This window comes from Zingiber officinale, chromosome 3B, assembly GCF_018446385.1.
Source record: "Zingiber officinale cultivar Zhangliang chromosome 3B, Zo_v1.1, whole genome shotgun sequence".
NCBI classification, from domain to species: domain Eukaryota; kingdom Viridiplantae; phylum Streptophyta; class Magnoliopsida; order Zingiberales; family Zingiberaceae; genus Zingiber; species Zingiber officinale.
In genome coordinates, this window is record NC_055991.1 from 131,486,805 (window position 1) to 131,556,940 (window position 70,136).

A 70,136-nucleotide genomic window follows, 5' to 3' on the forward strand; every position below is an offset into this window, starting at 1 on the left:
ATTGTCTATGGCTCTGACATTTCATCATATTGCTGTCATCTACTTGTTTAATGAAAATATCAGGATTCTTGATATTTTATTTTTATATTTTTTTTCTCCCACTCCTGCAAATATATATATATGCAAATTCATATTTTAAGACATTATTTGCCTCAGGGACCAAGGATGGTGCGGGATGTTTTTCGTCTTGCTAAAGAAAATGCACCAGCAATCATATTTATTGATGAGGTTGATGCTATTGCTACTGCACGCTTTGATGCACAAACTGGAGCTGACAGGGAAGTTCAGCGTATCCTCATGGAATTATTGAATCAGGTAAAGAAATTTAGAGGAATACGTGATGGAAGAATATTGGTTTTGTATCCTTGAATTTTGACTCAATTTCCTGTGAGCGAAACAAATGCTACAATTCAATTGTAGGAAAATGTGACACAGCAGGCAGCATGCCTCAGTGAACAATATGTGCCCTAAATTCTTTTAATACAGAAAGAATTATGGCTAATTGATTTTGTTTGTGCATCAGGTTGTGTGTCTTGATTAGGAAATCATTTGTCGCGATGGGCTTTATTTTTGGAAGATATGCGTCCCCAGGGCATAACCAAGTTGATTATTACATGGTAGATTTGTAAAATTGAGTGAGAGTCGAATCCCAGCAAAGACCGAGGAATTACCTTCCCATGTGATAACCAGTTTCAATTTATCCCTCCCAATGGTGTGGAGCAATTTCACCTTTTGCAGAATTGATTAGGAAATCATTATTAGGATAAATAATAGGATAAAGACAAGCAATTTGGAAGTTTGTGGGATCTTTGTGTCACTTAAACTATAAGGAAATTTTACAAGACTTATATAATCTTCCATACCTTATGTATTGCAGTATCAAATTATTCAAGTTAATTAAATGTGCAAGAATTAGTAATGTAGCAAATGAAATGTTTTTTGAATGTGTAACTCATTATATTTGAATGTGATTTGGAAATCATCACTATTTTTGACAATTACCAGCATTTTTATGATTCCAAACATAGATTAAAACCATAGAACTGGAATTTCAATTCCATATATTTCTGAACAAGCGAAGTTGTACCTATATTATCATGTGCATCTATGCTTCAGATTTCAGCCAATAGTTTCTGCGCCAAGCTTCTATTGCTCATGTGTCATTTAGTAATACATGTTGTTCTCATTGCTGTTGCAGATGGATGGGTTTGACCAAACAGTGAATGTTAAGGTTATAATGGCGACTAACCGAGCCGACACTTTAGACCCTGCTCTTATTCGTCCAGGTAGGCTTGATCGTAAGATTGAATTTCCTTTGCCCGACAGAAGACAGAAGAGACTAGTATTCCAAGTAAGTGCTGCTGACACTCATATTTCTCCACTCTTGAATATTACGTCTGCTAGAGAACAGTATGTAGGTGAAAGTTGAGGCTTAACAGATGGTTAAGTTAGATGGAAGACAGACACCTTTCGCTAATAAAAACAAAGTTGAGAAAGTGGCTTCAAACAGTTGATGAATTTGCACATTTCTTTCTCATAGTTTTTAAAGATTTCAGAGGAAAATATCTTTTAAGTTTCCAAGTAAAGCGGCTAAATATTGTTGATCAAGAATCTTATTTGGATGAAAAACTAAAATCTAAAATGTGCTAATTGAAATGCATGGTTTGATGTATAATTGATTTCCTTATTTTTGCTGCGGATATTTTCCATCAAAAGTTATTTTGCAAATTCCATATTATGATTGAACCAGGCACCTGCAATTTTGTCATTCTTTGATCAACATCGAGTATGATTTCTTCTCCCTTTTGGATCATCATATCGTTATAAATTTCAAAGTTGATGAGGTTTTCATTGATTCACTCTATATATATTAACAATATCATGGATGGTTCAATGCACTAAACTAATATTGTCAGACCATGTAGTAAGTTGGAATGATATAGGTTTTGAGTAGATGATGTCATCTGTGACAGCACTATCTGCTCTCAGCTTATTGCAGGAGGGTTGGAGAGCTTCATGGCCTTATATGACTTGAACAATAACTATATTTTGGGAGAGTAAAACCATGAGGATTCCATCATCAAGGTGTTCAATGTCTTGAGGATTGATGGGTTAGCTAATATGCAAAAATCAACTTCGATTTTACTGATTTTTGAACCAAGGGAACTTGTTCAACTCTAATAATTGTAGAGCTCAGCATTTGCTGATTCTTGACTTCCTAACACTGGCTCTCCTGTGAGAGTCATGCTCATTTATCTTTGTTTCCGGATTGCAAGAACCTGAATATAATGACACGCACAATGTCATTCCAGCTTGCCTACCAGGTTGTATCCGTGTGCAGTGAAAGATGATTCTTGTCATATGCTCCTAACTAAAGCCCTCACATGGTTTGTTATATATATTTTTTAATTTTTATTTTATTTCTTTTTAGGTTTGCACAGCAAAAATGAATCTCGGCGACGAAGTGGACTTAGAAGATTATGTCTCCCGGCCAGATAAAATCAGTGCAGCTGAGGTCTGCTTCTATTACAGTTTATTGGTTCATGAGCGCTTATCTCTCTTTTTATCATTGGTTTTACCCTCTCTCAGCATGCATGCCATCTTTATATTAGTTGGTAATGCTGATTTTTGTCTATCATTTTTTTCCGGTGTCTTAGCTTACCTAGTCACTACACATTCTATTCTTGTATTTACATGTGATTCTAATTTCTCAATGGGGATGCCTCCTGAAGTTGTCTTGTTTCTCTCCAACTATTAAAATTTGGAGATTGCTTAGCTATCTAGCAAGTGAATTTCCTTTTCATGATATTGGTTTGTAATTCTGTTGGTGCTTAAACAATTTGAAATCTTAAAAAAAATACCATTGTTGGCCTGCAGATTTCTGCTATTTGTCAAGAAGCAGGGATGCATGCAGTTAGAAAGAATCGATATGTAATTCTTCCCAAGGACTTTGAGAAAGGCTACAGGGCGAATGTGAAGAAGCCAGATACAGACTTTGACTTTTACAAATAAAGCGACGCAGTTACCTTGATGTAACCTTGAAGATGAGCTTGGTATTTGGTAATATTGTTCTCTTGTTTGCAAACTAGAATGGTGGAAATTTATCTCATCAACACGAAACTAATTAGTTCAGTCAATCTGTAAAATTTACTTTTACATGTACCCCAATTTGACGACATTTTAGTAACTGAACGTGAGTTTCTACTGCTAAACTGTCTATTAACGATTATATGAATCAAGTGTTGCTTCTCAGTTATCTGTTGAAAGTATATAATTCCGAGTGAAATCTGAAACTGTCATGGACATTTTTTTTTCTTTTTATAATGTGCATGCTGAATGTATCTTGTAACCTCACTTCTATACGCAAATTTTCGACCACTTGAACTACTGCCTTTTCTAGATATGAGGCTTTAATAAGCTAGGCATAGGCATTCCTCTCTGTGTATCTAAACTATTTTAAAAGTAATATGCCTCCCTGACTGCTCCTCCGTGACTGAGTGGTCGGGGCGTACTGAATACGGTGAGCATATCAACTACCTAGATATAAAAGTGAATTTGAATGTGTGTATATAACTTTAAATACTACTCTCTTTTCTATCTCATAGTAAATTCTAGAAAAAAGAATTTTAATTGCAAATGCGGTTTGTGGGCAAATAGCTCCTATACAGCTCAATGAATTCGATGGCCAGGTTGGTGCTCTCTAATAAGGTAATAAGCAGTCCAGCAAGAGAAAGGAGACAAGCAAATAACGCAGGATGAAGTGAATATCTGGGGGTGAGGGTGGTGTTGCCGGCTGGATCTCCGACAAAACGCGGTGAGAAGATCAATATGATGATGGAATAAGGATATATGGAAGAGGGGAAGCCCATGGGTTCCCTAGTAAAGGGAGATCAAATACTATACGAGGAAAAAATCGATTTGAATGGGAGAAAGAACAGAAAAAAAAAAACAAACAAAAAATGATCCAGGAGACTCAAATAGCAGCATCATGGGTTTGACCCGGACATCAAATATGCCTAGGAAGTTCTCTTTCCTCCTTCTAATTCTACCGAATTTTTTAATAAAAATAAATAAATTGAACAGATAAAATATCAATTAATTTAATTAAATTAATTTTTTTTAAAAATAATAGAAGATTTAATTAAAAATATTTTTTTAAATAATAATAGAATTATCAGATATTTACTGGTTCATTTTTTTAATTTTAATTTATTCAGTTTAACTGAATAAATAATTTTAAAATTAAAATTGAATTGAATTATTTGAAAAAAAAAATAGTTTTTTAGGAAAAAAATTAAAATATCGAATTAACTGGAGTGAATCTATTCAGTGGATTTGATCGATTTAATCAAATTTTTATAATTACTCTTTAGTTTTTGTGTTCTTCTAGTGCAGGATTTTAAGACTTATTGGTGTGCCCTGGGTAACTTCCATCATGTTCTTTTACTTATCAACAAAGAGTTTGCAATGACAGGCCTTGAGTTTCTCCAAGTAACTCCCACTGATTCATTCTTTGTATATTTAGAAGTAAAAACATAGCCACCTTTATGAGTTCAATCCCCAAGAATTAATTAATCGGATTTTAATATCGCAAAGAAATGGTTTAATTTTCTTAAATAGAAAAAGGCGCGGATTATTTATTTATTTTGGATAGACTTTTATATCCACCACGTGGGAAGAATCCAGCCTTGTGAATCCTTGTATAACCACTTTGGATTTTGGACAAGCTTCTCTCCTCCATGGCTTCTTCCTTGCTTCCTCCCACTGCCTTTCTCAACAAGAACCCTTTTTTTCCCAAACACACATCCCTCAACCCCTTCATCCTACCCTTAAAGCCTCCCAGGCATGCTGCAGGCAGGTGCAGCGCCCTAATTCAAGACCTCCTCCCTCAAAATTTCCCAAACTTGGAGTTGGATGCGAACAGCCCACTGTATCCATTTGCTCGGTATGGCATTGCCCAGCTCAGGGCCGCTTTTGCAGGGCTTCCAGAGATAGAGAGATGGGAGATTGTGGCCTTGGTTGTGCTCATCTGGGTCTACTTGACTGTCAGGCCTGGGGTTCTTATTGGGGCCGTGGATGCCTATGTTTTTGCCCCATTGCAGCAGGGGATTGATAGCTTGCTGGGAAGGAGGAGCCTCAAGATGGGTGATTTCGTTGTGGGAGATAAGTTGGGCGAGGGCTCGTTTGGGGTTGTGTATTATGGTGCCATTGTAGACAAGAATGGGGGGGTGGAAGGTGGTGTGAGGAAAAGGGGAAGGAGAGTGGACATGGATCGGAAGTACAAGGAAAGGGTTATCTTGAAGAAGGCAAGCGACTTGTCTTCACCATTTATTTATTTGGTTTTCTAAAACACTACACTTGTTGTTCTCTAGTTCTCATTCAATTCAATATCAAGTAGCTCAAAAATTAGTATGGTTGAACAGCTTAATCAATTGCTAGAGGTCTCTTGCTTGTTTTGGACTATAAACTCCATTCATCAGCTGGCCGAGCAGAACTGGTGGTCAATTGCCTCTCATCTAAATGACAGTTTGAGTTCATTTGTTAGGAGTTGGTTGAGTCATTTTCCATCAAGTTCTAGCTCCGACGGAAGTATTCTAACTCTATAAAAGGAAATGGTTTAGGATTTCATGTTAGAAAGACAAGAAGAATTAGGAGGTTTCAAATAGATCCAAGAGAACCAAAGATCTTGTTTTAACATTGCCAAGTGTTTCACTCTTACAATTTGTTTATACTTTATAGTGTCTTTTAAGAAATATATCACTTTTAGATTTTGTAATTGGTCTTCATTTCTTGAGCAGAAATTTTCTCTCTTTAAGCTAATAAGCGAACTGCATAAGCTTAATGACCACTTGATCTGGCTGTGCCACATTTTTGTGACTAGAATGAATATCTTATAACTTTGTATATCAACACAAGTATCCAATGCTAGTGTTATTGGTCATACTTTTGTTTATGTATCAGGTTAAGGTTGGAGTTCAAGGAGCTGAAGAATGTGGCGAGTTTGAGGAATGGTTCAATTACCGTGTAGCAAGAGCTGCTCCTGATTCATGCGCTGAGTTCCTTGGAAGTTTCATTGCTGATAAGACATCATCAGAATTCACCAAAGGGGGCAAGTGGCTTGTTTGGAAATTTGAGGTATGTAAATTGTACAAAAGCTTGTTTACAGTTTTTGCTTTAACAAAGTTATAAGTAGCTTTTTGTTTTCAATCTGTGTAATTTTTGTCAAAAAGAAGTCAGAAAGTGCAATATGAACCCCAAACAAGGTGTACACAGTGTGCACTCCAAATTTAAATGCTGAGCAAGTATGTCAGTCGACAAAGAAAGATAGGTCATTCTTGAAAAATCTTTTGCCTTTTCACATTCATTATATCCTTTTGTTTCAGCATACGGCTTAAATATATATTGTGTGAAACTAGACGACTGATCATGATAAAATTACATTTTAGACAACAACATCAATCCAATTTACAATGTTGTTTTGTGTTTTTGCAAGGTCCTATTATCCATGCCCTTAACAAGGGCTTTCTGCCAGAGTATCTACCTTATCTATTTGTGCATGTTGAAGGAGCATAATTTATATCAGTAGTAAAAAAATTTGGCTTAGTATTTCCCATGTTTCTAGGACCCTCCTTTTGCATTTGCTAATTTCTGTAATTGCCTTATCTCAGGGAGATCGAACCTTGGCTGATTACATAAAGGATAGGAACTTTCCATTCAATTTAGAATCCATCATGTTTGGCCGTATCCTCGAAGGAGTTGACTCAGTAAAACGAAGTGCACTCATTATTAAACAGATCATGAGACAGATAATAACTTCTCTGAAGAGGATTCATGATACAGGAATTGTCCATCGAGACATAAAACCGTCTAACTTGGTAGTCACCAGCAAAGGGCAGATCAAGATTATAGACTTTGGCGCAGCCACAGACCTTCGAATCGGCAAGAACTACGTGCCTGACCGAGGTTTGCTTGATCCCGATTATTGTCCTCCTGAATTATATGTTCTTCCAGAGGAAACACCCAAACCCCCACCAGAACCCATAGCTGCCATTTTTTCTCCAATACTATGGCAGGTAGTTTCTACTACTTTTTACTGTGTTCTGATCTGTATTTAAACAAGTTGCTCCCTTCATGTAACTATAAGTATCAATTACATGGAGATTTGATTTTCATCTCATTCTTAATCAAAATATTCCGAAGGCTAATAACCTCTTTTCTTTGCCTTTGCAGCTCAACAGCCCTGATCTTTTCGACATGTACTCAGCAGGAATAACACTGATGCAAATGGCAATTCCAAAATTGAGGTCCACTTCAGGTCTGAAGAACTTCAATGCTGAGCTGAAGGGAGCTGGCTATGATCTGAAAAAATGGCGCGAAACTACTCGTTCGAGGCCGGACATGCAACTGCTCGATCTAGATTCTGGTAGAGGGTGGGACTTGGCAACGAAGCTAGTTTCAGAAAGAGGGTTTTTAAGAAGGGGCCGGCTATCGGCCGATGCTGCTTTGAGGCATCCTTACTTCTTACTAAGTGGTGATCAGGCAGCAGCTGTGCTTTCAAAATTAAGCTTGACAAAGTAGGTGTTTCTTCCATGAATCTACTTTCATTCCAAAACATCTATACAAATGTTGTCATCTTTTCTCTTGCACCTCAACACATCCTGTTCAATATTCAGTCGGCTGTTGCCTCTTCAAATCAATTCTAAACTTTAGCCATTTTGAGTTGAAAGATTGCCCGTTGACTGGTGAATTGTGTCGTGATTTGATCTATGATGTCGGTAGTACAGTTGTGTCGTTGACTTGTCTGGTCAACCGTCAATCAAACCCTAAAAAATGAAGGAAAAAAAAGAGTGTTGAGAGGAATAATAAGAGAGAATTAAGGTCTAAACATTACTTCTAATTCTTTCATGACTTGGAAATAACATAGAGCGAAAGATTGTTTCCCTGTCTCTGCCAAATTCCAAACTGCTATATTTTATATTTCAATGCCAACTGTTCTTTTAAAAAGGCATCAAAACTAAAACTAATTAATTTTAGTCAATGGGTGAGTGAGCCAACTAAGAGGACGATCAATCTAATTCTATAAAAATTTTCTACAGATAAATTTTGAAATTAGTCGGAATTAGAGGTTCACCTCACTTCTCCTAATTTTACCTTCTTTGGCGGTCACCTGACGGTTGACTGTAAACTAACTTTATAATTTATCTTTCTTAATATAACTTGAGACGGACCATAAGAGATCTTTAGGATAAATTTAATCATCTTTTTACTAAACTGTCTTGATTAAATTTGCAGTTTACCTTGCCAATTGTCACAATTTAAAACTTAGGGTTTAAAAGGATATAAAACTGAAAATTTATAATAAATATATATTATTAATTTTCTTAATTTTTGTTTTTTAGAAATACATGGTTTTAAAAGGGTAATGATATTTTCTTCTTCTTAATTTTCGATTTTTAAAAAAATATAAAGTGGACAGTTTTGATGGGCTAGGGATCAATGCGGGCCGAGAACGTGCATACAATAACTGCAATAAAAGCATAAAGGAAATAATAAAACTTGTAAGATTGACAAAGGAAATAAAATATTATACTGTAATTTATTTCATTTAGAATTATTATAAGTATTTATAAGTTTAACATAAAGCTTTAGTCACGTGGAATTATATAATTTTATGAAAATTTATATTTTAAATTTAATAAAAAAATGATTGTTTTGTAGCAAGGGGGTTATTGCTTTCATTGACAGTTGTAGTACACGCAACTTGATTTTTTTTTGTTTGTTTGTTTCCTTGACTTGAAAAGTTCAGAAGTTTGCCCATTTTTGTATCATTTCTTGTAAACCAAGGAATTGCGACTGCAAGATTTCCATAAGCACAAAAGGAAATAAAAAAATAAAAAATAAAAATTCAATTGTAGGTGATCTTGTCCAAAATATGAGTCAGCGTGTCGAAAAGATGAACCTCTAAGTGAAACCTCCAAAGATTGTGGTAAAAGAATTGATGGTCGAAAAGATGAACCTCTAAGTGAAACCTCCAAAGATTGTGGTAAAAGAATTGATGGTACTCAGATTATGCACACATTCAGATAGATACACGGAGCGTCAGAGATAAGAAATCAGGAAAAAAGTCCCTGATGCAGGTCTTCCGATGCTCAAGTTAGGTCATTTTCCCCAAAAGGACAGTGTACGATGGGAAAAAGAACTGTTGAAGATGAGTGTGTATGTGTACGTTCCTGATCAAGGAAGAGAACCTCCCTCTTTATATGACGTTACAGACCTTTAGAGTCCGACCGTTGTTAAAAAATGTCGGATATCAAGACTTGTCGGGTGAGAGAGGATGTACGGCTACCTCCTATTGGTGGAAGGAATGCTCCACTCTTAGGGAATGATAGACCACTGGAATATTCTTTGACGTATGACAGTTATTCTCTAACATGATGTTACGATTCCCTGATATTACTGTCGCTTAATGCTTTTCGTCTCGTCCGGATTCAGCTACGGACAGCTCGGGATGGCCAATCAAATGTGCTACCAAGATTAAGCATTGATTTGATGAGCTATGGTCAACCGACCGAGTTTTATATGAGACTATAGCACGAGGCTCATCTTTCATGATTTGACCGTTAAAGAATCGGTCGGGAGTTGTCTTAGTAAAAGTACCATGACCATCTATAAAGCCTGAGCTGGGAAGATCCAATCAGCCGAGGGTAGGCCAAAAACTAATCCAAGTTTCGTCTCACGTCTCAGATATGGAGATCTACCCTACCTTTAACCAATCAAGAATTATGCAACTGATGACGTGAGACCATCTATTTCTCATCTTTACTTGACTGTTGATTGTTATATACTTTTGACTATCACATTATCTTAAGTACTATCGTATTCTTTTAACTTTCAATTTTCTGACTTTTTGGACCTTCCTTTAGCCACCGTACCAGTAGGTAAAGTGTCAACGCTGGAAGATCCGTAGTTTTTTCAGAGATGAAGCGTGGACTTTTAATCACCTTCCAAGTCTTCCTCGCACCTTTAAAGCACCCTCCAAGAGGGAGAGGGGAGCTTCTGAACTTCCTGCAGTAGCCAAACTTGCCATGAGGAAATAGAAGCTGCCTCCACTCTGCAGAGGTTAATTTTCTCCTTTTGCGTTTCTACTTTCTGTTATTTTCATGCTCAATTCTCCAGAAAAGCTTTGTTCTTCTTCTGCTTTTTTTTTTTTGTTTTTTATGTTGCGTATAAATCTTTTATTTTTTTCCTTCTGTTGTTTTATGCATATATAGTTGAGAGTTTATTCCTTTCGACCACAACAAAGTTTCCATATAGATCGCTGTTTTCATACTGTTTTTCATCGACATAAAAATTTATTATTCTTTCCTACTACAGACTGAGAATATATATATACTCATTTCAGATCAAGCACAGAAAGTGTTGGAAGAAAGGATTAGGATGGATTGAATTAAATTCGATCACCTTGAAGAAGAACCCCTTTCGCTGAAAAACCATCAATGGCCAGGCTCGTCAGATGCCCTAAATGTCAGAAGCTTCTCGTGGAGTATCCCAATGTTCCCGTCTACCAGTGCGGTGGATGCGGCATTGTTCTCCGCGGTATGTTCTGCAATCTTTCCTTAATTATACAAAATCTAGGTTTCCATCGTGTCGTTGAACCCCAATTCGGACGCAATTCTTGTGGCGCAGCAAAGAACGCCAGTGATTCAACAGAAGAAAAGTCGACCGCTGAACCTGCGCAAATGAACCAGCCGGAGAGTCAATCGGACGTCGGCTTCTCAGATTTGGAGTCGTTCTCCAGCCCTCCCGCCCCCGCCATGCAGTGCTCCAAACCGGGAGATCAAAACTCCCCCCCTGCTTCCAACCTCGACGATCATCCTCGCGCCGTCAAGAGGCGGAGCTCTCGTGCTGCCAATAGATCTTCTCTTAGCCGGGATGACAGAAATCCGCAAGTTGACTTTGTCGAAGAAGCCGTTGACCGGGTTGAGGACGAACTTGTCACGCCGGCCATTGCAGAGGAGGAACAGACTCCTCGCGTTGCTGCTCGCAGCGTCGGCTCGGAGGAAGACATGGCGGAGAGATTGCGGCACGAAGGAATTCGCCATGCGTACTACGACGGCAGCATCTCTTCCTCGGACGAGGCACGGAGCGTGCAGTCCGCCGAACGAAAGTCCGGAAAATCTCGAAGGACCGTTAAAGCTGCTTCGAACAGTGATCTGAAGCTCCATTCCGGTTCAGTTCGGTCTAATGCGGCAAGAGATCGTGCTTCATCATCGAAAAGTTCATTTTTTGACGCCGACGAGTTCCAGATCACTGCGGAGAACTGGTCGGAATTGGCAAAAGACTCATCCAGCGGCGAGCTGCATGGCAAAGTGGCGCTCTTGAGGAAGATTGACGAAGTGAGAGAGCAACTGGTTAAGATTTCTGTTGGTAGCGAAGGGAGGGAAAATTTTGCATCGGCGGCGAACTCTTGGAGTTCAGGGAGCAGGCGCAAGGCTGATCCGATCAGGAAGAGACCGACGCAGCACTGTCGACCCGTCTCGGGGGCTGCGCCCTTCGTCATCTGTGGCAACTGCGCCAAGTTGCTCCAACTGCCGGCGGATTTCCCCTCGACGAGGAGAAGAGGATTGTACAAGTTGAGGTGCGCTGGCTGCGCTGCAGTTCTCGATCTGCCATTCCCTGCCAAAGATGATCGGAGTTTTTCAGAGGCGGGTCCCGCGCACGCCGAGGCAGATGATGAGCTGGATTCTGGAGGAGGAAGAGGCGTGGCCAGGGGCAATTTGACCCCGAGACTGCATCGCCTCATGGGGTATGATTCGGCCAGCGATCTTTTGCTGGCAGGTGAATCAACTGGGAACAGATCGTACCAGGGCAATGTCAGAGCTGGAATCCCTCGCCCTCCAGTGTTGAAATAGTGCAGAGAATCGAAATCTAAAGCAGCGTATGGAGAACATGAATTTAGCCATTGTATAAATCTGATGAGTGATGGCAATGTAAATGGATTATTTGATTGTTTGAGCTGATTATTATAGCACTTCCATTATCAATTTGTTAGATGTGCGGTGTTGTGAACGAGACTGACAAGTTCGCGGCCAAGAACTTGAACAAAGATGCTACTAAATTGTTCCTGCTGTATTCCAACACAACATCGATGTTGTTTCAACTGCTAATCTCATATCATGAAAAAATTCACATTCAAGAAATGATAAAGCAAACGCATCTTCGCAATTACTAAAAGACAACGTCCTCTTGCCACATTCAAAACAATTCATGCTCCATTTCTCTTACGTTTATATGTATTTGTGAAACAAATGCTCCGAACTAAGATAATTGTGACATTTTTAACAGTACTTAGAGAAAGTTACAGGCTTAAAACTTACATGGTAAAAGAGAGAGGAAATATAAGCATCTGCAAGCCAAAATTTCAGAAGCTTTTACAAAGCAAATCCTTCAACTTGGCAAAATTTCAGAAGATTTTATAAAGCAGATCCTTCAACTTGGCAAAATTTCAGACGCTTTTATAAAGCAGCTACGCTCTTTCAGAATTGTCTCAGCTTATTCAATGCATCCTTCATCAAAGAAGACCTAAGATTAGGCCTTTCAAAGCATTGGATTATATCAATCAATCTTGTGACATTATAATGAAAAATTATGTTAATTAGCAACGTTCAGTGTGTAAACTTGTGTAGAAAGGTTTAGCTAACCAGACTTCCATGCCACTAATTCTCTGAGCTCTGCTCCACATTTCCACCCTTGTTGTAATGGTCAATTGCAATTCTATAGACATAGAAACCCAGCATCGCACCACTGTTCAACAAAGCAAGGTGGTTTGGACCAAAGGTAAATTTTTTTATCATAAAGCAGACTACAAGAACAGATTGCACAAGAGGAAAGGAAATCTGACAGTCATATTGACTACATAAGTAAATTCTGCAGGTACAATAAAAATAACAAAAAAAGGACAGCCCGGTGCACGAAACTCCCGCCATGCGGGGTCCCGGGGAAGGATCCATTGTACGCAACCTTACCCTGCTTTTTACAAGAGGCTGTTTCCAGGATTCGAACCCGTGACCTTTTGATCACATGGCAACAAGAAAGCGAACTATAAAGACACAGAACAAGAAAGGTCTAAACATACAGCGCGTGCCCGCATGCACACAAAAGGAACATTGCCCTCAGAAGAACCTGACAAGGGATCTATACTTTGTGGGAAATACAGTTCAGTCTGCGGCATACACATCCAATAATTTGCTCAATCAAGAATCAGACCGTGCATCTATATTCAAACCAGGTCTTATAATGGTTGAGATGGTCCCAAGGAATAACACATCCTTTTAAAACAACAGATTTCCGCACCACACTCCATTTCCCATTCATATCTAAAGAATCTCATTGTGTGGATTATTAACAATTTAACCTAACAGGCAATAGACTATTTTCAGGACTCGAGAATCAAAAGCCTCACAATTGTGCAGACGTAGGATAAAGTATATCTTGTCCAAAAGAAGACTGTAAGAGACAGCAGTGGACATTTGAAATAATGGATCTGCCTAAGATAGTTTGCAGTATTATTATCACCAGGCAAGTTATCTTCCCTTGCCAGTGAAGAATGCAATTGACATATAATACAAGCATATCAAATTTAGAACATACTAACCTGATAAGAAGCATCAAGAGGTTCGGAAACAATCCCCTCTGCATGGTTACAAATAAAATAAAATAAAATAAACGATCTAAAATTTTTTATAATCTCATAGGAACATAAAATCAGTAACCATTATAACTTGCCAGTACATCATTGAATTCTGTGTTACAAAACAAACTTGTACCTGAGAACACAACAACCACTGCCTGAAGAAAATAATAGCTGAAATTGCTGCACTAGTAGAGAGTTTGTTAGAGCATCTGAATTAGAATACAGAGAATAAAACCTATTTACAATAAAATAGCTGTAGATGGCAGTAGACTTAAATGTCAAATCAAGAAGCCGATTAGAACCAGATGACCCACAATATGAAGATGCAAACCCAAATGAATTTTTGAATTTATATGGCATTGGATATAATTATTAATATTGGTTCCAATATACTACGTTGGTAACAAATTCTGATCACTAAATCTCTTTTGCGTGCCAATGATTTGGAATTAAACACTATAAAGATAAAAAAAAATCTCCTTCACCAGATATCTACTGAGCTCAAGCAAATGGATAATGATAATCCTAAGCTTTAAAGCTACAATAGGCTCTTGCTTGCTGATTAAAAGAACCAAACTATAATGATAAATAGATATACAAATGTAATACCCTGCACATGTAATATAAAGCATGAGAAAATGGATCTTATAAATATGTTTTTATTGAGATTTAAGAACAGAAGTAATGAGAATGTTTCATTCCCTTCATATTTCATTCAAGTATTTGGATTGCAATTTAGGATGAAATAATTCAAAAAAATGAGGCATTCCATTTTACACATTCTATAGTTTTTTAAGAGGTGGAATGTCTCATTCCACTTCTCTTAAATATAGTATTACTTGTCATTTTCAAATGAAATGAAACTAAATAGAACGCATGAATAAAAGAAGCAAGCAGTTTGAATGAGTAAAGCTAGCTTGGTGAATTTTAAGAAGAGAATTGAATGGGTCAAACTGACAGATAGGGACAAATTGTGTCGGTCAAACCCTAAACCAGGTGAGATGAGTGGAACAAAAGCTAGTTGGACCACGTGGACTAATAAACTAATATAGCTGTCAGGTCAGGTGGGCAAAACATATGAGTTTGTGAATAAGTTGAGCAGGTAGAGCAGGCCAAAGGAGTTGGGCAAGCCTAGCTGGCCAAGCAAACTGGATCAATTGAACAAAAATGGTTGTGCTAGGCAAATCGAATGAGCTAGGTGATCCAAGTAGACAGATAGATTGCGCAAGCCAAATAGACCAAGAGGGGTTGAGAAGACTAAAAAGGTGTGAACTGACCGCGCGAGCGAACTCAGTGGATTGGACAAGCCAGAAGGACTATATAGATTAAGCATAGAATGGATCATCACAACTGTTATACCACTCCATTATCACAACCAAATGATGAGCGTATTTCATATGGGGTTTTTATCGTAATTTGACGCACATTTTGTCCATTTTATATGCATATATTTCATGTTTTTATCTTTGTGTGCTTCATTTTGTTACTTTTGGTTCTGAGAACTACTCTTTGCTTGTTTTCATTGATAAGCCGTGTTTTCGGAATAAAAATGGAGCATAAACCCCTTGGAACATGAAGTTGGAGCAAGGAGCACGCTCTGGTCATGTCCTATGGCGCATGCATGCTCCTAAGGCCAAGAAAGAGGAAGAATGGAGCGAAAGAAGGCTCAACACGGGCTAGCCATGCCTCATCATCGAGCCAATATATAAAGTGTTTGGGAAGAAAAAATGATTCAAAAGACTATCAAAATGAAACTTTCATAAAAGAACATGCTCTGGCCTTCGTATGGAAGAAATCAGGCACAAAACGGCACTAAAAAGCCTCCCCACAAATCCCATCATGGGGAGTCGTGCTGCTAGGCATGACCCGTGTCCAAAATAGCCAATTTCCATAGCCGAACACGAGTGCCCGTGTCGGTGGGCACGGGTCATGTAGGATTCTGACTGCACTACGGATCATAAATAAAATGGTCATAACTTCCGGCTCAATTGGACCCATGGGTCGAACCACATATCAAAATGTAGATAATTTCACAATCTACAACTTTGATTCAGGGTCCAACCAGAGCAAACCAGATCTAATGATCGAAAAAGCCGTTTTGACGAAACCCGGTAAATCTGGCAAATCTGTCAAGTCTTGCCCGACCCTGCCCGACCCAAATTGCAGACCAAACTTCGAAGAGTTATAACTTTCGGCTCGATTGGAGCTAGGGGTCGAACCACCTATCAAAATGTAGATACTTTCAAGCTTTACAAATTTTCTTCAAAGACCAACCCAAGGATACTGGGTCTAAGGGGTGAAAAACCGGTTTTGACCGAGCCTAACAAATGAGGGCAGATCTGAAATGTATGAGGGAGGGAGCAAACTCTTACAGTCTTACTTGACTCATCTTGGACCAAGGGACTTCGTCCCCCTCCTTCGAAGAGGGTTTTCCTGTAGCAGAAATCCTAGAGCCACCATTCGAGGAGCCATCGTGACGATCTGCCCACCACCGGAGCGCCCGAAGACACCAGGAACACATTGATAAGCATTCTCTTCTCTTTTCTTTCCGATTTGAATTGTAGCTTGCTACTTTTTATGTCTTGTGGTTGTATTTCCTTCTCTATGGAGTGATCCTCTAAATTCTAGGATGTAGAGAGTGTTGGAACCCCAAGGTGTTTTGATGTGATCAAACAAGCTAAGTTAGGTCCTGCGTTTGTTTAACCCTTGTGTCTAAGTGTGCAGGAGCTTAGGAACACAGGAAGTCGAGCGGAAGACGCGGCTAGCGAGAGGGACGGCACGGGGAGAGAGCCGACGGGCTCGGTGCGTCCGAGGGACGAGGTGTCCGCGGAAGAGTACACCGGTGGACGAGAAGAGCGTGCGCGGCGCTCGAGGGACGAGAAACCGGGAAGGAAGGCTGCTCGAGGAGAAGGCCGGAACATGGGTTCGGGTGAGCCCTATTCCGGAAGGCCGAGATCACCCAAGCTAGCGGAGCCGGAGCGAACAGACCCGGACCAAGACGAGCCGAACTGAGACGAGTTGAACCGGAATCGAAAAGTCAACTTATGTTGACCTTAGGGCTTCGGGCGCCCGGAACCGACCGGGGCGCCCGGAATCGACTTTTCAACAGGATCGAGTTTTGACTCGATCCAACCGTTGGGGGATAAAATTTATCCCCCCCAGGGCGCCCGGAACCCTTCCAGGCGCCCGGACCAAGACTATAAATATAGCCTTGGCCCAGAAGCTTAATTACAACGAACTACTTGTAATCCAGTGCTTTCATTTATGTTATTTCTTTCTGTGCTTTCAACGCTGTAAGAGGCTACTCCGCCCAGAGGAGAATCAATTAGTGCGCCTTCTTTGCCTTGGATTAGCAATCCTCTGATTGCAAACCAAGTAATTCCTCTGTGTTTACTTTCTGTTTTAATTAGTCTCTGCCTTTTTTAATTACAAGTTCTTTTAAGTTAGTTGAATATCCGAGAAGGGTTGTTGGTTTTATTTTGTAGGGCAATTCACCCTCTTCTTGGCCTCCAAAGGGACCTACAAGTGGTATCGGAGCGAGGTCGCTCTGGAGGACTAACCAGATCGAAGCAACAAGATGGCGGACCAAGCATCGTCCCACCAAAATTCGAGGAGAACTTCGCAGAGGAAGCGACGTATGGAGGTATTCCTAAAAACAGATTTTGAAATTGGTTTATCATGAAATATGGTTTTGTAGCTCCAATAGATAAAATGGAAAAGAAAAGAAGAGAGCGATTGACAAAGAAGGAGCGGAATGAGTCAGTAGCAAACAGTCGTGCACCTACTGAGCGTGTTACCGCCTCAAGAGGTCAACCGCATCGGAAACTATTTATCTGCTAAAGAACTTTGGGAGAAGTTCTTGGAACTCCACGAAGGCACGTCCGAAGCAAAGCTCGCTAGAAGGGACATCCTCTGCAACAAACTGATGAACATCCGTCTGGAGAAAGGTGAGAAAGTAGCTGGTTTACATGCGAAGGTAAAAGAACTAGTTACTGGTCTCGAAAACCTTGGTGAAACGGTAACAAACCGGGACACTATACGCTACGCGCTCAACGCGTTTCCAAGAACTCCGGAGTGGACATCAATCGTCGACGCCTACTACATCTCAAAAGACCTAGAGGTAAGTACTTTAGAAGAGTTGTTTTCTACTCTTGAATTGCATGAAACCAGGTGTGCAGGAACGACAAAGGATACAACCCAGACTATGGCGCTGAACGCAACCCAGAAGGATGAACTCGAGTCAGACTCCGAAGACGATCAAGAAGCATACATGGTAAGAAATTTTAAAAAGTTTTTTAGATCTAATAAATTTAAAATGCAGAATAAAAAGAATCAAGGTAGAAGAAAGGTACGGTGCTACCAGTGTCAGAAGGAGGGACACCTAAGGGAAGACTGCCCAGAACTCAAGAAGGTCAAAATGAAGACACCCAAGAAACACAACCTAAAAGCAACTTGGAATGACACTTCTTCATCTGAATCAGAAGCTCAAGAATATGCGGGGATTGCACTGATGGCAAGCCACGAAGGACAAAGCACATCAAAACCCAGCATCGATGAAGGGGGAGCGACGTCAGATGGAAGTAGCGAAGCAGGGGGAGATTCAGGCTTCAAGTCTAATATGGTAAGTGAGGTATGCCTTTTACCCCCTGATGAACTTTACTTTGGTATCAAAGCTATGACTAAATCCATGTATAAATTAGAAAACAAAAATACCAAATTAGAAAATGAAATCTTAGAAACAAAGAGAATTTTGGCAAAATCATGTCTTATAGAGGATTTTGAAAAATTGAACATTGAAAATGAAAAACTAAAAGAAGAAATAGAAAGATTGAAAAAATCTAATGGTCCAAATATTTCTACTTTTAGAAATTATAGAGGTTTAAATTGGTATTATAGATTTCATCAAAGTCAAATTAGAAATATATCAAAAATCTATATACCTAGGAAATACTTGGTTAATCCTGTAGGTAGGAACCTCTATTGGGTTCCAAAAACCTATTTAATTTAAAATTAAAATCAGACTTAGCATTTTCAACAAGTAAATTAAACAACTAATTTCTTTATGAGGCTTTGTCTAAGGAAGTGGTTGTTGCTCCAATAACCAAGAAGGCCTAGTGTCTCGCCACGACCTGGAAGCCAAGTATTGAAATGAAGAGTTTAATTGACTAACTGAAAAAGCATTAATTTGAATTACTTAATGCTTTAAAAGAGTTATTCAATTTGTGTTTAAATTTCTTTTACTTAGAAATTTTTTATTATCTTAGAAATTTTTACTTAGAAATTTTTTTAAGTTATCTTAGAATTTTTTTTGCCTTATAATTTTTCTTAAAATAGACTTAGAATTGTTTCTGATGAATATTAACTTAGAATTTTTTTTAATTAGAAAATTTGTTTTGAATGTTGAGATAAGTTTCAAAACTTAAAATTTTTTTAACACTTATGACTGTTTTATCTGAAAAATGTTTTACTTAAATATTTCGAAAGAAAAATTCTGAAGAGTGTCTTTAAATTGAATTTTACTTAGACATTATTTTACACTTAAAGTTTTTTATTTAATTTACCTTAGACTTAATTATAACCCCAATTTTTATGTGATCAAAGGGGGAGAAGTATGTTAAGTCTAGGGGGAAGTACTATAATTTTTCAATTGAATATTGGAATATAAATCGTTTTTATTGCATATGGTTACCCTAACTTAACTTGGGTTGCTTACATCAAAAAGGGGGAGATTGTTGGAACCCGAAGGTGTTTTGATGTGATCAAACAAGCTAAGTTAGGTCCTGCGTTTGTTTAACCCTTGTGTCTAAGTGTGCAGGAGCTTAGGAACACAAGAAGTCGAGCGGAAGACGCGGCTAGCGAGAAGGCGGCACGGGGAGAGAGCCGACGGGCTCGGTGCGTCCGAGGGACGAGGTGTCCGCGGAAGAGTACACCGGTGGACGAGAAGAGCGTGCGCGGCGCTCGAGGGACGAGAAACCGGGAAGGAAGGCTGCTCGAGGAGAAGGCCGGAACATGGGTTCGGGTGAGCCCTATTCCGGAAGGCCGAGATCACCCAAGCTAGCGGAGCGAACAGACCTGGACCAAGACGAGCCGAACCAGAGAACCGGAGTCGAAAAGTCAACTTATGTTGACCTTAGGGCTCGGGGCGCGTCCGGGCGCCGGAACCCTTCCGGGCGCCCGGAATCGACTTTTCAACAGGATCGAGTTTTGACTTGATCCAACCGTTGGGGGATAAAATTTATCCCCCCAGGGCGCCCGGAACCCTTCCAGGCGCCCGGACCAAGACTATAAATATAGCCTTGGCCCAGAAGCTTAATTACAACGAACTACTTGTAATCCAGTGCTTTCATTTGTGTTATTTCTTTCTGTGCTTTCAACGCTGTAAGAGGCTACTCCGCCCAGAGGAGAATCAATTAGTGCACCTTCTTTGCCTTGGATTAGCAATCCTCTGATTGCAAACCAAGTAATTCCTCTGTGTTTACTTTCTGTTTTAATTAGTCTCTGCCTTTTTTAATTACAAGTTCTTTTAAGTTAGTTGAATATCCGAGAAGGGTTGTTGGTTTTATTTTGTAGGGCAATTCACCCCTCCCCTCTTGCCGGCCTCCAAAGGGACCTACTAATTCTAGGATGTAAAGAGTACCTAAGATGTGATATTAATGTATGAACTATGTATTTGGTCATTTCCCTATTCTATGATATGCTTATGCCTTGTTCTTGTTTGATTGAATGTGTGTGATGTGTGTACAATTGGATGTGGAGATTTGGTCACTATGAAAGGGAAATGCTTTAGATTGTATGACCGTTGGTCCTCACGTGGGCCAACCTTTTAAGCGGACTTTTTAGAGTCATTACTTTGAAGAGGAGCTAATTCTTCGCAAGGGATAGCTAACTATTGATAAATGGGTTTTCTCCAACTTAGTGTTAGGAAGTAGATTGAGTAATCTAGATTGTATGACCGTTGGTCCTTACATGATAAAGGTAACCTTTTAAGCGTCTATTTACTTAATAGTATTGAAATTGGAGTAAACACTCCGATACTACCTTCATGGGATCATATCAGTAATTTGGTTAAAATCCCTACAAGTATGTAAACATGGGGGTAGGAAAGTGGCTGATACTTAGGAACATCAACTAATCAACTATAGTGAAACCGAAGTCCTAGAATCGATCCCCACAATTCCAACTTCTCCCTTTGACCACTTGCCTTCTCTTGACTCCTGCTCTAGGCCTTCTCTCAAATCTTCCTCTCTCTCTCTCTCGTGACCACACGTAACCTGATCGTCTAGATAACTTGCTTTACGAACTTAACTAATGTTTAATCAACAATACTTGTGGATCGATATTTTATTACTTGCCAACAGAATCATGCACTTGCGATTTCCCAAATCACCAAACAATAGAATGGCTCATTCCACTTATCTTAGTTTCATTCCCCCTCCTACCAAACATAGTCTATCAGTCTATGTCCTCAGCATGAGAACTTTTTGTATAAGGCTATGTTTACTTGAAAGGAGGGAGATGGAAGAGAAAGAAGGGAGGATGGACTAAATGTTGTTTACTTGAATAATGAGGAAGAAATGGAAGAAGTGTAAAATACCATTTATACTCCTCTTTAACCACCCATCCACCTCATTAATTTATATATAAAATGAAACTGGAAAGAGTGCTTTTCACAATACATTTGCTGAGGATATGAATTGTTTTAAAGTGAATTACTAATTGGCAGCTTCAAAGCTTAAACGAATAGACTGCAACTAAAGTAAACTTTGTCACACAACCAACTTCTCTGCCCTGCAGGCATATCTGAAGGCAGAGGCCGAATGGTCCAATCTGAGCCATAAAATGAAGGAAAGTAGATTCCATCAACAGCATTATAAGCTAACCCCTGCACAAGTACTTTAGCCCTCCATCCCAATTGACTTGCATGCTAAAAACTTGCTGAAATAATATCCTTGAGTTTAAAAACAAAAAAAAAACTTCAAAATCACAGCACCATGACCACAACATCAATCTCAACCTCCTCTTTATCATTCTCAATTGATCTCAACCCTCCTCCTTGTCCCATGTGAGTCCTACTTTGAAAGAATGGGTAGTTGTTGGTGTGTTGTCTGGCCAATGAGGATGCCATTGCACATCAAAGTAACAATGGCAGTATTGAGTGGTTCGACCATGGATATGCCACCAGCCAAGATGTTGGTCACCAACATGAAGCAGCTGATGGCGATGTGATCAATGACTGCCCAAATTACCCTTCAGTCCTTTCCTCTTACCCATCATCTTTCCTTCCACAACTTCCACCCAAGCGTTTGATGGTGTTCTGTCTCCCTAGTGAGTTTGACCAGTCTCAACTTCCCTTCAATGTACACAGCAAAGGTAGACATTTTATACATGCTTTTCCCTCCCTTATTTCACTAAAGCTAGTCCCTTCCAGGTAAACATAATCGAAGTGATGACCACCTAGTAGTTTACATACCAATATAAACAAGGAATCAATTGACATTGTTGCATGAATATGACATGGTGAGTGACAAATTAGGCAAAACTCAGTGCTCTAGTACAATAGAGATTTCATGGCATAGATAATATATGGCAATGCATTAATTAGGACATGCTGCAGAAGTGCAATATAAGAATGATTCAGGACTTGATATGGATGTACTATCTGTCAGTTACCAAGCTCTTGGCCAAATTTCTTGTGAATCAAATGTCAATATACATTAGGGAATCTGAATAGTTCTAGAAAAATCAAATTGAGTTCACATGTCTCATCTATCACAATATGTCATGTGGGCATTTGTGCCGCATTTTGCCATTTGCTGGCTTCCATCAGTTTGTAATCATGACAAGCCTCTACTTCAAATTAATTACTTATTCAATTAACAGAATCTTACCTACACTACCCATTACTTAATGTCTCAATTGTGCAAATGTTTTTGTTTTCGTCACCACCTTATGTAAATCTTCTGAACCTAAATCCCAGAAAATTCTAAAAACATGTGACCAAACTTATCATGTGTAGTAGTAATGCTAAACATATCAACTAACTGGATTGCTTTAATTACAAGGTCTTGAAATTGATTCCAAACATACATATGGAGCAGCAAACAGTAGAATTATGAACTTTTAACCCAACTAAGAGCAAATGCATGAAATCAAATGAAATTTTGGCAATCATAAGGATGTTAGATGAATGAACAATATATCCCTATAAATTGAAATTTAAAAATAGCTATGATCTTTTATTCCATAGCTAGACATTTTATGAAGATATTGTTCATAGAGTTTGGTGATTAAACAACATAAAAAAAAAACAGCAATGCCACACTATGTAGATCAGATGGTTGCTTGGTCTGAAGACAACATAAAAAAGTTGAAAACATAAAGAAAAGAATGTTGAGGTGTGAACTGTGATTATGAGAGTAGATAATACAATGTCCGAACAACCAGAAGTAGCTACCATATGAAACATATTAAGATATTACTACAATACATGAATATTTGAAATATGGGATCTATACAAGTTATATAGAAGATGTTTAATTTAATTATACTTGTAGGTGCAAAAAGACTTAGGATTCTAGATGATATGCTCGCCTGTCCCTGTAAAGGAACTCAAGTTGATACAATACAATGTTGTTTAAAGGAGAGACTAAGTGGTTTAGACTCTTGCATTGGAGTCTTCTATCATGTGAGGAGAGGTAGGAGAGTACTAAGATGACCAACTTCATCATAGAAACTAGAAATCATTTTGTTTATGGTTTAAACATGATTCATAGTGGAAGGGATTTGTCAACTTCAAGTGCCAATTGATGAGTCAAAAGTATAGTGGAAGGAATTTGTCAACTTCAAGTACCAATTGATGAGTCAAAAGGAAACATAAATGATGACAACTTACAAATGTCGGCGATACTACTACAAAGACCAACTAATAATGCATTAGCCTTTGCTAATAAAAAAGAGAGCAGCAATCAGAAAAAAAAACGTGCTAATAAAAGTTGAAAAGGGATGAATTGTTGCTGCAAGAGCCAGTCATAACAACATTGCAATTTAAAATAATGAGAAAGAATGAGAAGAGGATGATGACAAAAAAGACCGACCAGTTTGCCCAACCAAAAGAAGGGGGGTTTCTTTTCCATTCTTCCATGCCCTCAAGCTTGACACACTTAGAGCCAAGTTTGCAGTGCCAAGAATGATGCCAAATCGGATGGCAGGAATGCTTCCAGTAAGCATGAAATGTAGAAAGCCACCAACAGCAAGAAAGCAACCTGCATACAATTTTTTTCTTTTGTAAAACAATAGAAATAATAGCAAAGGTGGTTGTAAAACAAGGCATAACTAACTGATATCACCATGACAAACGAGGATATCCCAACTAAATGAGAAAGCATAAGAATATCTTGAAGCCAATTCAATATATGAATACTAACTAGTCTTCCTGCATACCATAAGGAATTCCAAGATAGAAATCTCTGACAGAGGAAATATTGCTCGATTCCTCAACTGAAGCATAAACTTCCAATATTTCCCTAACTGAATCAGGATAATTCTTTGCTGCTTCAGATAGATACTCCTGTCCTTCATTCGAGATTTCTTGAGCTATTACACTTAGATCTTTTTGTGCTTTATCAGCTTGAATTTTGAGCTTCTCAGATGTGTCCATCAACATTTCTATAGCTTTCTTTGAGTAAACCTCATATGCTTCTTCTGATACAGCTTTAACCTTTAAGGCTTCAACCTTGAAGCGTTCAAGTGACTCCTTCCATGCTTCTTTTGATCCTCCATCGTTTACATCTGCATCATTATTATCCTTCTCCACTTCAATATCTGAATTTCTCTACATTTAGAGTTAAGACATGCTTTAGCTTCTTGATACCAATAGCATGTGAATCAATACAAATAATGTGTGATATGTATAATGACCCCTTATTGCTGAAAGTCTGCACAAGCAAGCATTTTTTTATTTGAGTTGTGAACCAAAACCATTCACATTTTGGGGCTTAAACGTTATGCAGTGGTCATGTAAACTCATTAGATCAATTCTGCTTGCTATGCGTATAAAGAAAAAGCCACAATGTTAAAGTTCTAGCAGATACAATTTAGTAACCAAACAACACGCCCTTGAAACTCCCATCTTAGGTATAGGCCGTTCAAATTCTCAAGAAAAAAAAACACAGTGACCCCAACAACAACAAAATGGAAAGACAAAATTCAATATGTCTGCTCTGTGATCAATTTAGCACAGAAAATAACACATTAGGACATTAAAATCATGAACCGATCAATACTAGAGATAAAATAGGAGAGATATAAACAGCAAAAGATATCTTAGTTCAGCTCACCGATTCCTCATGAGAAGTCGCTAAAGCAACAAAGCCTTTTGGCTTCCATTTTGCCGGAACCGGAAGAGATCCCAGACCTTTTCTGGTCAGCAGGGCGCAGGCCGGAACCAACCCGCGAGGGGCGGGAGCCAAAGGAAAGGATATCGCGGAAGAAGGCGAGGCGGCGGCGGCAACGACTCGGATGCCATAGAGATTAGGGTTAGTGTTCCGAAGGAGAACGGATCCATGGAGAGAGGCAGCCATTGGAGACTGCAGAAGTGCGAGAAGGGTGGAGCGATAGCCGGAAGACTCGAAGTCGGAAGAAAATTAGAAACGACGGAGAGACCAAGAAGAAGGATCTGAAATAATGGAAGGTATTTGGGCAAAAACTAAAAGACAAGGTCCGTGCTCAGTCCTCCATTTTATTTATCATTAATTATTCTATCATATAAACAACAAATCTTCTATTTTGATGAAAAAATATGATTTCAAATATATATATAAATTTTAATAAAAAAATAATAATCTCAGTTAGATTCATTGACTATCTAAAATGATCAATCAAGTCCCATAAGAATTTTCCATTGATCGTCAGAGTTAATCAGGAAGTACATGCGATGACCAACTCAAAAATCCAGTATCCTTTGGTTACGGTCTTCATTTGGGGGAAAAAATTAAAATTCCTACAAATACGTCGTAGCTGGGGTTCGAACTGCGAGTGCCTGCAAGGGCGGAATTAGAAAATTTTTTTGAGGGGCTGAATCCACACTGTGCAAGCTATCTGTCACTGTCGCCGTTGATCGCATGCACTGACACGCTTCAACGTATTCTTTTGGGTGGGAAGAAGGACGGGAGGAGACAGCAGGTGGAAGGCCGGGAACTCAGGTTGCTCCATTTCTCCACCAACACTATGCGTTTCATCACCTCCTACATAAAAATTTACCGGAAAAGAAGATTGGGGGGCTGCTTTGGTGGTTCCAACGAATTTGGGGGGAGTGGGGGGCTAAAGCCCCCCTTAGTCCCCCTTGTCAGTCCTCTCCTAAGTAATTGGATGATAATCTGGATGTCTTACTCCGACACTATGATCCCGAGGACATAAACTTTAATAAAGAAGTAACATTGACTGTTTAAATAATTTATAGATTATATACATATCATATTTAATGTGGATCGGTGAGGCCGGGCCGTATCGAGCTCAATTTCTTCTTTCCTTATGGGCCAACTCGGCTGACCCGTCTTGATAATAGCAAATTATTATAGACTATCAGTTGAAAAGTCAAGGGAGCCTTGGTTTGTTTGGTTTTTTATTTCATTTTTAAGAAAAATATTTTTTTTAGAAAATATATTTTTTTATTTTTCATTTCTATTTTTTAGAAAATAAAAATAGAAAACAACGTAAAAAAAATTGTAACGCTCCCTAATTATTTAAAGTATTTATTTCTTTTTTTCCAAAATGAAAGGAAGAAATGAGTTACTTTAGTAGTTCATGCTTTGCCCAAAAACAACTGAATGAAAAAACAAAAAGAAAGAAAGAAATGAGAAGAAAAAAGTATTTCGTTACCTTTTTTCCTTTCTCTGTTTTTCTCTGCACTACAAAATTTCCAATGATAAATATTCTTCGAAAAACATTACGAATTCTCCGGTATATACATGTTTCTGCCATTCGAAACCAGGCACAATCCCACATATTACTACTTGTACTAGGGAAGCGCAAGCTGGCCGTACTCGCCGGCGTCTCCGCCTCTCCGCCACACATCCTGGCCTACCGCCTCCGCCCCTTCCCCGGCGCCTTGTTCCAGCAGCGAGCGCCGGCACGTGGGGCACGAGGAGTGCGACGCGAGCCACTTGTCGATGCACCGGACGTGGAACCCGTGGTGGCACTTGGGGAGCACCCGGACCTTCTCCCCGTCCGCGAACTCGCCGAGGCATATGGGGCACTCGGTCGCCGGCGGGATGTCCGCTCCCTCGCCGTACACAGCCACCGGGATCCGGCGGAGCGCCTGCCGCTTGAGCCCCGTCGCCGCCAGCCGCGTGGACGCCTCCTCGGGGGTCTCGAACGCCAGCCGCCGCCCGCACCGGAGCGCGCACCGCACGATCGAGTTGAGCCCCAGCGCGAATATAAGCGCGCACAGCAGCGCCGCCAGGATGATGACCATGTTGGTGTCGAAGTTGGCGTTGCTACCCCCGGCGGCGACGTACGGCGGCCCTGTCCTGTTGGCCCCCGGCGGCGCCTCCGAGAAGCCTCCCAGGTGCCTGCCCCTTAGTACCCTCATGCGATCGTCTACAAGGTGTTCGACGAAATGGGGCAGAAAGGAAAACAATCAAATAGGCTGCAAGTGTTAAGTGTAAGAAAGACTTGTGTTCCTTTTGCCTCTCTCTTGCTTTAGATTCCTGCCAATCTCTCTAAGAATACTCTTTTGGGGCAATCATCCAGCAAAGAATCTGAAGACGGTGGAGATATTGGAACTGGCATCTGCTCGTCAACAAAAGGAAAATATATGATAAATTAAGGAGGTTCTCACAAACCTATGAATTCCTATTTGGAAATTTTTGCAGCTCAGGAACCTTTCAACAGCCGAGGTGTTGCCTTCACAAACCGAGGTAAAGATCCTTTCTTTCCCCAATAACACTGAAGACATGCATGGATTTAGGTAGTTTGCAGTTGCTAATGCTAGATTGAGATGGGTGGAGTCACCGACATGAGAAGAGGTAGGGGAATCTGCACAGCCCAAGAAATAAAAAAGATTGACATGAAAGGATATTCACTGTGGTTGTGTAGGAAAAAATTTTAAGACAAGGAAATCATGATTATAGCGACAGTTTAATAGCATCATAATCACAATACTGATAATTAACAATGAATTATTAGTCTTTCATAAGATAATGCGTCCCATCAGTGAAATTTTTTGTTCCCTGCATCACAAAGACTGAAGGTGCTCTGAGTTCACCGCTGGTGTCCTTTTCCTTTGCTACATGGTCGGACCTACTAGGAAACTATATTGATGGTTTTCTAGATATTTTGCTACTGCTCCCCTGTGTCTTTGTCATGCTTATCTTGCAGAGGTACAGATATTTTCTAGTGTAGCCACTTGTTACTGACCACGGTAGTACTATCAAGAGAAGGCATGTGAGGGAGGAAAATGACTGATATGATCATGTTTCTGCCTAGAATAATGTGGTCCAGATTGTATTTGTTCTATAAGTTGAAAGGGGCATCTAGCTAAATTTTCCCTCTTTTACCTAGTTGTCTAATGTTAAGACGAAATTAAGCAACTAATGACTCCACTCCATTGACAGCATGATCCTTGCATTTCTTGAAAAGTATTGTGGATTGGGTAGGAGTCACTGTGGCCAATCAAGTCATTGTTTCTTTGACAATACATTTTCCTACTTCAAAAGCATAACGTTGATAGCGCAGCCACAGATGAATGATCATGTTTTTTTATTCCAAAATTAGTAGCTTCATCCACTTCAGAAAGGCCAACAAGAAACATTGTAGGCCAATATGTGCCTGGCAGAGGTTGGGATGTCTTTTCTGTTTTTTTCTTTTCCCCTCTGTTAGTTGTCTGATAAAGGAAGACAATTAATAAGGATATCTACTGTCTAGTAGCTTGAGACTGTAGTGTTATTGTAATGATCAGCTCTTAATTTATAAAGAACAAGTGTTGTTTCATGTATAAAATATAAAACCTTTGTTAAGTAGTTTAGAAGCATCCAGTGATTTAGAAACTCTTAAAGAAGAGTGTTGAGTGCAGGCTCGCAGTCCTTATGACCCATTTGTGTTAGGATCAAATACAAACTTAGAGGTAGACTTATGAACAGAATTGCAAATCTCATGTATTTACAATCTAGATTTCAAGCTGGGACTTCAGTCTCTGTCATGGACAAAATGTCTTACCAGTTGGCCGAGTGAAACTCTCCATGAAGGTCCAAGTTTCTCATGCATCTGGTGTTTTTGTCAGACAATAGTACTGACAAGCTTGTAAAATAACATAGCTTCATCAAGATTAACTAAATAATAACCAGCTTTCGCTCAAACTCAATAATTGTTCCTTACAAAATCTATCATTTTCTTTACAATTGATGTTTCCATTTCACAATATATTCGTATTAGAGGTTAACCATTTTATAAGGAACTAACTCCTGGGTGGTGAGAATAGTTTAGTAATTTTAGGGAGTAAAATAAAATTTGGATTTAAATGCAGGTTTGGATCGAATACGAATTGGAACTGCATCCATTAAGGATCTTAAATGGGCCTTCATTTGGGCTTGTGCCTAATAAGACAAACCCTGACCCTTTAAGAGTTTTAGGTTAATGGGAATTTAGGGACTGGATCTGCGGACCAGAGGATCCGTCCTCGGGAATTTAAGGCTTGTATCTTCAAGCATTAAGTTTTCCTAATTGTGCCAGGCTTTGTTACAGTTTTGAGGTTAAATCATGGCTCACTGCATGAATGATTTTCCTTCCATGGCAGACCTAAGAATGTTGGTCAGACCACCCGCGCTTTATGATTTATCTTTTAGCTGACGGAAAATTTTTATAGGATAGGACTGGATTACCAAACCTAGCTAAGTTTGATTCAATGACATATAGTTGGTATGGTGCTGCATGAGCAAACTAACTAGTTAAAACTATACATATATAATGTTAATATAATGAAACAATCTAATCTCATAATAATACAAGTTTATTAGTTGATTAGAATGTTAGAAAATTAAAGTTTGATCTGATCGAAAGTCTCATGCACAAGGTAGATTTATCACTTTATGTTTTTTTTATAAAAAAAAATTGAAGTAGACTTCTTTTTGCTATGAGGAGTTAGGTAGCTACTGCAGTTTGATGGAGAGAGCTTGATCACTATAAAGCTTGTTAAAGGAGATAGATCTAGCTGTTTCCACCTAGCCTTAGATTCTTAACGTTTTCTTTCACAATTATCAGTCTTTTAAAATTGTTCTTACATAAAATTAAAAGAAAGTTTTAGGGTTCCCTACAAGCTATATAGAAATGTTGCCGTGCAAGTAAGGTTTAGGAGAAACCAAACAGCTCTAAATCGGCACGAAACACGTTTTAGCGAAATTACGGATTGTTAATATATTTACCAGATCAATATATTTCATCTGTCTGTTCTTAATGACGTATTTGAACGCCAGTAAATGTTCTGTCTGCGAAGTTAATTTGTCCGCATCAGCCTGAACAACTTAAATAGCACATTTTGTTCGAAATTGACACCTTAAGTCTGAAGAACAATTTCATTTGTAATTCCCGAAATTACGAGGAATTCAATTTTGCAGTAAAATTTAAATTAAAAGAAAATGAGAAAGAAAGAAAGAATCCACTCGTCTATGCACAACTCACGAGAAAGAATCGTGTCCGTCCAATTTGTTGTTGGGGAATATCTAATCTGATGGCTGTCTGACAGCGATGTGCTGTGTTGACCTTTCAACCAACTTCTATGCGACCGTCGTAGGTGGCGTGACGTTGATGGCAGAGTATCTTGACATCCGTTCGGCCTCCACCGCTGCCACCCACCGCCGGCATATCCGACCCAGCGAGGCGGCCTTTCGCCTTGCCCGCTCCGTCCCAGCCCCCATCAATTCCCATATTACCCACTCGATCCCCGGCATTGCCGCCAGTTCAGCGACGACGGTCGCCCCTGACCACCGGCACACCGCCACTAGCGCCGCGGCAGCGCTCTCCTTTGCCCAGTCGGAGCCGCGGCGGAGAACCCCGACGAGCCGCGGCACTGCACCGTTCGCCTCGGCTACCGCCTCCACCCCACCCCTCCTCGCGATAGCCGCCAGCACCGCGGTCGCCTCCTCCGCGACCTCGGGTTCAGCGGCGACTTCGAGGGCTACTGCAACTACGCCGCCCTCGATCAGACGAGCAGTGTTTTCCCGGTCTCCAGCGAGGCTCAGCACAGCGGCCATGGATTCTTTCTTCGAGCTGGTGGGGCCATCGCGCGCCATCTGCACTAGGCTCTCGACCACGCGGTGGTGTCGCGCGAGGCGCCGCCGGTAGGAGTGTATGGTGGAGAGGCTTAGCAAGGTGGCGGCGGCGTTCTCCTTCGCCTGCCACGAGACGCCATCTGCGAGAACGTGGACGATGCCGTCGACGGCGCCGTCCGTGTGCATGATGCGCCGCTTGTTGGCTTCCAAAATCGATAGGTTGAGCAACGCGGTCACGGCGTTGACCTGAAGCCCGGCGTCTGCCGATTCGATAAGCGGGAGGAGCAGCGGAATTGCGCCGGCCTCCGCCACGAAGGCACGGTTGTCGGAGCCGTGCTTCGCCAGAAGCCGGAGCTCATGGACGATCCTGTGCGCAGCATCTGTCGACGATGCCGCAGCGAGCTCATCCACGAGGAACGACGCCGTCAACCTCGCCGCCTCGAGGGCCGCTTTGTTAGTCTCGGCGTGGGCGGAACCGTTGTCAGCCGAAACAGTCATCTTGTTGTTGGTGCTGTTGTTACTGGTGGTGTCGGATCCATCGAAGGGAATATTGTTGTCTCGGCACCATCGGGCGATAAGGTTCTTGAGGGCCAGATTAGGGACGAGCTCGAGGTGTGTGAGTACCTGACGAGAATTAGGGCACGTAGCATGGCCGGAGCTGATCCACCGGGCAATGGAATCCCGATCATATGTCTGCCCGGTGGCCACAACCACCGGATCGCGCATCAGCTCCAGCGATATAGAGCATCTGAAATCATCCGGCACCACGAGGTCCTCTGTGGCCGAAAAGGGCGACTTGCTGTCTCTGGAAGAGGAACCCGATCGCGGAGTCGAGGCGCCAAAGAGAACGCAGCTGCCATACCGAAGGATCGAGGCGAGTGCCACCATGACTACCGCCCACCTCTCATCCACTGCACCGTCGGCTACGTCGCATTCCATCCGTTCGATCTCCATTCGACAGCTCCGGGAGTCCCCAAGACCTAGCCGGCGGAATATCCCCTGCATCCCGCTCCGATCGGGCACGGCGCCGCCTTCAACACTGGCGATGAGCTCGAGGACGTCTCTGCGGAGGGCGAGAGACGGCGGATCGACGGCGGGCGACGATCTGCGGATCTGCCGGCGGAGGAGGCGGACGAGATCCCTAACATCCTCGGAGATTCTAAGCTCACCCAGCGGGAGGATCTCGAGGAAGGTGACCAGATCGACGACCTGCCCGTGGATCTCATCGGCGTGTCGCTCGGCGCGGAAGAGGAAGGCAACGCGGCTGCGGGCGGATCGGTCGTGCAGGAGAATCTTGAGGCGGTGGAAGACGAGAAGGATCTCGCGGAAGCACAGGGAGGCGGAGCGGGGCAACAGGCGGCCGTCGTCGTACTCACGGAGGAGCTCCTCGAAGAGGAGGGCGAGCTGCCTGGCGTTGCGGGGTACGGAGGAAAAGTTGGGATTGACGCGGAGGTGTGACGGAGAAGAAGCCGACGCGTGTTGCTGTTGGTGGGCGTAGGCGGAGAGGTCATGTGAGAAGAGGAGGAGGAGGCGGAGAAGGTCGGCGTCTGAGGAGGGATCCGGGGGAGGGAAGGAGGAGGAGGAGGTGCTGGTGGCCATGGCGGCGTGAGTCGTGAGCATACCGCGTTAGATCAAATGCGGGGGGAAGGGAGAAGGGATTATTAAAGAGGAAAGGAAGGAAGAAGAAGAAGGCAGGTGAACTGAGATGGATTGGATTTGGGGAAAATGGGAGTCCGCTGGACGCCGCCTACTTTTTGGGGTTTTGTTTTTATAGATGGGCGAGCGTAGCGATAAGAAGAGGAGAAGGAGGAGGAGGGCATGACTGACATGAGACGCGTGCCACCTATTAACATAATTAATTCCGACCAGAATTGAATGGCTTGAGAGGTAAACGTGTTGGAAGGGTCTAGTAGGCCCATGCTGCTTCTCGTTCTCTTCCTCGGCCCTCTCCTACTCTTCCCCACTTTTTTAATAATTCAAATCTCATAATTCATCTGTGTATTTTAATTTATTTTTATTCATAAAAAAAAATTATTGAATCGAATTAATTTATCTTTAAAATTAATCGGATGATAAAAATTAATTACCTACATTATAAAAAAAAACATAAAGCAAAACAAAAATACATTTGAAAATTTTAGGATGTTGAAAGTTGAAATTACTGAATGGGATGTTCATCTCCCAGATTAATTGGGTCTCTAAAGATCCGATACCTAAATTCTAAAAAAAATAATAAAAAAAACAAGAATACATAAATTTACATGAAAAATCTTAAAATGTGTATAAAAACGAGTTAGTGTGAAAAGAGAATTATAGCTAAGAAATTATGCTTTTAAAATTTAAATTTCAAATATTTTTAACAGAGAAAAATATTCAAGTTTTTAGTTTATCTTGTCCTAGGATTAGTTTTAGTTTTTTTAAGGCATTCAAGCTTATTTTTTCTTGTTGGATGTTTAGTATGAAAATATCAATCCTATTTTCATACTATTTGAATTAATCAAATTTGTCGAGAAACAAATAGACCGAAATTGTCAAATAAAGCGCTTCTTAAAAAAAAAAAATAGAGCACGTCGACAGTTTATTTAGTTGACCGTGCACTTGTCAAAATGAGTGGCCGGCGTAGTTTATTTGATTTATTTTTCACAGCTCAAATTTATGGAGCTCGAACACCGCTGACCATGGAACGCGTGGGCAGCCAACATGCAACGTGTGCTACATCAGGGATTAACACGTAGACGTAACGTAGACAGTTAATTTGATTGAAATAAACTTTGTCAAATGTTTCATTTGATTTCGCTGATTTTGTTTTTTTTTAATTTTCACCTTCTCGAAATACCACTTTGAATAGGTTGAATGAGCTCAGTCTTTTGCGAAACATGACATGGGAGCATGGGAGCATTTGAGCAAATCAATGGAGTAAGTTGAGTAGGTGGTTACCACAGTCCTAGCTAGCAAATTAGACCATTTTAAACAATTGAATACCATGAAAAGGTGAAGTGGTTAACTAAATCCCTTTGATTATCAAGTTAGATGAATCGAACATTCTAGATACGAAAGGAAGGTGGATTAATGGTCAACGAACAATTGAGCTCAGACTGACTGCAGTCACACAAAAATCTACACCTCACGCTGCATGATGCCACGTCACGTACGAAATTGACGCATATTTGACTTTTCCGAAAAATCTAATGAAGGTTACGTGAGCGTGTTGCATGGCTTTCGGCACGTGTTGCATGGCGAGGCCGCCCACGTAAATTACGTGGCTAACTGGTTCGGTTCCCGTCCACATCATCTCGACCTTTCGGCTTTCACACGCAATTTTTCCCGTTACAATTTTAAAGATTCTTTTTTCCCACTTTAATCTCAATTTTCTCTTCATTATTAATTCTTTATTTGCAAAAAATATGTATTTCTAAATTATTAATAATGAATTATTGATTTAATTAATATTTCCTCCGTGACTTGCGAAGCAATCATGTCGGTCGTCATGTGTATGTAACCTTCCAAGGTAAGACAATGAATTGGTAAACTGGTTCCATTAATTTGTTTAATTAAATGTATCATTCAACAACAGCACCAAAAAAGGAAAAAGATAAAATTATTGAAAGGAGCAAAAAGAATCTCAAAAGTCTATAGAATACAACTAAAGTTCATGTGATAATTAGAGCCATGCTGAATTATTAATTATATCATAATTTAAAAGACAAATTCAATATATAATTTAGCATTCTATCCACCAAACCAACCTCCACTGCTTTATGGTTTGCTTTGCGAATTTCATTTGACGAATCGATACACTTAGCCACCTAAACTTTTTGAGTTCATCTTACTTAAGAGTTAAGACCCACTAGCACACGGACGAGATTCGTAATCTCTATCATTATATTGGTTTAGTTAGGGATATTCTTATCTATGAAGTGACAAAAGTTAAGTTGCACAAGATTAATATGAGGGTGTGTGGTTCCAACATGATCTGTCTCCGCCAACTTGCACTTTGATGGTCCCGACACTTTGCATCCATGAGCTCAACTTGGCACCAGATAAGATAAGGTGATCAATCTTTCGAATTCACTTGATTAATTCTAAAAATAGACGGTCTTCTCCTGATTCATCTATCAAGTAAATTGTAGGGCAATTTTTTTTGCCACATCTATCAAGTAAATTAAATTTGAAATACAATTTATACCTAATATTGCATCGCTATTTGTTGCATTATTTTCATTATCTCAATAAAAATAATTAATGCAAACAAATACTTACATAAAATAACAAGGGAAGGTCATGTTGATTAAAGCGATTGGGTCCAACTTGGCGCACTATTAAGTGTGTGTGTGATCTCGGGCCCATTTGAGCTAGGCTGTCTGGGATATATCGCCATTCTCTCAAGTTGGTGCGTCTCCATCACTCACGCTAGCTGCTTGATTTGATTGTGCTATATATGAGTATTTTGGTTGAAGTAATTGTGGGAGCTCTGAGCTGAATGTTGCCATCAATCATAATGAAGCCAACTCTGATGATACGGTGAATGATGTAGAGTCTCTGAAGTTGGGTCAAAGTTTAAAGGGGAAATTGATATAGCCGTAAAAGTTAAGGAGGAGTTAACACTCAGAATTAACATGTTTGATTGTCTCAGCCGAGCGATTATCCGATCGGATTCTTGGGCCGGCAGAATTGCCGAGTCCCCAAGTATAAGTGAACCCCCGAGCCGAGTGAGTATTATTCAGAGCTGAGTTCTCCTCGCCCCTTGGGATAACACAGTTGGATAGTCTAGCCGATCATACCTATTGTTCGATAGAACAAGCTAAACACTTGGTCTGATCAGACTCTTTGGCACAAGTAGAGAGGCTGAGCAAAGGTTGAGTCTTTGATAACATTCTTTAAATCTGACATGGCTACTCCTGCAAGTGATATCCGATCGGATTATAGAAAGGACTCGGTCGATTTGCTAGTTAAGCATATTAAGGGTCCCTCAACCCAACAACCTAACATTCCTCCTTATCGTTTTATGCGACAGTTGTCAAAGAATCAAAGGAATATCATTTATGCAAGTTGTATTCTAGAAGTTTTTACTTTGTAATAAGCAAAGATTGCGGGTCCATTTTAGAAAAGGTGTCAGAGCATTATTATAGTTTGTCCTTTTTTGACAATACATCAAAATTCGTGCAGAGAGGAGAACTTACACTATAAAAGATGGTCTCCATCTACAAGCACAGGTACACTTACGTTACAAAAACGTTACACATTCACTTCTCATTTACTATTGTTCACTGTCTTCTATTCGATTAGTTATTGACTTGAATATTGGAGTGCCTATGGGAGACCTCTCCTTAGTCCGATTGTTGACGTTCTTTTTGACACACAAGACCACTCAAAATTATTTTTTGTCAACTCAGAGTCTTCACACGGTCAATATTAGAGTCACCTGCTCAGTATATCATTTTCTCTGCTTTCAAATAGAATCGACATCTATTTTTTAATCGTATTTTGGTTGTTCAATGTCATGACGAGATAAATAGGAGAAATGAGTGGTTGTATGCCATCAGTGATTTTGATGGTTTATTCGACAATCAGCGACTAAATGTTGGAAATTTGAATAATAAAAAAACAGAGATGGAAAGGAGGATTGGAGATTTTACTGTGATTGAATTTTTAGTATATTGGGAGTCTCATCCTTTTATTGTTGGCTTATATTGTAGTATATATATTGTAGTTATGAATAAATATATGGGGAAAGACTCTCTCATGTGTGGATGTGTAAAGGTGTAAATTTAAGGCCCAAATTTGTAACGAATCAAATTGACTCGTGTGCAAATACAATCTATGCGCATTAAATGTTAGATCGATCAAAACAAGATTTTATCAAGTGAATGAACAATGTTTTTGCGACATTTTTTTTGTTGCTAAAAAGTATAACGGAATAGATTAATGTACTTTGTAATATTGAAAAGGTCGACATTTCAAGGTTGGCACGTAAGAGCATTGAATGATCTTTATTCGATCATTTATTATGGCCAAAGGTTGAGCTCCTTTAAAGAAGGAGGTCATGAGCAAAGCAAAAGAAGAAAAAGCAATAGAATTCTTTCACCTTTGTTCCCCTTATTTTTAGTCTTTGTTATGTATCTTCTGCTCGGTAGAATACTCATGATTGTGTTTGAGTACTTCTCAATTTGTCACAACCACTAGTACTTGGTGGGGATTGCGATCGGCCGTTGTATCATGGGAAATAGATGACCCACGATAACTTCGAAGCACAATTGAAGGTAAGGCGAATCTCTTTTAAGAAATTTGCATTCAACCAAGCCTCAGCTTCTCAGTTTCCGGGCACTCGGAAACCTACTTTGACTAGGGATTACTTCCCGAGTACTCGCATCTTCCTTTCCTAACTCGGCAACTTGCTCAAGCAACGTGCGTCCTGACTCAGCATCTTCCTTTCCTGACTCGGGCGACTTGCGTCCCGACTCGGCATCCACTCGGGAGCATTCTGCTTGCCCTCGGAACATTCGGCCGATTTGAGTCTCATACTCAATCGATTTGGAAGTCAGGCAATTTAATGACTTGTCGACTCACTCAGCACCCCGTACTCAACCAGCTTGCTACTTGGCAACTTGGACAAGTCGCTAATTAGTAGTCGAGTGACATTCCAACTCGGACTCGGCATTCTGCTTCCCACTTCACTCGAATCATCAGAAGCTCGGTTAAATCAGCCCTACTGGTAGCTTCAAATTGTCTATTTAGATTACTCAATAGATAAATTTAAATTTTATTTTGTAAATTCAAAGTTGTTCCCCTTTATCTCCGTAGATTGTCCAATGATAAAGAGATATCCATGGCTCTTTAGTGATCAATTATTGTTTGTCGTTTAAGCTGACAGTTTCTAACCTGAAATTTTGTAGTTTACGAGTGGATGTTTTGCATTTTGTAATAGAGATGCTCAATTAGAGAAAATTAAGGCGATAACATTTATCTCCAGTGGCCTAATATCGCCAGCTCTCGATTAGATACCAGCAAGTAAATTATGACGACATTTTATCTTAGCAGAGCGACTTTTTGCATGAGAAATGAGACAGATTAGACACCTTGTGAGGTGTTTTATACAATTGATTTTAAAATTTATTGAAGTAACCATCCATGCACAATCCGAGGAGGCTAATAGAGGTGCTCAATTGCTTGGCTGTAGTGTTGTAAAGATCCTACTATATATGAAGCTTCTCAATATGAAGTTTTGAGTAAAGGCAAGGTTTACATCTCCTTAAAACGGTCCAAGTTATCGTCGCAGAGCGATCTAACTCACCGAGGGATCTTCCAGATGATCAAATCCTTTCAAAACTGGGGCCATTAATTAGAACTATATGAGAGATTAATGAGACGATTCATTGAATTAATGTCTCATTAAATTATATCACAGCTTCCTACATAACTTCCGGTTGTAGCAGAGACAGTTAAGGATCATTCAGATTAATATGACGAACAACATAATTAATAAGCGTATATAATCACAAATCATCAGCTGCAGTTTCTTGCATTTTGGATAATCGCCGTATGGAAAACCACCCTATACCGATCTTTTCGTTTCCTAACAGAGAGGGCCGGGGGAAAGAACAACAACCTCACCCCACGTAGACGATGACGATCAAGCTTTCTTCACCTCGGCGGCGGCAGCAGGCGCCATTATCCTCCACAGGTACCTCCCACTCGCCATGTCGACGCACGTCCAGAAGCCCGAGCTGATCGTCCGACGGACCTGTTTCGCCCAAAATCATTGTCAAAAAGGAATTTTGGCAACTAAAAATGTGATCTTTCTTCCAAAGAAAAGGTCACCTTGTCGGGCTTCTCTTTTTGGGATTCCTCTTCCTCGTCGAAGCCCGGCTGGGTCTTGAGGTTTCTGAGGAGGAAGAAACCAGCCACAGTGGCTGAGAAGAAGATCAAGAGCACTCTCAGGGGGCACATTCCTCTCGTCGCTAGCTTCAGACCTCCCCACGCAGCTGCGTGGTGAGCACGGATCGAGAAACCGAGGAGCTCCAATTCGAAGAGGAGACGCTTGGAGGTGGATTAGAGGGAGAAGAGAAGGAAAGGTGAAGTTGTCCGTCTCCCAAAAATACCTCTCCTCCCGCTGTTGACTCCTCTGAATAGAAAAATTCACAGGCTAATTTTACCTCCGACTGCTGCTCTGGCTCTGTTTATACGATCGATGGATGAGGTAAAGCAGAAACTGTGCGTGGTAGATTTTAAGGAAAAATAGTCAAATAAATCGATTTAAATGGTAGATTATCATAGGTAAAGCCGTGGAACGATGGCTTGTTCGATCATCTTGTCTATTTCAAATTATTAGAGCAATTTGTCCTGTTCAACGATGGCAAATGATCATTTAATTGAATCTCTGTATTAAATTTGGTATTCGACACCCCTGCCATTGACTTTTCAAGTTCAACACGAGTTGTTCGATCGACTTTGATTCAATCAGCAAAATGACAGACAAGGTCAAAACCCCAAATGCTCGCACTCAAAGCTTGGAGCTTAACATTATTGAAGCAGAAATAAGAAGGCACGCCCTGGTTAATTAACCCTCCTGCAGTTCTTCCTGATCTCACCATCGGAGCCCGTGAGGGGACTGATGTCTCCCATCCTGATCATGGCGGCGGTGAAGTCGGAGAAGAAAGAGCTCTGGCTGCTGCTGTAGGAACTCACCTGCGAGTCGGTCGAGCCGCCATTGTAGAGCTCTTGATCCGTGTGCAGTAGACCCTTCTGGCTGACGAGGTTCGCGTAGTAGTCGTTGTCGAAGGCTGTGGGAGTCTGCAGGTCCAGCGGTGCCAAGCCGTTGTCTCCGGACCCGGACGTTCTCGGGCAATTCGACTGCCTTGTTTGCGCGAAGGAGCTATCGATGTTGGTGTCGTTGTAAATGCGTGACCTGAAAGAGGTGCACCTTGCTTGCCCAATTGTGTGGGCACCTGCAAGCCAAGATTTCAGAGGTTTAGGTCAACAAATACTTAGTCAAGCTAGAGGCAATCCAATCATGCCATATGACAATGAAATGGTTTGAACTTTGAAATCCTGGTTAGCTTCCAAAACTGCCTTACAGCTGGTAGTATGGATAAGAGTCAGAAATGTCAGCAAAATCTAGGGAGATTCTACTTAACTTGATGGTTACTTTCTAACTGCTTAAGTGCTTATCTAATTATCAGTTTAATGACTACTTACTTACCGGACAGTGCCACCAAGTCCCTGGTCGAGAGGCCCTGGTTTGCGAAGGAGGATGTGAGGTTGCTAAGTGAAGAAGTTGGTGGGGGGATGTTTCTGTTAGCAGTAGACAAGCTTGCCGTCCTCGAGTCTCTCCTCCCTAGTTTCACATCCCAACTAGGCCCTCCAAGCTATATGTAACGTTCTTGAATGAGTAACGTTGGTCGCTCATAATTTCATCAAGTGAAAGTGGAAATTAAGAACTTTGAAATTAACTATATGACTCACTATCACCACCGAGTCTCTTGCAGTGATCGCCAAGATGTCCGCGCACGATACAACGCCCGAGCACGCGTTCTCCACTGCAGTCTTGATGCTGTCAACGACGTCGAACCCCCTCACCGAGTTATTGTTAGGGTTGGCAGTTTTCTCCCCCATAAAGCTCGACGTGTCATCCAACAATATCGAGCCATCGCACCCCTGTCACGATCGATGTGTTATGCTCGGTTGCCATGTTACAGAAGCTTAATTAAGCTGCAGGGCAAGAAGATTTACGTACGTTCACGAAGCAATCGTGGAAGAAGAGGCGAAGAAGAGATGCGCCCATCCGTCTCTCATTGTCAATGGCTGATTGTACCGCGCTTTTAACCGTGCTAAGGAGGCTGGGGCAGGAGGAGGCGTAGAAGTTGGTCGACAGTTGAGCAGAGGAGGTTCCGAGGAGGAGGACAAGTGCAAGAACAGCAAAGATACTGGGAGAAGAAGTCATTCTTTTAACTATACTTGAGATAAAAACATGCCTAAGACTATGCCCGTATATATAGCGCGCCATCGCCATGGAATCTTCATTTCATTGCAAGAGATGCTTAGCTACTACGTTGGATTTGTGTGGAAGAAAAGCTTTTCAAAGATGAGATCACAAATTTGTATTTTTTTTAATAGATCGTATAGCCCATCTTGTAGTGGGAGTGGGTGCATGTGAATCAGCAGAATGGTCAAAATGACAAGTCTTATTTATTATGCTACAGTAATGTATAATTTTCAATGTTTACAAATAATTTGAATGGGCACAGTTTGAATGATCAGGTCGCATCTGAGAACTTTCCCCTCAACTAATCAATCAGAGAAAGCTGTAATTGAGTGAGCTTTTGAGCTTAGATAATTGCATTAATTAGTACATATTAACCACACAATAAGTTCTCTTTCTCAAGGAAGTCAATAGCCTTAATTGAGAAGGACAATATGAGATTAAGATGCTGATTCAGACATATAATGATTTTCTTCTATCAATTGTGCTTGCCAGCTTCATTGACTTGTTTAATTGATAGAAATAAATCATAGACTTTAAAAGGAGTTAGCAAGGTCATATCAGAATTCAATTCATGTCTGCCTAACATATGGTTTTTTTCCCTGAGAATAAAAACTTGTCTAAAAAAAAAAGTTCAGTTTTGATTTAATCGATTCAATTGGTTTGATTTTTAAACGATTGATCAATACTAGTTATAGCTAGCTTCTACTCTTTATTTAGAGTATATGAGCATATACAAGTGGCTTGACCTTAGCAAATAATTTTAAAGGAAAGGAAATCTATTTGCAAGTTTACATGCAGCTGGAATGCTTAATATTGAAGCAAAAGTACTGCAAATATGAATTGTATAGTCATAGATTCAATTTATTACATGAATGAGTCAAAAAAATTTTTGCTTAAAGTCAATGAAAGTGAAAAGTCTTGTTTTATTTTTTAATATAAAAATAAGATTTTCATTTGAATGTTAGTTCAGAGTTAGGCATAGCACAGATAGGAGGGAATGGCAAAACAAGTTCATTGTTATATAAAAAAAACTTGAGTGGAATTGATTGGATATGTGCAGTCAAGTTTTGTTGGAAACATAGTTAATGAAAAAATATTGAAAGCTTTTAGAAATCACTTCCAATCAAATGTCTCTTGCAAATTATATGCATCTTGTTAAATCTGATTATTACTACTGTGAATACATACTGTGTACTCAAATTTATAGGTTGAATAAAATGTATTACAGATTATCATCTGTCAAACTAGACTCATTCTCCATGAAACTTCATCCATGAAAACCATCAGTATAGTACATATAATGATTGATTTGATGCGAGTTCCACACTGAAGTAATCCAAGTGATGATGCAAGATGCTAAACTGATGATCAGTCAAAATCTCTCATTGCTTGTGCAAAATAACAAAAGTTAAAGTGGCCACTAAAATATGCAAAATCTAAGTCAAATATAGAGTCCTTCATGTTTGACAACTTAGTATGATTCAATCTTAAAGGCACAAGTTTCTCAATAACTTTGAAAAAGTAATGGTATAATGAATCAGCCTTGATCACTTTCTCCTTTGCATCCTAATCAATCATGGATTATATGGAAGAATAGTTTGAATGAAACTGAACCAGACATCCCACCCAGACATCCCACCCAGATACCCTGACTGATCATGTCTAAAAGTGATAGAGATAACATGCTGGACAGGTGCTGTCATTGACTGGGAGAAGACTCTGAGTTGGAGAAGAGATGATACATGACATTCCTTCCTGCGCATACCGCAAAAAGAATAAAGGAGAGCGTTAGAGCAAGAACCAGGGAGGGAGTCCCTGATGCAGGCACTCCGACGCTTAATTCAATACAGTAGTCGAGCGAAAAATGAAGAAGAAGATGAATAATAGAGTAGATGCATGCATGTTTTTTAGAGTGGAGAATGTACTTGGACAATGGAGAGAACTCCTTTTTATACTGACCCTCAGAACCTACATAATTATAAGGTGTCAGAGAATTTCTGGTATCAAAATATGTCGAATAATGAAATATGTACGACCACCCTTTGGGGAAGGTTCGTTTAATGCACATGAACAGTCTTTTGTAACTCTCGTATTAGTGAGACGGCTGAGAAGGTTTGATATCAAACTATGTCAAGTAACGCTAGACAATGGAATTTATACAACCATTCTCGGAGGAATGCTCTGTTTCCTGTATATGCTTTGGCGGCAGAATATTCCCTGTCAAGTGGCTATTATTCTCTGATAGGTTGCTGTGATTCCCTGACAATGTTTTCTCTTGGAGGCAGTCCGACCGGTCTAGTAGCTGATTGACTGTATGCTAAGAGGCTTGTATATGAGAAGTGGGGAACTGAGCCCGAAGGGCCGACTGGCCCTATGTAGAGTGTCTTGGCGTTGAAAAATTGAGAGCTATGCCCCATAAGTTAAATCAACTCTTGTGCAAACCGGCTATATACTGAAAGTTGTATTGTAAAAATGGAGAGTTGAGTCTCATATGCCCGACTAGCGTTGGAGTCGATCAGGTTTATTTTGTATATCTTGGCATTGCGGAATGGAGTGTTAAGTCCCTTAAGTCAGATCAACTCTGGGGTCGGCGGGTATATACTAAGAAGCCTGTTCGTAAGAAATGCTGAGGCGTAGGGACTTAAGTCCCATATATTCGGCTGGCTCTTAGTCCGCCTAAGTTAATGCCAGGAATTCTCGTATAAAGAACGAAGAGTGCTGAGTGGGACGCTGAGTCATGTATGTCCGATCGTCTCTTGGTCTACCCAGGTTTATATTGAGAGTTATGCTCATAAGATATAAGGAGTGCGTCCCATGTGCCTGGTCAGGTTCAAGTCCGCCTAGGTTTATACTGGGGATCTCGTACATTAGAGGTGGTTCATTCGAATACAATCATCTTTACTTTGATCGTCACCTCACCTTGACTTTAACTACCACATCATCTTGACTATCGATTTCACATTATCTCTGAGTCCACTCATAACATACAGTATTACCGACCAACCCAAATAACTCGATCGACTCAATTAAAAAAGATTTTCTTAAAATATTTTTCTTATAATTTTTTATTTTTATTTCAATCCTTCGTCATTATCATATTAACCTTCTATTATTATGTATATGAATTATCTTAATTTTTAAAATAAAATTTAATTTAACAAAGAGACCCTAAACCTTAATCCGGATCAATCCAAATCCAACTCAATCCTAACACAATCCAAAAATTCTCAATCTGAATCCGAAAAAAATATTGATGTTGCACGTGAAATAGAGAAATGTTGTGGTTGGTAAGAGGGTTAGAGCGTCCTTTAGTAATTACTAAAGTATAATATACTTTTTGGTTAATTTAGAAAGTTCGATGCACCCTTTGATAAATGATCAATTATTTATTATTAGTAAATCCATATTTGAATTAAGTATTTCTTTACTCGTACCAAACAGTAGGGATGGCAATGGGGCGGGGCGGGGCGGGGCGGGTTTGCCATTCCCATCCCCGCCCCATTCTCATTTTTTCGGATTCGGGGATTCCCCGAACCCGAACCCACGGGGATCAAATCCCCATCCCCGTCTCCATCCCCGCCTTAATCCCAAATTTAATTATTATTATTATTATTATTTAATAATTATTATTAATGATAATATTAATATCAATATTAATAATATTATTATTAATAATATTTTCAAAATTTTAATATTAATATTAACACTATTATTAATATTTTTAAAAAAAATCATATTATTATTTATTAATATTAATAATAATAATATTCGGGGCGGGTACGGGGATGGAGATAGTATTCCCATACCCGCCCCGAACCCGCCCCATCCCCGAAACTTCCGGGATTCTCATCCCCATTTCAAATTTTTCCTACGAGGCCCCAAATCCACGGGAAAAATTACCACCCCTACCAAATAGAGTAATGAAAATGAGTTCTCAATTTATAAAATTTAAACTATAATAGACATTAAATAGTAAATGATAAAAAATATTGAATAATATAAATCGTTCAAAAAATATATATAAAAAAACCTACCAACAGCTGAAACTAATGTCCAACTTAAAAAAATAATTTTTTATCAAACCAGATAAGTTTTTAAAATATTTAAATCATATATATAATTTTAAAATTATCAAATTATGTATTCATTTTCTATTTTATCCTCATCCTTAAATCTATTCGGCTGGAAAAAAAAATCAATTGACTGATTTTTTTCAGTCGAATTGATTTCTTTCTATGTATTTAAAAAAAAATCATCAGTTAATTTCAACCAAAAGCAGTTAATGGACCTAGAGACCTTAAAATAATATGAAACCAGTTTTTATGTATTCATCTAGTTCTAATGATTGTAAAAATATTATCAAACATTAATTTGACCTAATATATTGAGAGTAATGATTTTTTAAATATTAATATGTCTGAAAAATTTATTCGTATTCAAAAAATCACTAATATGAATATATTAGGTAAAATTGATATTTGAGAGCATGAATATAATCATAAGAACTAGAAAAACTCATAGGATCTAGTTTCACTTCATTCTAAGCTGTTTAAGTCCATGAACTGATTTTGGCCTAATGAACCTGCATTAATTTTATTTAGGTTTATTCGGCCATAATTTAAAAAAAATTACTGCTCTCAATATGTTACGTCAAATTGATATTTGACAGTATTTTTACAATCAGGAGAATTATACAAACGCATAGAATTTAGTTTTATGTCATTTAAAGGTCTCTAAGTCCATCAGCCGATTTCGGCCGAAATCGACTGATGGACCTAAAGACCTGAGAATAATATAAAACTAGTTCCTATGTGTTTGTCTAGTTCTACTTATTATTAAAATGTTATCAAACATCAATTTGACTTAATATTTTAATAGCAGCGATTTTTTGAATATGAATGTATCAAAAAAACTAATTTATTTTTAAAAAATCACTACTCTCAGTATATTGAGTCGAATTGATGTTTGATATTATTTTTATAATAAGGAGAACTAGACGAATATATAGGAATTGATTTCATATTATTTTGATGTCTTTAGATCTGATGCGATGCTAAGGGGGGGGGGGGAGGCCCCATCCCGTTGCCATGGTGGAGGTCAGTGCCATGGTGGGGGCCAGTCAAGGTGGTCAAACGCCCCTAGACTACTGGCCGATCGGGTAGCATGCTCGCCCGATCGGGATAAGGAAGACCCGATCTGAAATCATAACAGTTCGGCGAGGTTCCGAGCTTCCGACGCTCAGAAAGAATGCTAGGTATCTGCAAGAGTACGCAGAGCGGCTTCCCCGCTCAGCCTTATATAGAGCTAAAAGAACAGAGTGGATTTACGACCAAGCTATGCAAAAATAGAAGGGCGTTCGAGCGGCTTTCTCAAGACAGCGGAAGCACCGGTCGAGCGGCCTCCTCGCTCGGTCAGATAACACATTCATCCGAGCCGAGCGACTATCCCGCTTGGCCGAGTAAAAGACACTACTAGCTGGATATTATCTTTTTGGGAGCATGTGCCACTGACAGACAGTATGGTCGCCGGCTGGCTCAGACAGAAGATCGTACGGGAAAAATTTCACTGTCATTTCAGAAATATGCTCGACTCATTAAGGTACTATATTAGGGACACTTTATTGATACATTTTTCAGGGAAAGCTTCGAGAAGCGTGCATGCCTTGGGAGGTGTGCACGCACGCTACTGGAGCTCTATATAAAGGGGGTCCAAGCTTCAGCGGAGGTATGCGATAATCTATTGTTGCTGCTATTATTTGCTACTTTGCTCTGCTTCCACACATCACCGGTGACTAACTTGAGCGTCGGAGGGCTATTGCCGGGGACCCCTTCCCTGGCTCGACACTGATGCAGCTGTGGTTACAGGGTCTCGAGAAGTCGACAGACGGTCAACCGGAGCGCCACGTCCCTAGCTTCCGTCACCTCAACTATCGGACAAGATCAAATTTGACGCCGTCTGTAGGAACACAACCTGCATTCGAGCCGAGAGGATGGAAGACGCTGGACGACTCCACACAGTGACGCTCACCCAAGAAGAACTCGACCTGCTCGTGCAAGTCCGAGCGTAGAAAATAGTCGAGCAGCAATAACAGAAGGCGCTACCCGATCGGCAAGTGTAGCAAGTAACGTCCGCAGCAGGAGGCCGAGCAACACAGGAGGACCGTCCACAACAACTCTCTATCTGGGGGCAGAATAGGTTACCGATTGGCACGCATGGCGAGGCACCACCCGCGTCCATTCCTTTTCATCGGGCACTGTTCCAAATACTCTCGGAGATAGCTAAAGCCAACCAAGAGTGGGGATCTTCTTCGGACGAAGCGCCCGTTCGAGACACACGAAAGGGCAAGGCGCCTCGGGGCAACACTTCTACCTAGCGGATCAACCGCCAGTTCTCCGAGGACATATTGTGAGATCCTCTCCCTAAACACTACACCCTGTTGGCGATCGGGTCCTACAACAGTTCGACCGATCCAGATGATCATCTGGATAGGTTCAATAACGAGGCCACACTCCACCAGTACACGGATGGAGTGAAATGCTGATTCTTCCTCACCAGACTTTCCGGTTCGATGTAACGCTGATTCAGAAGGCCGCCGGACGGATCCATACAAAGTTTCAAAGATTTTCGAACGACCTTCTTACACCATTTCGCGAGCAGCAGACGCTATCAAAAGACAAGCATAAGCTTATTTTCCTTGAAGCAAGGGCCAAGAAAAGCACTACGAGCCTATATTCAGCGCTTCAATTAGGTGGCCATGGATATCCCTTTGGTCTTATCTGAGACCATGATGAATTCATTCACTCAAGGGCTCGTCGAGGGAGACTTCTTCTGATCGCTCATAAGGAAGCTGCACAGAGATTATGATCACATGCTCAAGAAGGCCAATGAGTACACCAACGTGGAAGAAGCCCAGGCGGCTAGAAGGAAGGAGACACTAGCCGAGCCCTCGGCGCCGGTCAAACGCCGACCAGTGAGCAACCACCAGTCGCCCAGGGGGCCGAGAGCTAAAGGAGGGAGGCAACATGAGACGCGGACGCATGTTGTACAGCATGTCACTTCCGGCCGGCCGAAAGCATCAAAGGGCAAAGTATGGACACCTATGTTTTGCTCTTTACCACCAATCTGCGTTTCACAACACACGCCCATCGTCAGTCGACCGACTCAGCAAAACTACCGCCGTCGATCCCTCTCTCCCGATCGGCGACATAGACATCAATCCGCGGGGCCACGAGACGCGGGAAGATTGCCCAAGCGGCAACACCAACGAAGAGAGCACGCTGAGCTCGCCCGGGGCAAGGACGACCGGAGCAAGCCCTCTGCTCGGGAGGAAGAGAATCGAAGCAATGCCGCCCGGGGAGAAATAAACATCATCGTCGGCAGTCCGACCAGCGGTGATTCCAATCGATCCCGGAAGTCGTACGCGTGACGACTAGAGATACATGCGGTGGGATGCAGCCAGGAGAAGGTGAGCGGGCTCGAGATTAGCTTTAGACCCTGAGACTTGGAGGGAGTCGAGATCCCTCATGATGATGCCTTGATCATCCGTGCGGTGATCGCTAATGATCCAACGATAAGAATAGGGGACCCCCTTTTCCAGGAGTCAACGCCACGTGGAAGTCTGAGGACCAGGTGGGCGATCGGATAAGAATGGACCTACCTGACGACCGAGAAAAGGTGGGATGGATCGGCCAACCGGAGAAAGCGGCTGACCACCCGGCCGGCCGACCGGTGTCTAACTGATGGCAAAAGGCACCCCGGCGGGAGTCCGGGTTCCGGCGCTCGTTGAACAGGATCGAAGGGCCGAGCGGATGGCACGCTCGGTCGAAGACATAAGGTAGCATACTGCTAACAGTCTCCACAGAGCACCTTACCGAGAATCTCCCAAGTAGACCACTATATATGACCGGTCGGACGTCAGGCGCGTGCTGGTCGACCGGACACCCAGCAGGGAATAAGGAGAAAATGACAAGGGACATCTTCTGACAGTAGACATGCTCTATAATCCGGCCATACTCCAAATCTTACGACAAGGGGTTCCGCTGTCCCATCGAAGACGTGCTTGGACTGTAGCAGTATGGTGTCAGGTAAGTTTGCTAACAAGCCCTTACTAAGGTATGGGCTGGGGACACGTATTCGCCTCAGTATGTGTTCATGGGCTCCTTCCCAGCTCTATATAAGGAGCCTCGCACTTTACCGGAGGTACGCATTTTGGGATACTTGGAGCCACTTCTTTGTTGTTCGCTTACCTGACTTGAGCGTCGGAGGGTCGTCGCCGGGAACCCCTTCCCGGCCCGACTTCTGTGCAGGTTTGTCGGAGGTCCGTACGGACAGTCAGGAGATCTGCGTCAGCCGCTTGGAGAGCACCACGTGCCCAGTGCCCGTTGATTCAGCTTTCGTACAGGATCAATTTGGCGCCGTCTGTGGGAACGCTCCTGCATCCGATCGGAAGCAATGGACCAAGCTGGACGACCGCATACAGTGACGCTCTCCACGGAGGAACTCGACGCTCTGATTGAATCGAGGGCCGCTAAGCTTGTGGAACAAAAACAGAAGGTGCAAGCCGAGCGGCTTGAGCAGCAAGCAACATCAGTATCAGGGGGCCGAGCGGAAGCACCTCAGGCCACGGTTCCGTTTCACCGAGCCCTATTCCGCACACCTCCAAAAGCAGCAGCAGTTAATCGTGATCGAGGATCTTCATCGGACGAAGTGCCAATACGAGACAATAGAAAAGGCAAAGCCCCCCGAGCGGACGCTTCTCCCGAGCGGATCAACCGTCAGTTTTCGGAGGCCATCTTGCGGGACCCTCTGCCGAAGCACTATGTGCCCCCGACGATCGGTGAATACAATGGAACCACCGACCCGGACGACCATTTGGGTAAGTTTGATAACACGGCTACCCTTCATCAATACACAGATGGAGTGAAGTGTCGAGTTTTTCTTACCACCCTCTCGGGATCGGCTCAACGGTGGTTTCGGAGGCTTCCGGACGGATCCATCACAAGTTTTAAAGACTTCCGAACGACCTTCCTCCACCATTTTGCGAGTAGTCGGCGCTACCAGAAGACTAGAGTGAGCTTATTCGCCATCAAGCAAGAGGTCAGAGAGTCGCTCAGAGCTTATATCCAGCGATTCAACCAGGTGGCCATGGACATTCCAACGACCACCTCCGAGACAATGATGAACGCATTTACGCAAGGCCTTGTGGACGGGGATTTCTTCCGCTCGCTCATTCGGAAGCCGCCCTGAGACTATGATCATATGCTACACCGAGCCAACAAATACATCAATGTGGAGGAAGCACAAGCGGCTCGAAGAAAGGAAATTCCAACCGAACGGGCTACTCCCTCCGAGCGGAAGCCTCACACCGCTCATCACCCGCCCAGAGGACCGAGGGCTGAAGCAATCCGCTCCCCCCATACTAGGTCCCAGGTGCAAGAGGTAGCGGCCGAACGACCCAAGCAAAAGAAGAGATGGACCCCAATGTTCTGCTCATTCCACTGGATGGACACACATAACACCAGAGATTGTCGAAGTCTTCCTCTAATCTCCCACCCCGTTCCCCGGAGTGGCGGCCGTCGATCGTCATCATCCGACAGGCGACAAAGACCTCGTGAAGCCGAGCAGACAATACCCGACAGGCGACAAAGACGGACTCCCTAGCGGCGCCATACTCCGAGGCGTGAAGACAATCCCCGGAGGTTTAGGGAGCTGCCAAGGCCATCCGCTCGGGAAGAAGAAAATAGAAGCAACACTTCCCGAGGCGAAATCAACATTATTGCTGGGGGGCCAACCGGGGGCGATTCCAACCGAGCAAGGAAAGCGAGCGTAAGACAGCTCCAGATCTATGCGGTCGGCTGCAGTCAGGAACGGGCGAGCGGACCCGAAATCAGCTTCGGGCCCAAAGACTTAGAGGGAGTCGAAGTGCCGCATCATGATGCTCTCCTCATCAAAGCGGTAATAGCCAACTACACTATTCACTGCGTTTTCATTGATACAGGAAGTTCGGTCAATATCATATTCAAAAAGGCCTTCGACCAACTACAAATTGATCGAGCCGAGCTGCTGGCCATGACAACCCCCCTTTATGGGTTTACGGGCAACGAGGTTCTGCCGGTCGGACAGATCCGGCTGACAATTTCGCTGGGAGAGGAGCCGCTCAGAAGGACGCGGACAACAAATTTCGTCGTGGTCGACTCTCCTTCAGCATACAATGTCATTTTGGGGCGACCGATGCTCAGCGAGTTCCGAGCGGCCGTCTCCACCTTCCACCAGAAAATCAAGTTCCCTGTCGAAGACAAAGTGGGAGAAGTACGAGGAGATCAACTGGCCGCTCGGCGATGCTACGTCGAGATGGTACGAGCAGAAGCCAATTCTGCTCGGAAGGCGCCTCGGATTGAGGTAAACACCATAACTGAAAAACCTCCCTCTTTGGTGTATGAAAAAAAAGGAAGTGCAGATTCACCCGACCCGATCGGAGGCCACCACGTTCATCGCGACCGATCTGGTGGCGAGCCGGAAAGACGAAGTGGTCAAATGCCTCCAGAGAAATTGTGATGTCTTCGTCTGGTCGACGCATGAGCTGCCCGGAATTTCACCGAGCATAGCGCAGCACGAGCTACTTGTCCGACCGGACGCTCGGCCGATGAAGCAGAGAAAAAGTGATTTCAGCGCTGAACAGAATGTCATCATCCGAGCGGAGGTTGAGAAGCTCCTGGAGGCCGGCCATATACGCGAAGTTCAGTTCCCGAGCTGGCTGGCGAACGTAGTATTAGTCTTCAAGCCGGGCAACAAGTGGAGAGTGTGCATAGATTTTTGGGATCTCAACAAAGCTTGCCCGAAGGATTTTTATCCCCTACCCCGGATCGATCAACTGGTGGACTCCACGGCAGGCTACGAGTTGATATGCATGCTCGACGCTTATCAAGTCTATCATCAAGTGTCGCTCGCCCGAGAAGATCAAGAAAAAGTCAGCTTCGTTACAGCCGACGACACCTATTGCTATAAGGTGATGCCGTTCGGACTGAAGAACGCGGGAGCCACTTATCAGCGCTTAATGAATAAAGTATTCAGGGAGCAGATCGGGCGAAACCTCGAAGTATATGTGGATGACATTCTCATCAAGTCAGTCCGAGCGACCGATCTCTTCGAAGACATGGAGGAAACTTTCCGAATGCTACGGAAATATGGAGTTAAGCTAAACCCTCAGAAGTGCCTGTTCGGAGTCAAAGGCGGGCGTTTCTTGGGATACATAGTGACCGAGCGGGGCATCGAGGCAAATCACAGCAAAGTGAAAGCGTTACAAGATATGTCACCCCCAAGAAATCTGAGGGAAGTGCAGCGCTTGACCGGATGGATAACTGCTTTGTCCAGATTCATCTCCAAGACCTCCGACCGGAGCCTACCTTTTTTCAAAATCTTGTGCAAGGCCACTAAGTTTCACTGGGATGAAGAATGCGATCAGGCGTTTGAAGATCTGAAAATGTACTTGAACTCTCTACCTGTGCTAGCCAAGCCGACTGCGGGTGAGCCACTTTGTATCTATTTATCTTCAACTGAACAAGCAGTCGGCTCGGCACTAGTAAGGGCGAGCGGAGAAGAACCTGTATATTTCCTAAGCCATATCTTAAAAGATGCTGAATCTCGCTACACTGGACTTGAGAAGCTTGCTTTTGCTTTGGTCCTCGCCGCTCGGCGCCTCCGTCCCTATTTCTTGGCTCATACCATCATCGTCCGGACGAATAGCCCATTGGGAAGAGTGCTGTTGAATCCAGAAGCGTCCGGGCGGCTCATCAAATGGACAACGGAGTTGAGCGAATTTGACATTCAATACCAACCCCGATCGGCGATAAAGGCGCAGTCCTTGGCAGATTTTATCACCGAAGTACAAAGGCCAGATCCTGAAGCTATGTGGAAGTTATTTGTGGACGGATCGTCCACTCGGCTCGGGAGCGGAATTGGCGTGTTATTACTTTCTTCTCAAGAAGAAAAAATGCACTTATCCGTCCGGCTAGATTATAAAGCTACAAATAACGAAGCGGAGTATGAAGCCCTTATAGCTGGCTTACAAGCCGCCCGGCATGTGGGAGCCGGACGGGTGATGCTACATTCAGACTCTCAGTTGGCCGCTCAGCAACTCTCTGGTACTTTTGAGATTAACAACGCTCGGCTTAAACTCTACGCTGAAGCCTTCGAAAAGCTTAAAGCCAATTTCAGAGAAGCATAATCCAGAAGATACCCCGAGCGGAAAACCAGGCTGCAGATGAGTTAGCCAAACTCTCAAGTGCAATAACGCCGGTCGTCATTCAACAGCCAATTGAACAAATATTCTTGGTGGCACATGTCGACCGGATGGAGGGCCTCGCATTCTCGAGCGACTGGAGGATAACCATCATAGAGTTTCTGCGCACGGGTGCGACACCATCCGATCAGGAAGCTGCTCAGCTATTGAGAAGGAGAGCCGGTCGGTTCACACTCATTGGAGACCAACTTTATAAGAAGGCTTTCTCTCGCCCGCTGTTGAAATGCGTGAGCTCGGAAGACGCGGCGTACATCCTCCAAGAAGTGCATCAAGGATCGTGCGGAGGGCATCCGGGCGGACGATCGCTGTCTAAGAAGATCCTGCTGGCCGGATACTTTTGGCCAACTCTGCAAGCGGACGCTGCTCGGACCGTTGCGACTTGCCTTTCTTGCCAAAAGTACCATAACTTCTCCCACCGACCGGCGGAGGAAATGAATGCAGCCACCGTGTCCTGTCCGTTCGACCAATGGGGAATGGATATTGTGGGTCCGTTTCCTATGCCGACCGGACAGCGGAAATTTCTACTAGTGGCGGTCGATTACTTTTCCAAATGGGTGGAGGCTGAGCCGCTAGCCATAATCATCGAGCAGATGGTCAAGAAGTTTATCTGGCAGCATATCATCTGCCGATTTGGCATCCCTCGTCGACTCGTTTCCGATAACGGGCGGCAGTTCGCGGGAAAGTTGCTCGAAGATTGGTGCAAAAGCTATGGCATCGAGTAACACTTCACGTCCGTGGCGTACCCCCAAAGCAATGGTCAAGCCGAAGTAGCCAATCGGGAAATTCTTCGCATTCTGCCCGCTCGGCTTGACCATTTAGGAGGAAGCTGGGTGGATGAAGTGCCGGGCGTCCTATGGGCCATCCGAACGACCTCGAAGGAGGGAACGAGTGTCACACCATTTCACTTGGTATATGGTGGCGAAGCGGTGATACCGGTTGAAGTTGAGATCGAGTCCGTCCGGGTCCAGAATTATGACAATGATAACGCCGAGCGTAGGAACATGGAGCTTGTTTTGGTCGACGAGGAGCGAGCCAAGGCGTTCGTCCGGCTGATGGCGTACCGGCAGAGAATGAAGCAGAATTACAACCGCGCGTGTAATCCCTAGAGCATTCCAAGTCGGCGATCTTGTCTGGAAGAAAGTAAAGCCGGTCGGCGACGTCGGCAAGCTCGAGGCTCCTTGGGCGGGCCCCTTCAAAGTCATTGAAAAACTCCGCTCAGGCACTTACTACTTGGAGAATGAAGATGGACGGCGGCTAGATCGACCATGGAGCGCGAATCATCTCCAGCCGTACCGGGTTGGGTGAGAGGTGCGCTGATGTAATTTTATATATGTTTTGGTCGCCTATGTCCTTGTAATGCAGGAAGCAAAAATGATAAAAAGGATGGAAAATAGACTCGCCGAACGGTTGTGTTAAAATTAGCCTTGAAGACCGTCGAGCTCCAACGTTAAAAATCGAGAGACGAGCCGGCGTTTATAAACCCTCCGAGCGGAAGACCGTCGAGCTCCGACGTTAAAAATCGAGAGACGAGCCGGCGTCTATAAACCCTCCGAGTGGAAGACCGTCGAGCTCCGACGTTAAAAATCGAGAGACGAGCCGGCGTCTATAAACCCTCCGAGCGGAAGACCGTCGAGCTCCGACGTTAAAAATCGAGAGACGAACCGGCGTCTATAAACCCTCCGAGCGGAATAAGGCGATCAAGAATCGTATTCGCTGTCAACATCACTTGACCACCTATGCGTTCCGCTCGGCCCAGTACCCAAAGGTACTTCATCAATATTCAGTGAATAACCTCTTCTGTTGAAGCAGGACATATTCGTCCGAGCGGAAATGTATCACAAAATACTTCGTAAAAATACCTGTCAAGCATGGGAGGTGTGATAGGAGGCGAACAGACAACACACACATTGACCAGCAAAAGGACAAAGCAAACGAAAGGAAAGCGTTGCATTAAAAATAAAACTTTAGGCCGAGCGGCCTAATTACAAAAAAGGATCATTTTCTGGCCGAGCGGCTGAATTACATATAAAATGTCTACTCAATATAATCGTAAAGGTCCTTGGGGATGTTGTCCAGGAGCACCACTTGATCTCCGGCCGGGATAGTAGTCGAATCCGGAAGAAGACCCTTAGATTTCAAATAGACAGTGGTGGCGGTCATAGCAAGGTCGAAGACCGTATACATACGTTCGCAAACTTTCTCCGAAAATTCGGGCGAGCGGATGTAATTCTGTCTCAGGGCGGCGACCCAGCTTGGCTCGGCCTCTTGGTATTCCTTGAAGGCTAATTGGGACGCGGCGAGGGACTCCTGCAGAGTTTTCAGCTCGTCTACATGCTTGAGCGCGTCAGCCGAGCGGCTCGCTTTCTCACCATCGAGCTGGTCCATCAGCTCCTTTACTTTCTGCTCCAGCCCCGGGCCTCCACATTCTTTTTCTCCAGGTCGGAGATAGCCGTGTTCTTCCGCTCGGTCGCCAAGCTTATCTTGTGATCCAGAGATTTTTTCACTCGCTCGAGCTCGGCCAGGTGGTGAGCCTGGTCGGCTGTCTTCTTCTGCTCGGCCGCCAGCAAATCCTGAGCCTTCTTAAGCTCCTTTTGCAGCTCAGAGTATGATGGGACTCGAGAGCCGGACGAACCGACTGCCGCCTTCAGTTGCCTTAGTTCTTCATCCACCATGGCCAGGCGGTTGGAGACAGCAATCTCCTCCACCCATCTCTGGCAAAAGAAATTAAAAGTTGTTAGTGGCCGATCGGAAGGAAGGCATACAAAACTTCGGAGAAAATAAACTTACCCCCGTGGCCTCCTGCATATGGCTATTGGCCAAATTTCGGAGGGGGATCAGCGCGACGCGCGCCCGAGCGTCTGCCCACATCTCAACTAGGGGCCCCTTCAAGGTGATGGTATGCTCGGGCGCGGTTGGTTGGTCGGCCTTTGGCAGCAGCTCTTCAGTCGGGAGATGCAGAGTGACTCGTACAGTGCGGCCATGACCGGGGGTCGTCTGACCGGCGGTAGGAAGAGGATCAGAGGTCGGCGCCGAAAACTGAGATCGAATGGTTGAACGCCGGACTAGTTGAGTAGCAGGCGGAAGTGTGCTGACCGAAATAGCCTCAATAGGGGCAGTCGGCTCGCCCCATTCAGAGGGAGTCTGGTCGGACGAAATAGCTTCGACCTCTGGAGCCTTGCCACGAGCACTTGTAGTGGCCCGAGCGGACGGTTGAACCGCAGATGTAGCTGATCGGAGGGGAGTCTCCACTCGGTGCCTTTTTTGTTGGAGAGGCCGCTCTTCTTCCGGAGCGGAGCCTTCATCCCGAGCGGAAGGCTCTTGGCTGATAGTTGCTCCAGCCGCTGGCTCTTGGAGAGAAGCCTGAGCGGTCGACTCCCCAGCATGTGTCCCGCTCTCTTCTTCATTTGAGCTGACTGGCTGGATGCCGAGCGTCTCCATTTCTTTGGCTGCCGCGGCTTCGAGCGCCGCCGCCTTTTTCTTCAGAATGCCAGCCATCACTGACTCCATGACAGTGTTCGCTGCAAAGGAAAAACAGAGAAAATCAGTTAGCAATTAAAGTGAATTTACCAAGTTAAATTCTTACCGAAGCCGTTCGGTAGTGGGGCTCTGATCGGACTCAAGCCGAAGATGTACATAACCCCTTCTGGAAGGAACTTGTGGATGTCAAGCCGCAGACCGGATAGCATGTTGCCGGCGTGGAGATAATCCGGTTGGGTCTTAAATCTTTTGAGTTCTGGTGAGAGTGGATTTCCGACCTGCCATTGGGTTCGGAAGGGAGCCCGCTCGGAAAGGCGAATATAAAAATAGAATTCTTTCCAATGCTTATTGGAAGAAGGAAGTTTATTGAAGAAAACCAAGCCAGGCCAAGCCTGGAACATGTAAGTCTCCGGCTCAGACTGTTTTGGGTAATAGAAGTAGTAGAAGACCTCCGGTCGGAGGGGAATATTATGGATTTTGAAGAGGACGACTACACCGCATAAGAGGCGGAAAGTATTGGGGACCAGGCTGCCGAGCGGAATGACGAAAAAGTTACAAACTTCTACAAAGAAGGGATGAAGGGGGAGTCACAAACCGGCAGTGAACTAGTCACGAAAAACACAAAACGCGCCACGCAGCGGTTTGTTTGGCCGAGCTGAATCCGTGGGTAAGATGATTTCAAGGTTGGAGGGGATCTCAAAGTATTAATTAGAAGGTCGGCGTCACGCCGATCGAATCGCGACTCCATGGTAGTGTACCATGGGCCGAGGGCTTGGTCTTCGGGTTGTGAAGATTGGGCCATGGTCCGGACGGACGAAATCAAAAGAGAAGGAAGAAGATGACAAAGGAACGGTAGACCAAGAACGAAAACTTGGGAAAGATAAGCAACGGAAATGCTAGAAACAAAGAGAGAAAGAAGCGGAAAGAAACAGAACCTTACAACGGAGAGGAGGATCGAGGGAAGAGCACCGGAGACCGCCGAAAACAGAAGCGCAAGATCGCCGGAAGTCTGGAACGCAAGAAGAATTGGGAGGCACGCGACAGTAGACGTGAGGTGAAGGGAAGAAAAAGAAGCTTTTATAGGGTGGAGCCCGAACGGCCTCCGTCGTTGGATCCAGGTCACGGGAATCAAGGCGCGCATCGCGCCGCCCATTTCGAACCGCCTCAATCCCATCAGAGCACCACGCCGTCGCCGTACGATTACGACAGCTCCGCCACGTGGCAGCCAGCTGTTGGAACACATTTAATGGGCGCGTGCTCGACCTTAATGAACTCCGCCCATGATGACCAGTCATGGCCGGTCCCAAGCCCGGATAAAGGAGGAGGGTTGCGTTAGGTTGCCAGCCAGCGTCAAACTATGGCAAAATTTCATGAATGAATTCATTAAACTATTGTGCTAATGCTAGGTTGTTCCCCGGAAGAAACGCGTTGCAGGGTCCGACTGTAACGTCTCGGCAAGGACCGCTACATCTCCAGAACTCGGGTGTAGTGATAAATATGCAAGAGTTCGCGTTACAGGGTCCGACTGTAACGTCTCAGCAAGGACCGCTACATCTCCATGAGAACTTGGGTGTAGTGTTAAATAGGCAAGAGTTCTCACACCATAGGTTGGATAAGAACAAATATGGTAGGAAAACTAATAATCTAAGATTTGGAACATGAAACATAGGAACTCTCACTGATAAATCAATGGAGGTAGTAGATATGATGATTAGGAGAAGAATTAGTATTTTGTGTGTACAAGAGACAAAATGGACAGGCGAGAAGGCAAAGATGATAGAGAACTCGGGTTTTAAGTTATGGTACACTGGAAAGAGTAAAGCAAAAAATGGAGTGGGTATTATTGTAGATAGTTTGTTAAAGGATGAAGTTGTAGAAGTAGTTAGAAAAGGGGATAGAATTATAACCCTTAAAATAATAGTGACGAAAGAAACTATGAACATAATTAGCGTATATGCACTACAAGTATAATTAGAAGAAGCTACCAAATCAAGAGTTTGGGAGGACTTAGATGAAATATTATAAAATATTCCACCAAATGAAATGATTTTAATAGGAGGTGATCTAAATGGACATGTCTGAGTGAAAAATGAAGAATATGAGAGAGTACATGGGAGTTATGGGTTTGGAATGAGGAATGAGGAAGGGAAAACTATATTAGATTTTGCGATAGCATATGACCTTATATTAGCTAATATGTTTTTTAAGGAAAGAGAAGAACACTTAGTCACATTAAAAAGTGGGAATAATAAATTGCAAATTGACTTTCTTATGGTTAGGAAGAAGGATAGAAAGATTTGTAAAGATTGCAAAGTTATCCTTGGAGAAAACTTAACTACCCAACATAGGGTAGTAGTGTTGGATATACGCCTTAAACATAGTATCAATAGAAAGAGAATATATACGATTCCTATAATTAAGTGGTGGAAGTTAAAGGATGGGAAGCAAAATATATTTAAGGAGAAGGTAGAAGTACAAACATTAGGTGATATATACGATGACTCTAATACAACATGGGATAAGATGGTATCAAAGTTGAAAATAGTAGCTAAGAGTGTCCTGAGTCAAAGGGGCATGCACCGCTAAGTAAAGAATCTTGGTGGTGGAATGAGAAAGTACAAGAGAAAGTGAGGGAAAAACGAATAGCCTATAAGGAATTATATATTTGTAAGAACGAGGAAAATTTAAAAAAATATACAATAGCCAAGAAAGAAGCTAAGAAAGTAGTGAGTGAAGCAAAAAATGAAACTTTTGAACGGTTATATCAAAAATTGGATACAAAAGAAGGGGAAAAAGATATTTATAGAATAGCTAAAGCGAGAGAAAGAAAAACAAGAGATCTTAGCCAAATAAAATGTATTAAAGATGAATGTAATAGGGTATTAGTAAGCGATGAAGAAATAAAAGAGCGGTGGAAGAGGTATTTTCATCAATTTTTTAATGAAGGTTTAGGTGACCAACTTAACTTAGATAATTTAAGTAGGTCAAATGAGCATAGAAATTTTAATTTTTATCGTAGAATTCAAACTTCAGAAGTAAAACAAACTTTAAATGAGATGCACAATGAAAAAGTCGTTGGACCAGATGATATTCCGATAGAGGTATGGAAGTACTTAGGGAAACAAGATAATGAATAGCTTACAAAATTATTTAACATAATATTGAAAACGAATAAAATGTCTGATCAATAGAGGATAAGTACTCTAATTCCCTTTTATATAAGAACAAGGGAGATGTACAAAATTGTGCAAACTATAAGGGTATTAAACTAATGAGTCATACTATGAAATTTTGGGAAAAATAATAGAAAAAAGATTAAGGAGACTACAGTGACAGAAAATCAATTTGGGTTTATGCCTGGAAGGTCGACAATAAAAGTTATATATCTTCTTAGACAATTAATTGAAACATATCGGGTGCAAAAACAAAATCTACACATGGTATTCATTGACTTAGAAAAAACTTATGATAAAATCCTAAGAGAAATTATATAAAGAATTTTAAAAAAGAGAGGTGTTAGCGTAACATATATTAAACTAATTAAGGATATGTATAAGGATGTAACGTCTAGAGTAAAGACTTCAGGCAGAGTAACTGAAGCGTTTCCAATAAAGATAGGATTACATCAAGGATCAGCTCTAAATCCCTATCTTTTTACACTAATTATTGATAAACTCACTGTGCACATTTAAGACAGTACCGTGGTGCATGTTGTTTGCAAATGATATTATTTTGATAGATGAAACATGTGAAGGAGTAAATGCTAAACTAGAATCTTGGAGGGAAACACTAGAAGAGAAAGGTTTTAAGCTTAGTAGATTAAAGACAGAATATATGGAATTTAAGTTTAGCAATATTAAAAGTAATGAAACAATTGTTAAGATAAGAGAGGATGAGTTGCCCGGAACTGGGAGATTTAAATATTTAGGATCATTTTTGTAAAACGATGGAGGGATTGAAAGAGATATCTTACATAGAATATAAGCAGGATGGGTAAAATGGAGGGGAGCGTCAAGTGTTTTATGTGACCGTAAAGTACCTCTTAAACTTAAAGGTAAGTTCTATAAAACCGCAGTTAGACCTACTATGTTATATGGAGCTGAATGTTGGGCTATGACTCGAGCACATGAGCAGAAGATGAGAGTTGCAGAGATGAGGATGTTAAGGTGGATGTGTGGACATACGAGGATGGACAAAATAAGAAATGAGAGCATTAGAGAGAAAGTAGGAGTTGCATCTATTGAGGAAAAACTCAGAGAGACACGTTTAAGATGGTACAGACATGTACTTAGACGACCAATAAATGCTCCAGTTAGGCGATGTGAAACTATGATAAACATGCATATAAAACGAGGAAGAGGAAGACCAAAAAAGACTTGGTTAGCAACAATAAAACAAGATAAAATTTATTTAAATATAGATGATGATATAATAGGAGATAGAGCTCAATGGCGTAAAAGGATTCATACAGCCGACTCCACTTAGTGGGAAAAGGCTTGGTTGTTGTTGTTGTTGTTGTTGTTGTGCTCGACCTTAATGATAGAGATTGGCGAAAACTTTGAAGAGGCACCGAGTAAGGCGACCGTTGAATGGCGTTTTAGCTGCTCCCTGTGTTTCCGATCGGACTGTGGTTGTAGTAGGCCACTCGGTTAAACTAATGGTCCAGTCAGTCGGACTAATCGCCTCCTTTGACTAGACTTGAAGGGGAGGCAAGTGATCCGGTGATAAGAATAGGGGACCCCCTTTTCCGGGAGTCAACGCCACGTGGAAGTCTGAGGACCAGGTGGTCGATCGGATAAGAATGGACCTACCTGACGACCGAGAAAAGGTGGGATGGATCGGCCGACCGGAGAAAGCGGCTGACCACCCGGCCGGCCGACCGGTGTCTAACTGATGGCAAAAGGCACCCCGGCGGGAGTCGGGGTTCCGGCGCTCGTTGAACAGGATCGAAGGGCCGAGCGGATGATACGCTCGGTCGAAGACATAAGGTAGCATACTGCTAACAGTCTCCACAGAGCACCTTACTAAGAATCTCCCAAGTAGACCACTATATATGACCGGCTGAACGTAAGGCGCGTGCTGGCCGACCGGACACCCAGCAGGGAATAAGGAGAAAAGGACAAGGGACATCTTCTGACAGTAGGCATGCTCTATAATCCGGCCATACTCCAAATCTTACGACAAGGGGTTCCGCTGTCCCATTGAAAATGTGCTTGGACTGTAGCAATATGATGTCAGGTAAGCTTGCTGACAAGCCCTTACTAAGGTATGGGCTGGGGACACGTATTCGCCTCGATATGTGTGCATGGGCTCCTTCCCAGGTCTATATAAGGAGCCTCGCACTTTACCGGAGGTACGCATTCTGGGATACTTGGAGCCACTTCTTCGTTGTTCGCTTACCTGACTTGAGCATCGGAGGGTCGTCGCCGGGAATCCCTTCCCGGCCCGACTTCTGTGCAGGTTCGCCGGAGGTCCGTACGGACAGTCAGGAGATCTGCGTCAGCTGCTTGGAGAGCGCCACGTGCCCAGTGTCCGTTGATTCAGCTTTTGGACAGGATCAGCTAATTATACCATTCACCGTATCTTTGTTGACACAGGGAGCTCGGTGAACATCATTTTCAAGAAGGCGTTCGATCAGCTGCAGATCGATCGGGCCGAGCTGTTGCCTATGATGACCCTGCTGTATGGGTTCACTGGCAATGAAGTATTGCCGATCGGCCAAACAAGATTGGCCATTTCACTTTGAGAAGAACCGCTCAGGAGGACCCGAACCACGAACTTCATAGTGGTGGACGCCCCCTCAGCTTATAACGTCATCCTGGGGCGACAGGCCCTCAATGAGTTCCAGACAGTAGTCTCTACCTACTGTCAAAAGATCAAGTTCTCGGTAGACGACCGGGTAGGAGAGGTCAAGGGCGATCAATGCTCGGTGCTGCTACATTGAGATGGTCAAAACCGAAGCTAGTTCCGTCCGGAAGACTCCATGACTAAAGGTAAATACTGTTACTAAAAAACCTCCTGCCTAGTCTATGAAGAGAAAGAGGAAGTCCAAATCCATTCTTGCCGAGCGGAGTCAACTACTTTCATAGCTACGAATCTGGGAGCCGAGCAGAAGGCGGAGTTGATCGTCTGTCTCCAACAAAACCATGATGTGTTTGCATGGTAAACACAAGAGCTGCTCGACATCTCTCTAAGCATAGCTCAGCATGAGCTACATGTCCGACCAAATGCCCGCCCGGTAAAGCAGCGAAAAAGGGACTTCAGTCCCTTGGGCCTAACTCAGACCAGTGTAGCGAGACTCAGCATCTTTTAACACGTGGCTTAAAAAATACACCGATTGTTCCTCGTCGCTCTGCCTAACTAATGTCGAGTAGACTGCATGCTCTGTAGACGACAGGTAGATCCGGAGTGGCTCGCCAACACATGGCTTGGCTAGGACAGGCAGAGAATTGAGGTATTCTTTGAGCTCTTCGAATGTCTTGTCGTACTCCTCATCCCATTGAAATTTTGTCGTCCGGCATAGTATTTTGAAGAATGGCAAGCTCCGAGGCGTCTCAATCCGGAGGCGTGTGTTTAGGAGGACAAATTTTGTATTTTTTGAACTCTTCGAATGCCTTATCGTACTCCTCAATCCCGAGGGGCATTCTTTGAGCTCTTCGAATGCCTTGTCGCACTCCTAATCCTATTGAAATTTTATCGTCCGCCAAGGGCCAACAGTCCCTTGGGGAGAGTACTTCTCAATCCTGAGACGTTCAAACGGCTGATCAAATGGATAACGGAGTTCAGTGAGTTCGACATCCAATATCAACCCCGAACTGTCATTAAAGCACAGTCCTTGGCGGATTTCATCACTGAGGTACAGAGCCCGGAGCCAGAAGTCGTATGAAGGATATATGTGGATGGTTCGTCCACTCGACAGGGGAGCGACATCGGCATACTAGTCATCTCCCCGCAAGAAGATCGAATGCAGTTGGCCGTTCGGCTAGACTAAAGGGCCACCAACAACGAAGCCGAGAAAAAGCACTAATATCTGACATACAAGCCGCTCGGCACGTCAGGGCAGTCAAAGTCTTGATCCATTCGGATTCTCAGTTGGCCGCTCAGCAACTGTCCGGAGTGTTCGAGATAAGCAGCGTTTGACTCATGCTCTACGCAGAGGCCTTTGAAAAACTGAAGTCCAACTTTCAAGAGATTGTCATACAAAAGATCCCCCGATCCGAAAATCAGGCTGCAGATGAGTTGACCAAGTTAACTAGCTCATTAACGTCGATCGTCATAGGCCAGCCGATCGAGCAAGTCTCTTTGTTGGCACACATCGATTGAATGGAAGGACTCACTTTCCCGAACGACTAGAGGACCGCACTGATAGAATTCTTGCGGTCAGGAACAACATCGTCCAATCGGGAGGAAGCTCGATTATTGAAAAAAAGGTCCGGGCGATTCACTCTAATCAAAGACCAGCTGCACAAGAAAGCCTTCACCCGACCCCTACTCAAATGCGTCGGACCAGAAGACATCGATTACATTCTGAAGGAGATACGCTAAGGCGCTTGCGGGGGTCACCCGGGCATCTGCGCGTTGGCCCAAAAAATACTGCTGGCCGACCCTCCAGGAGGACGCCGCTCGGACGGTGGCCACCTGTTTATCTTGCCAGAAATACCACCACATGCCACACTGACCAACTGAGGAAATGAAAGCATCCACGGTAGCGTGTCCATTCGATCAATGGGACATGTATATCGTGGGGTATTTCCCTATGGCAACCGGTTAGTAGAAGTTCCTGCTCGTCGCGGTCAACTACTTCTCCAAATGAGTAGAAGTTGAGCCCCCTATCCAAGATAACCGAGCAGATGGTCATGAAGTTCGTATGACAGAACATCATATGTCGGTTCGACATTCCTTTCAAGGTCGTGGAAAAGCTTCGCTAGGGTGCTTATTATCTCAAGGACGAGACGGGTAGGTGACTCGAACGACCATGGAGTGCAAACCATCTCCAACCCTATCAGGTTGGGATGAGAGGTGCGCAAGTGTAGAAGTGTATTTATACATTTTTGTATGTCCTATTGAGTTGCGACCTTAAACCCTAGTCTCCACCAACGGTCGAGCAACGACCTTAAACCCAAGTCCTCACCAAATCGTCGAACGGCGACGTTAAGCGTGTGTCTCCACCAACTGTCGAGCGGTGACCTTAAACCCAAGTCCTCACCAAATCGTCGAGCGGCGACGTTAAACGCGTGCCTCCACCAATGGTCGAGCGACGACCTTAAACCCTAGTCTCCACCAACGGTCAACGGACGACCTTAAACCCAAATCCTCACCAAATCGTCGAGTGGCGACGTTAAACGCGTGTCTCCACCAATGGTCGAGCGGCGATCTTAAACCCTAGTCTCTACTAACGGTCGAGCGGCGACCTTAAACCCTAGTCTCCACCAACGGTCGAGCGGCGACCTTAAACCCTCATCTCTATCAACGGTCGAGCAGCGAACTTAAATGCGAGTCTCCATCAACGGTCGAGCGACGACCTTAAATGCGAGTCTCCATCAACGGTCGAGCGACGACCTTAAATCCAAGTCTTCACTGCAACCTTAAATTCAAGTCTTCACTGCGACCTTAAATGCGAGTCTCCATCAACGGTCGAGCGGCGACCTTAAATTCGAGTCTTCACTGCAACCTTAAATTTGAGTCTTCACTGCGACCTTAAACGCGAGTCTCCATCAACGGTCGAACGGCGACCTTAAATCCGAGTCTTCACTGCGACCTTAAATCCGAGTCTTCACTACGACCATAAACACGAATCTTCACCAAATCGTCGAGCGGCGAAGTTAAACTCGAGTCCCCAACAAATCGCCGAGCGACAATGATTAAACACGGGCCAACTAGACAAGCGGCGATGACAGACCCAATGCTACACAGTCGGTCGAACGGTTGATTGCAGATAAGGGTTGCCTGAAAACTCCCACAAGGGCAAATGAAGAACCCGTTTGAGAGAACACCATAGAACACTTCATGGCCAGCGACGGAAAAAGAAAGGCGAATCAAGTGGGGCGCACATAAAAATCACGGCCAGACGGAGGAGATATGAGATCATAAGGTGGCTAAAAGAAGACCAAAATGCGAAAACAATAAGAAGAAAAAGTCATGTCGACCGGTAGATCATGCATTTATACTTGTAAAAGCTTACAAAAGGATTACAGAATTCAAGCACTTAGCCTCACTCTAGGTAATCGAACACGTCATCAGGCAGAGCGGCTGTAAGCTTGTCTGGACTTATGACTTTGCCTGTCACAGCGGCCGGCAAGTGGCCCCCCTCATAAAGCTGGCCGACCGTCCCTTTGATCGCTAGGTCAAAAGGCGGAGGGCCTGATCGGTGAATCTATCGCAGAACGCATCCGAGCGAAGGTAGGCCTGCTTCATGACTTCAAACCTGCTCCCTTCGGCATCCTGGTAGGTGCGGAGGGCCGCTCGGGAGTCCTCCAGCTCGCCATTAGCAGTGACTATTTGGTCCCGGAGGGATTTTTCTTCAGTTGAGCGGTTGTTCCGCTCGGTCACCATGAAATCTTTGGCCTCTTTGAGCTTCTGGGCGAGCTTCCTGGCCTCCTGGTTCTTTAGCTCAAGGTCGTTGATGGCCTGCTGCTTTCGGGCGGTGGCCGACTCAATCTTCTTATCGAAGGTGGCGACTTGTTTCTTATATTGGGTCAGCATCACCTCCTGGTCGGCAGACTTTTTCTGCTCAGCCTCCAAGAGCTTGTTACTCTTCTCCAGGTCGGTCTTGAGTCTCTCAACCTCGGAGAGAGGTGGTCCTTGGGAGGAAGAGGCACCGCTCGAGACCTTGAGCTTCCGGAACTCATCCTCCAAGTAAGCTAGTCTGTGGCACATGACCAGGCTCTCTACCCAGTACTGCAAGTAAACAAAAAAAAGTTAGGGTTTGAGCAGAGGCGAACCATGAATTTACAGTAAAGAGCTTACCCCGGTAGCCATTTGGGTATGGCTGTTGGCCAAGGCGCCTGGAGGGAGCATCATTGATTGGGCTCGGGCGTCCTGCCAAACTTCAGCGAGCTGCCCCCGAATAAGGATCTGGTGCTCAGGGGTCCGGGACTGGGCACTTGGCTCGCTGTAATCCTCCGTTGGCAGGTGGAGGATCGCCGTGATAGAGTGTTGGTCGCCCGGAGCCGAGTGTGAGGAGGCCACTATGCCAAAAGTCGGTAGGATCCTGGACCGTTGGACTGCTACGGGCTTCGATGGTGGCGGTATGAAGGCCACGGGCAATGCGGCCACGGTACCCGAGGGCAACTCGGCCAAGGAAGGTGTCCAGTCGGATGAGGAAGCCTCCACAATTTCAACGAGCGTGACCGGAGTCGAGGTTTCAACCCTCTCAATTGGTTGCGCCCCCGAGGCAGCAGAACGTGGAGAATGTTCCACTCGACGCCTCTTGCGCCTGGTCAAAGGCACGTCAGAGGAGGTCGATGTTGGACCTCGTGGGTGTTTTGATGTGATCAACCAAGTTAGGTTAGGTCCTGCTTGTTATTTGATCCCTGTGTCTAAGTGTGCAGGAACTTAGGAGCGCAGGAAGTCGAGCGAAAGACGCAGCTAGCGAGAAGGCCATTACGGGAAGAGAATCAATGGGCTCGGTGCGTCCGAAGGACGAAAGAGATGCGGAAGAGTACACTAGTGGACGAGAAGAACGTGCGTGGCATTTGAGGGACGAGAAACCGAGTCGAAAGCCTGCTCGAGGAGAAGACTGAAAATTGGGTTTGGGTGAGCCTTATTTCGGTTGGCCGCAATCACCCAACTAATCGGAGCTTCGGAAGGAGTAAACAAGTCAAAAGGAGCTGGAAAAGCTAGTTGGGGGCGCCTTCAACGAAGTGCTGAAGGCGCCTGCGCTGCATGCAGGCTTGGAGGCGCCTCCATTAACTTCAAGGCGCCTTAGACCTGTCCGAGGTGCCTTCAAGGGCATTAGAGGCGCCTCAGACCCAGTCTAGTGACCGTTTGTGAAGCGGATAAAGTTTTATCCGGTCAAACTCAATGGAGGCGCATTCGACACTCGAGATAGACTTTCCATGAGCTAAATAAAAGCCCATGGAGCTAGTAATTAATCAATTAACTCAGTATTCAATTCCTAGCAATAATTTAGAGCTTTTAGTGTGTAAAAGGCTTTTCTGCCTTCAGAGAAGGAGATCTTTCTGAGCTTTTTCATCGCCTTGGATTAACAATCCCCTGAGTTGTAACCAAGTTAAATTCTCTGTCTCATCTTTATTTCTGTTAGTTTATTTCTGTATTATTTTTGTATTTTTTGAGTTGAAAGAAACGAGGAGGGTATTTTTATTGTGCAGATAATTCACCCCCCTCTTGGCGGCCCCGTTGCACCAACAAGTGGTATCAAAACCCGACAGCCTCAGAAGGACTAACCGTCGACTAAAGCACGAAGATCAAGACAATGACCGGAACAAGCATTCATCCTCCGGAATTTGACAGAGACTTCGCTACATGGAAGCGAAGAATGGAGGTATTTTTTAAGACTAAGTTTGATATTCTTCTTATTATGAAATATGGTTTTGTAGCCTCCAAAGACTAGGAAGAATACAACTGGACGAAGAAGGAGCAAGCCGATTACGTGGCCAACGGAAAGGTGGAGTTCCACCTGCTCAGCGTCTTGCTGCCCCAGGAGGTAAGTCGGATTGGAAGCTACGACTCAGCTAAAGACCTCTTGGAAAAATTCCTGGAGCTCCACGAAGGCACCTCAGAAGCAAAGTTAGCAAGGAGGGACATCCTCCAGACTCAGCTGACGAATCTCCGGATGAACAATGGCGAGAAGGTAGCGCAACTCTAGGCGAGAATTAAGGAGTTGATAACTCAACTGACCAATCTCAGAGGACCGGTAACGAACCGAGATTCTATCCGGTTTGCGCTCAACGCCTTCCCAAGAACTCCAGAGTGGGCTTTCTTAGTAGATGCTTACTACATCTCTAAGGACTTTGAGGTAAGTACTTTAGAAAGTTTATTCTCTACATTTGAACTTCACAAATCAAGAATTGCAGAACCTAAAGAGAAGTCAAGTCTCAATGTTGCCCTACAAGCCGAGATGGACGATCCCGACTCTGAAGCGTCAATCGACGAAACTGAAGCGACATTATTTGTAAGGAAGTTGAATAAATTTGTTAAAACTAATAAATTTGGATCGCAGTCGGAGAAGCATCAACGCAACAAAAGGACGGTCCGATGCTACAACTGCAATAAGAAGGGCACATCAAGGATGACCACCCCAAATTAAAGAAAAGGGACAAGGAGAAGTCTCGAAGACCAACGTCCTCCAAACGCAAGAGTCTGAAGGCTACATGGGATGAATCTTCATCCTCGGAATCTGAAGTCGAAGTCTTCTCGGGATTAGCACTGATGGCTAACCATCTTTTTGAAGAAACCAGCTTGTAGATGAGCATAGATGAAGGGGGAGGATCATCAGAAGAAGAAAGCTACGATAAAAGGGGAACATAACCAAGTGAGGTAAGTAAGGTACGTGCTCTAACCCCTACTCAGTCCTTTCAATTTATCAAAATGCTTACGAAAGATCTAGCAAAATTAGAAAAAAAAATGTTGAATTAAAATTAAACTTAGCAAAAGCATGCCCTCTAAAAATGTATGATAATTTGAAATTAGAATATGAAAAATTGAAATTGAAAAATTGAAAAATGATCATCCATGCCTAAATAAATTTCCAAAATCAAAAATTAAAATTTATGAAAAATTGAATTGGTATATTAGAAAATACCAGGGTCAACTTAGAAAAGTTCCCAAAAGTTATATACCCCCTAAATTCTTAAAAAATCCAGTAGGAAGGAACCTATACTGGGTTCCAAAATCTTTGCCGATTTAATTTTTTTTTTAAGTTAGAGCTTACAACGAGAAAATTTCTTTATGAGGCTTTGTCTAAGGAAGTGATTGTTACTCCAATAACCAAGAAGGCTTAGTGTCTTGCCACGACCTGGAAGCCAAAATATCGAAATAAAAATGTTTAAACAACTTTCTAGTAAAAACATTAAAATTAGAATTAAATAATACTTTAAAAAGTTTTTCAAACATCTTTTTTAAAATTCTTCAAAATTTTTTTTTTCTCTTAAGAAAAATATTTGTTACTTAAAAAAAAAATCTCAAATAACATTTTTTTAAGTTAAAATTTCTTCAGTTAGAAAAATATGTATTTATCTTTTTCTCAAAAAAATATTTTTTTAGATTTTTTATAAAAAAGATTTTTTTCCTTAGAAATCATTTTGAAAATGTTGCACTTGGATTTTAAAAATCATTTTTTTTACTTGAATTTTTTTTACTTGATAATTATTACCCCATTTTTTTTGATGTGATCAAAGGGGGAGAAAGATAGGTACAAGTTTAGGGGGAATATTTAATATTTTTTTACTTAAAATTTATTTTTAA

The 70,136-nt window shown here is 42.8% G+C and overlaps 7 protein-coding genes across 8 annotated transcripts in view; 3 read left to right on the top strand and 4 right to left on the bottom strand.

Moving 5' to 3' along the window:
- The window catches only part of LOC121967788 (26S proteasome regulatory subunit 6B homolog), a 6,348-nt gene extending 3,062 nt beyond the window's left edge, over positions 1–3,286 (top strand). Inside the window, exons 3-6 of the mRNA XM_042518238.1 lie at positions 157–315; positions 1,199–1,351; positions 2,432–2,515; positions 2,878–3,286. Coding sequence (XP_042374172.1) covers positions 157–315; positions 1,199–1,351; positions 2,432–2,515; positions 2,878–3,012 — 531 coding nt within the window. The 3' untranslated portion in view covers positions 3,013–3,286. The remainder of the gene's footprint in view (positions 1–156; positions 316–1,198; positions 1,352–2,431; positions 2,516–2,877) is intronic.
- Positions 3,287–4,704: 1,418 nt separating this feature from the next.
- Positions 4,705–7,747, top strand: LOC121967789 (serine/threonine-protein kinase STN8, chloroplastic). The gene is made up of 4 exons (XM_042518239.1): positions 4,705–5,306; positions 5,962–6,135; positions 6,669–7,073; positions 7,231–7,747. Exons 1-4 carry the CDS (start codon positions 4,740–4,742, stop codon positions 7,576–7,578), a joined length of 1,494 nt encoding a protein of 497 aa, XP_042374173.1. The 5' UTR covers positions 4,705–4,739; the 3' UTR covers positions 7,579–7,747.
- Positions 7,748–10,010: 2,263 nt separating this feature from the next.
- On the top strand, positions 10,011–12,143 carry LOC121967790. Its single transcript, XM_042518240.1, has 3 exons — positions 10,011–10,119; positions 10,403–10,596; positions 10,687–12,143. The coding sequence occupies exons 2-3, from the start codon at positions 10,497–10,499 to the stop codon at positions 11,910–11,912; spliced, it is 1,326 nt and encodes a 441-aa protein (XP_042374174.1). The 5' UTR covers positions 10,011–10,119; positions 10,403–10,496; the 3' UTR covers positions 11,913–12,143.
- A 138-nt stretch (positions 12,144–12,281) lies between these two features.
- Positions 12,282–25,412, bottom strand: LOC121967791 (protein FATTY ACID EXPORT 3, chloroplastic-like). The gene is made up of 7 exons (XM_042518241.1): positions 25,030–25,412; positions 24,134–24,524; positions 23,788–23,955; positions 13,827–13,873; positions 13,655–13,692; positions 12,702–12,804; positions 12,282–12,566 (listed from the first exon to the last, which is right to left on the bottom strand). Exons 1-6 carry the CDS (start codon positions 25,270–25,272, stop codon positions 12,717–12,719), a joined length of 975 nt encoding a protein of 324 aa, XP_042374175.1. The 5' UTR covers positions 25,273–25,412; the 3' UTR covers positions 12,282–12,566; positions 12,702–12,716.
- Positions 25,413–26,606: 1,194 nt separating this feature from the next.
- On the bottom strand, positions 26,607–28,087 carry LOC121967793 (RING-H2 finger protein ATL74-like). Of its 2 annotated transcripts, none has more exons than XM_042518242.1 (2): positions 27,574–28,087; positions 26,607–27,481 (listed from the first exon to the last, which is right to left on the bottom strand). In XM_042518242.1, exon 2 carries the CDS (start codon positions 27,279–27,281, stop codon positions 26,709–26,711), a length of 573 nt encoding a protein of 190 aa, XP_042374176.1. In that variant the 5' UTR covers positions 27,282–27,481; positions 27,574–28,087; the 3' UTR covers positions 26,607–26,708. The 2 variants fall into 2 exon arrangements, with proteins under 2 accessions (XP_042374176.1, XP_042374177.1); XM_042518243.1 differs by having other exon boundaries at positions 26,607–27,450; positions 27,535–28,087.
- Positions 28,088–30,244: 2,157 nt separating this feature from the next.
- On the bottom strand, positions 30,245–32,727 carry LOC121967794 (U-box domain-containing protein 16-like). The gene has a single exon (XM_042518244.1). It carries the CDS (start codon positions 32,572–32,574, stop codon positions 30,460–30,462), a length of 2,115 nt encoding a protein of 704 aa, XP_042374178.1. The 5' UTR covers positions 32,575–32,727; the 3' UTR covers positions 30,245–30,459.
- Positions 32,728–39,364: 6,637 nt separating this feature from the next.
- On the bottom strand, positions 39,365–41,011 carry LOC121967795 (peroxidase 4-like). Its single transcript, XM_042518246.1, has 4 exons — positions 40,688–41,011; positions 40,417–40,608; positions 40,154–40,319; positions 39,365–39,899 (listed from the first exon to the last, which is right to left on the bottom strand). Exons 1-4 carry the CDS (start codon positions 40,961–40,963, stop codon positions 39,508–39,510), a joined length of 1,026 nt encoding a protein of 341 aa, XP_042374180.1. The 5' UTR covers positions 40,964–41,011; the 3' UTR covers positions 39,365–39,507.
- Positions 41,012–70,136: the final 29,125 nt, after the last annotated feature.

Coding starts and splice junctions, on each gene's coding strand:
- LOC121967789 (XM_042518239.1), top strand. CDS start 4,740: ATGGCTTCTTCCTTGCTTCCTCCCACTGCCTTTCTCAACAAGAACCCT. Junction 5,307..5,961: donor AAAGGGTTATCTTGAAGAAG/GCAAGCGACTTG, acceptor TTTATGTATCAG/GTTAAGGTTGGAGTTCAAGG. Junction 7,074..7,230: donor TTTCTCCAATACTATGGCAG/GTAGTTTCTACT, acceptor TTGCCTTTGCAG/CTCAACAGCCCTGATCTTTT.
- LOC121967790 (XM_042518240.1), top strand. CDS start 10,497: ATGGCCAGGCTCGTCAGATGCCCTAAATGTCAGAAGCTTCTCGTGGAG. Junction 10,597..10,686: donor ATGCGGCATTGTTCTCCGCG/GTATGTTCTGCA, acceptor CTTGTGGCGCAG/CAAAGAACGCCAGTGATTCA.
- LOC121967791 (XM_042518241.1), bottom strand. CDS start 25,272: ATGGCTGCCTCTCTCCATGGATCCGTTCTCCTTCGGAACACTAACCCT. Junction 13,874..23,787: donor TCTTTTGGTTGGGCAAACTG/GTCGGTCTTTTT, acceptor CTACTAGTGCAG/CAATTTCAGCTATTATTTTC. Junction 13,693..13,826: donor AGTGGTTGTTGTGTTCTCAG/GTACAAGTTTGT, acceptor GTAACCATGCAG/AGGGGATTGTTTCCGAACCT.
- LOC121967793 (XM_042518242.1), bottom strand. CDS start 27,281: ATGAGGGTACTAAGGGGCAGGCACCTGGGAGGCTTCTCGGAGGCGCCG.
- LOC121967794 (XM_042518244.1), bottom strand. CDS start 32,574: ATGCTCACGACTCACGCCGCCATGGCCACCAGCACCTCCTCCTCCTCC.
- LOC121967795 (XM_042518246.1), bottom strand. CDS start 40,963: ATGGCGATGGCGCGCTATATATACGGGCATAGTCTTAGGCATGTTTTT. Junction 40,320..40,416: donor CAAGAGACTCGGTGGTGATA/GTGAGTCATATA, acceptor CGTTACATATAG/CTTGGAGGGCCTAGTTGGGA. Junction 39,900..40,153: donor GGACTTGGTGGCACTGTCCG/GTAAGTAAGTAG, acceptor CTTGGCTTGCAG/GTGCCCACACAATTGGGCAA.